The sequence below is a fragment of the Anabrus simplex genome, chromosome X, assembly GCF_040414725.1.
Source record: "Anabrus simplex isolate iqAnaSimp1 chromosome X, ASM4041472v1, whole genome shotgun sequence".
Taxonomy (NCBI): Eukaryota; Metazoa; Arthropoda; class Insecta; order Orthoptera; family Tettigoniidae; genus Anabrus; species Anabrus simplex.
Window position 1 is genome coordinate 791,856 of NC_090279.1, and position 72,089 is coordinate 863,944.

Here is a 72,089-nt window from a genome sequence, read left to right on the forward strand (position 1 = left end):
AACATGAAATTCTAGGTGTAAGGCTCATCTCTAAAGATAATAGGCAACTTGATGTCTTTGGAGTGTACAGACCAGGAATATAGCGCAGATGTTGATTCAGAATAATTTGATAAGGTAATCAGCTATGTGGGAGACGATAAGGAAAGGAGCGTGATTGTAGTGGGTGATCTCAATTTACCAAATGTCAATTGGGAAGGTAATGCGAACGACCGGAAGCGTGACCAGCAAATGGCAAATAAGTTAACATGGGAAGGGCATCTGATTCAGAAAGTAATTTAACTAACTAGAGGGAAGAATATTCTGGATGTGGTGCTGGTAAAACCAGATGAGCTCTATAGAGAAACGGAAGTAATAGATGGTATTAGTGATCACGAAGCTCTTTTTGTGGTAGTTAAACATGAATGCGAAAGAAAGGAAGGTATTAAAATTAGGACTATTAGGCAGTACCATATAGCTGATAAAACAGGCATGAGGGAGTTTTTGAAAAGTAACTATGATAGGTGGAAAACGGTAAATAAAAATGAAAACAGACTGTGGGATGGGTTTAAAGTGATTGTTGAGGAATGTGATTATAGGTTTTTACCTTAAAAGTTTTAAGGAATGGTAAAGATCCACTATATTATAACAGAGAAGGAAAGAGACTAAGAAGGCATTGCAGGTTGAAAAGAAATAGAGTTAGAAATGGCTGTGGAAGTAAGAAGAAATTGAAGGAACTTACTAGGAAATTGAATCTAGCAAAGAAGGCAGCTAGGGATAACAATATGGCAAGCATAATTGGCGGTCGTACAAATTTTAGTGAAAAATGGAAAACTATGTATAGGTACTTTAAGGCAGAAGCAGGTTCCAAAGAGGACATTCCTGGAATCATTAATGAACAAGGGGAGTGTGTATGCGAGGATCTTCAAAAGGCAGAAGTATTCAGTCAACAGTATGTAAAGATTGTCGGTTACAAGGATGTCCAGATAGAGGAGGTGACTAATACTAAAGAAGTATTAAAATTTACCTATGACAACAATGTCATTTACAGTAAGATACAAAAGTTGAAAACTAGAAAAGCAGCAGGAATTGATAAGGTTTCGGGGGATATACTAAAGACAATGGGTTGGGATATAATACCATATCTGAAGTACTTATTTGATTGTTGTTTGCATGAAGGAGCTCTACCAGATGAATGGAGATTTGCTATAGTAGCCCCCCTGTATAAAGGAAAGGGTGATAGACATAAAGCTGAAAATTACAGGCCAGTCAGTTTGACATGCATTGCATGTAAACTTTGGTAAAGCATTGTTTCTGTTTTTATTAGACATGTTTGTGAAATTAATAACTGGTTTGATAGAAGGCAGTTTGGGTTTAGGAAAGTTTATTCCACTGAAGCTCAACTTGTAGGTTTCCAGTAAGATGTAGCTGATATTCTGGATTCAGGAGGTCAAATAGACTGTATCGCGGGAGACTACAGGCAAAAATGAGTGCACCTGAACTTGACAAAAGAGTGACTAAATGGGTGGCTATGTTTCTAGAAAATAGAACTCATAGGATTAGAGTAGGTGAAGCTCTATCTGTCCCTGTTATAATTAAGAGGGGAATTCCTCAAGGCAGTATTATCGGACCGTAATGTTTTCTTATATATATAAATGATATGAGTAAAGGAGTGGAATATGAGGTAAGGCTTTTTGCGGATGATGTTTTTCTCTATAGAGTGATAAACAAGTTACAAGATTGTGAGCAATTGCAAAATGACTACGATAATGTTGTGAGGTGGACAGTAGGCAATGGTATGATGATGAACGGGGTTAAAAGTCAGGTTGTGAGTTTCACAAATAGGAAAAGTCCTTTCAGTTTTAATTACTGCGTTGATGGGCTGAAAGTTCCTTTTGAGGATCATTGTAAGTATCTGGGTGTTAATATAAGTAAAGATCTTCATTGGGGTAATCACATAAATGGGATTGTAAATAAAGGATACAGATCTCTGCACATGGTCATGACGGTGTTTAGGGGTTGTAGTAATGGTGTAAAGGAGAGGGCATATACATCTCTGGTAATACCACAACTGGAGTATGGTTCCAGTATATGGAACCCTCACCAGGATTACTTGATTCATGAACTGGAAAAAATCCAAAGAAAAGCAGCTCGATTAATTCCATGGTGATTTCCGACAAAAGAGTAGCGTAACAAAAATGTTGCAAAGTTTGGGCTGGGAAAACTTGGTAGAAACGAGACGAGTTGCTCGACTCAGCCGTCAGTGTAGAGATGGCGTGGAATGACATCGGCAGACGAACAAGTTTGGATGGTGTCTTTAAGAGTAGGAAAGATCACAATATAAAGATAAAGTTGGAAATCAAGAGGACAGATTGGGGCAAATATTCGTTTATAGGAATTGGATTTAGGGAGTGGAATAACTTATCAAGGGAGATGTTCGATTAATTTCTAATTTCTTTGGAATCATATAAGAGAAGGCCATGAAAAAACAGATGCTGAAACCGCCACCTGCGCGACAGCCCTAAATGCAGATCAGTAGTTATTGAGAGTTGTTTGATGACAGCCCGTGTTCCACACCGTGTGATCTGGTCTGCACTCATGACCATGGTGTACCAGAAATGTTTATAATTTAGATCAGGATGCTATACACGAATACCAGAGGTTGTGTATGTTGCGCTGTCAACGTCTCGGAGAGCTTCTCATTGAAAGTTTGTGTGTACACCAATCTTCCACTCTGTCCCCATTGCTCTTTGTCCTCAGCATGGACACCACCACATGGGACTTGCAAAGGGGTGTTTGTAGGACTCTCTTATATGCAGATGATATTGCACTTGCTGATAGACCCGGAATGGGACTGCGGCATCAAGGTGAAGATTGAATACCTGTTTTTCACAATACAAACTTAGAATGAACAAAAGGACGAGTGAATACCTGGAGTCATCCGAACCATCTAATGGCTCCATCCAAATTGATTCAGGTACCTAGGATCTTGCCTACAGACTGTTAGTGGGGTAGATTTTGAAGTGCGGTTTATGATACAGGCAGCGTGGATGAGATGAAGGGAATTCACAGGCACACACTGTGACTGACGTATAACACTACGTCTGAAGTTCAGAATATAATGCATGTCAGTAAGTCTTGTTGCTGTGTACGGTGTTGAAGGTCGACGTACTGAGAAAGGTATGGAGTAGCAATTACATAACATGGAAATGTGTATACGCCATTAGTAGATGGGCATTGCAGTCCTGCATCACGTAAGAAAAGAAAGACACCGTTCACCAGCAAATGAGCATAGAATATGTCACCAATGGTTTGGTCGGCGTCCTTTTGCTGTACCTGACGCAGTTGGCAATTTCATCCAATCTTTGGAATTACTTTGCAATGTCCACATGGACCTACTATAAAAAGACATTGACAATATTATACAAAAATTTAAAACTAGAAATGCTGCTGGGATTGGTAAAATTTCTGGGCATATACGAAAGTCAGTTCTTTGAGATATTGATTAGTGTATGTGTGAATCAGCTATACAAGATGAATTAATAATTAGTGTAGTAGCGCCCTGTGTATAAAGAACATGTGCTAAACATAAAGCCAGTAATTACACACTAGTCAAGTTGACTGATGTTGCATGCTAGCGCTTGGAATGCATTCTTTCTGACCATATTATACACATTTACGAAATTACAAACTGGTTCGATGGATGGTAGTTCAGGTTTCAGAAATATTATTCCACTGAAGCTCATCTTATAGATTCCAGCAAGATATAGCAGATATATTAGATTCATGTGGTCTAATGTATCACGATTGACATATCTATAAGGATTTTCATAGGGTAGATCTTGGGAAATTACTGACAAAAATTAGTGTGGTTGGGATAGATAAAATTGTGGCTAAATGGGTGACTATAAAGACGAGGCCAAATTATTAAACATTAAAAATTGAGAATTGAAAACATAAGATGTTACCAATTCTTAAGATGATGACTTTAGTACTTGGTAAGCACCCACTTAGCTTTCGTGTGTGACTTGATTAGACTGGGCATACCCTCAAACAGTATTTTACACTGACTCTTTAAATCATCATCATGACACCTGATCTGAACGAGCTTCTCAATGAAGCCAATTTCTGTCGTTATATTCGCTTTTCGTACTTTTCTTTGCTATCGCCTAAGGATGTTCTATGGGGTTCATGTCTGGACTGTTTCTAGACTTTGTGGCAAGGAGGCCCATCTTGCATAAAATAAATTCACTTTGGCCAAACCACTCTTGCATCTGAGGTACCAAACGGGCTCTTAATTCTATATAGTTCACGCCCCATAGTTCCTTCTACAATATATAATTGTCCACAGCCGTACCAAGAATACACATTCCAGACCATCACTGAAGTTGGATGTTTCACTCTCTGCTTCACCCAATCTGGATGGAATGCTTCACCTTTTCTTCTGACACATGGACTTGTCTCTTATTGTACAGGAAATACCGATTCGCCGCTAGAACAAACCTGAAATAAATGAAACAAATAAGCCTAGCATTAAATGCAATAAGCTGTACGGTTTGGAAGAAAAATTTCACACAGTTACTGTACTGTACAGTTACATTACTTAGATTGGGTTAAAATTGAATAATGAATGATAATTAAGGAATTACAGTAATTGTCATGGACTTGCCTGTTTCCAATCTTCACATAACCAATTCTGGAGAGTCGTGGCCCACTGAAACATATTTTCAGCCATAGCAGGAGTAATCTTCGCTTTTCTTAGAGGTCGTCTTGCTCTCAAACTAGCATTAAACAGCTCCCGTCTCAAAGTCCTGGCTGGTACCAATGACCCGTACCCTTATAATTTCATACGTAAATCCAAACTAGTAACCTTGGGGTTGTTTACTGACAAATTAAACAGTTTTGCTTCCTCCTTGCTGTTAGTTTCTTCTTTCGCCCACAGTTTCCAACACGTTGACATTTTGCCTTCCCCTTATCTTCACATTTTAAAATTCTACTTACAGATTGCTCTAATATTTGCAATTTAGAATCTACCTCTTGCTGTGAATAACGTTTCTCAACAAGTAGCTCTCTGACAATGCCTTTCTTGGCGAAAGGTCATTTTGTCTCCCCATAACCTCAAAATTTGACAGTTCTCTAGTACCACTCTTAAGACATATCAACTGAACTCGTGGATAGTATCGATAACGCACGTAATTTACAGAATGCACAGTATTAACAATAGGTCGCATTATTTACTTCCATACAGCAACAATATGCATGTATAGACGATAAACAACAGAATATGTTCACTAACAAAATATGACACAAAACCATGTGAATAATGAAATTACATTGTGGTTCTCACTGTAGCCACTATATGAAAAATACAATAATGTGGGCAGGGATATCCCAAGTGGTAACTTTACCACCAAACAATGTTCAAGGATTAAACTATAAAGGTCGATAAATTACATAAATATAGAAATATACCATTTACCATGAAAATTTGGCCACGTCTGGTGTATTTGTAGAAAATAGAACTCAGAGTATTAGAGTAGTTGAAGCTTTATTTGATCCTGTAACAATTATGGGATTGGGTCCCACAGGGCAGTACTGTGAGACCTCTATTTTCTGATATATATATAAACAATATGAATAATGAACTGAAAAACGGATGAAGCTCTTTGTAATAACTAAGGATTAAGGCCACGGCCGCTTCCTTCCCACTCCTAGCCCTTTCCTGTCCCATCGTCGCCGTAAGACCTATCTGTGTCGGTGCGACGTAAAACAACTAGCAAAAAAATGTAATAACTAAGTTTCAGGATTGTGCGTAACTGCAAAAAGACCTTGACAATATTGTAAGATGGACATCGGGCAATGCTATATTGGTAAATGGGGTGAAAAGTCAGGTTCTGTGCTTCACAAATAGAAAGAGTCCTCTCTAATTTAATTATTATGTTGATGGGGTGAAAGTTCTTCATGGGGATCTCTATAAGTACCTAGTTTTCTTATTAAGGGTATATTTTCATTGTGGTAATCACATAAACATATCAGAAATAAAATTTGCAGGTCTCTAAATATGATTATGAGGTTATTTAGGGGTTGTAAAGGAGAGGGCACATAAATCTGCAGCAAAACCACAATGAGAGTATGAGACCATCACCAGTATTACTTGATTAGAGAATAGGAAATACTCCACAGGAATAGCTCCATTTCTTGTGGTTGATTTCTAACAAAAGAGTTGTGTTACAGAGATGTTGCAAGGATTCAGCTGGGAAGACTTGGAGAAAGGAGATAAGCTCTTCAATTAAGCAGTATATTCTGAGATGTCATTGGAGAGATGGCTTGGAATGACATTAGTTGATGAATACATTTAAGTCATGTTGTTGAAGTATAGGAAAGGTCACAACATGAAGATAAGTTGGAATTCATGGGGACTAATTTTGGCAAATGTTCACTTATAGGAAGATGATTTAGTGATTGAAATAATTTACCGTGAGAGTTTTTTCATAAATTTCCACAATCTTTTTCTACATAAACAACCAACATCCCTAAATGCTGTTGTTTGATTGTTTCATCGATTGATTTATTCATTGATTGGGACATTGACTGATTTATGTATTCTGGTCTTAATGTGATGTACAGAGAGGGACGATGGATATTTCTATGCTTGTGATATAAACATTGTCCTCTTGTTGGAAAAGTGGTGGCAATAATGTGGGATTATTTGATATTACAGTGAAGTGTTTCGGAAGGAATATATATAGGAACATGGAAATGAACGAAGAAGTAACAAGTCAAGTCATGTTTAGAAAAATGGGAACAGTGGAATGTGAATATAGGACATAATAGCTAGTCATTGTGGTATTAGGATCAATAGAAAGAGAAACATAAGCAAGTTGTGGTATTGGGTTATGATTTGTAGAGTGTTTATTATTATTTATTTTCCTTAAATTGTACATGTACACATACACAGAAGTGCCTCCACCCATACATGTATGTGTACATATACTCTGCCGAATATTCACAAATATGTAGATAATTTTAAATTTACATATTTACAAATGTTCCTCCTGTTCTGTGCTACCATGTCTACTGCTATCCAACAGTGTTTTCCTTTTCATGTTCTTATCTATCTTATCAGTTGTTTGAAAAGCAGTGGCGAAAGGGCTTGGGTTAAAACGCAGCAGGTCATTATGCAAGTTAGGTCCCCAAAACAGTAAAAATAAAATAAATAAATGCAATGTAAATTTTAATCTAATAGAAATTGTGTACTTTATTTGAAGTAGCTGCACAAGTTGTATACGTATTGATTATGTTTGTAACACAGAAGATATTATGAGTAAAATTTTGTAAATTATATACATTTATTAAGGACGAGCTGTGTGCTTAATATAAAAAAATAGCATATATTGTATAATATTGTATTTACAAAATTGTTTCCTTCTCTATTCTTTTAAAATTTAGTGCTTGATAATAATGTATTTTTGTGTACCATTTGCCAACAAGGTAGACACCTCACTTGCATTTAAAGTGATTTTGATTTGATTGTTCCTTTCAATTATATAATTTTTAAATGGGATGTAAATTAATTATACTCTTATTGTGCCACTATGAAATTTATTATCTCAGCTGTTTCTTGTTTAGGACTATATATTTTTCTCATCTTTATTCTACTTTTCTTATTTCTTACTTATAGCCTTCTGAATATACTAAGGAGGAAATATTCATAGAAGAACATACTGATGATCAGCTCTTGGCGTACATCAAAGAAGAAACAAAGTACGTACACTACAAATTCTATACAATATGGAATATGTTGTACCTATTCACAGCTGTGTTCAGTAGTGTTTGGTTTATTTCCAAAAACTGGCCGTTTTCATCAGTTTAATCCTTTCTTTACAAGATTACATTTAAACACTAATATCTTCAAATTCCACCTGTTAAAATTATCTAAAATATTCAGGTTATTTAAGATCATAATTAATGTTCCGTCATGTAGATTTATTGAATGTATATCTACAAAAAAATCCTTGGTAAAGCTTGATATTTTTGAAGTGTATTTGTTTACAATACCTTTAAACAACCACGAAAAATGTGTTCTTTTTTCACTTTCTCTGCATCATTTGTTCATCACATTCTTATCATCTGAAATGCCTTCTGAAACTATTGCTTCCAGATATTCTGTGTAAGTTTTTTTTACGTTCATACCAACAGCGACACACAGAAAAAGCGATGTTTGTAGATTATGAATTACATCTACAAATTCAAAATTGTTAAGTTTTATGTACATTTTAAACAACAATTACTTCAAACTAACATAATCAGTTTCATTAATCAATATAATTATGGCTGAGTTCAATAATGTGGTCACTCAGAGAATGTCATTTTAAAATTATTTGGTTAGATTCCTTTTTTCTGGTAATTTCTGTTCTCTTGTGTGTTAAGTCAGATTCCTCCATTTGTGGACGCCAAAGCAGATAATGTGTTGTAGAAATGAAACGTTGAGATCATTAATGCTACATCTTTGATATCATAGTTTGCATATAAAACTTATGCATTGTTGCAGGTGTAAAAAAAAATGTGGTATTGAATTCATGTTCATTCCAGTGATGTGGTCACACTTGCTGATTCATTTTAGTGTTCATTGTCAGTCAGGTGGTTCTAGTGTGTTGATTGAAAACATGCCTACACAATGAGTATAATCTAATAAGATAGACTGGTACAAGTGGAGTTTTAAATTTGTGCAGGTTGCTTAAAAAATTCAGAATTCTTTAAATAAGTGAATTTATTATTTCGTAAAAGTAGATAAATAGGCTGTACATTATTGCTTCACGTCCGTAGATTTAACCTTCAAGTGCCCTACACGTGACCCCCCGGGTGGTGCTAAGAAAGCAATAACTGTTTCTTCTGGACCTATCTTCTAAATATCTCCCAGCAATGACTAAAGTATTTCATGGAAATAGCTGTTCTCAGAGCTACCAGACGAGAAGGATTGGACCTTTCATCTGTGTCTTCCAGCTTAACATAGATGTGACTACCTATCCAAAGTTATCCTGGATAATAGTATAGATGTTGTGTCTATACAGGAAACCCATACAGCCAATGAAGAAGAGTTTCGGAAAAGGGGCCGCATTAATGGTTACACAGCTCTTGGTGCAACATATCACAGTGCACATGGTATAGCTACTTATGTTCGTAATAATATCCAAGATGCCTCACTGCTCTTTCAAAACGAAGACGAAGACATCCATTGTGTTGCTGTGCGAGTGGCAGATGTTACTATTTTTAACATTTATAAACCCCCAAACGCAAAGTGGCCAAGTACCATTCTACCTACTGCTCAACACCCTGCACTTTATATAGGCGACTTCAACAGCCATCACGAACTATGGAAGTACTCGAATAACAGTGAATGTGGAACGAAACTCGTAGAATGGACAGAAATAAACAATCTCCATCTGATTTTTGACCCAAAAGATCTTGGTAGTTTCCAATCAGCTGCATGGAATAGGGATTCCAATCTTGACCTGTGTTTTGTTAGCTGCAATGAGGGAGGACAGTCCTTACATACCAGTCGTAAAGTGTTAATACATTTTCTCCACAGTCAACATGGCCCCATTGTAGTGGACATTGGCATGAAAATTCCTGTTGTACGGTCAATACCACATGCTCGAAGGAACTTCAGAAAAGCAAATTCGTCAACATTCACCACTGAACTGGATAAATGTGTTAGGTGGATTGCTCCCAAGCACAATTACAAGCGTTTCGTAGATGCAGTTATGATGGCGGCTAAGAAGAGTATGCCATAGAAAAGAATACATCCCTGGTTGGAATGTAGAGTCTGATGCACTCTATAACGAATATCGGCATACTGGTGATGAAGACATAGCTGATGAACTTCTTTCCACCATGGATACTACCCGGAGAGAACGGTGGATTGAGACAGTGGAGAATATCGACCTAACTCATTCCAGTTGATGATCTTGGGGGCACCGCAGAAAACTTGGAGGAAGGACACCTTTGGTGAAGCAACAGCCTGGACTTACTCCGGATGAAGTAGCATCTCACATCGTCACAACTTCCCAAACTCCATCAGATAAGAAACATACCAAATACATACGGCGCCAGCTCCAAACTCTGGAATCAAGAACACCACGCACATCAAGGTATTCACAACCGCTTACGGTGCAAGACATCAATGCTGCTCTCAAAGACGTTAAACCAAGTTCAGCTCCAGATTTTGACGACATTCATCCAGAATTTCGCATTCATTTAGGGAAGAATGCAAGAAGTTGGCTGTTAAGGTTTTTTACCGACCTTCTACAGAACAGACAACTCCCGGCAGAATTCAAACGAACGAAAGTGATTTCCATCTTGAAACCAGGTAAGCCTGCCAATGACCCAAGCAGTTATAGACCAGTTGCCCTTCTTTTTGAGATGCTATTCCACAACAGAATCAGCGCAACTATTTTTCAGCGTATTACAGTTGATCAAGCTGGATTCAGGCCAAATCGCAGCTGCTGCGATCAAGTGCTTTCACTGACATTCCACATGGAAGCAGGTTTCCAGAAACAACTCAAGACCTCAGCTGTATTCATTGATCTTACAGCAGCATTTGACGCAGTCTGGAGGGAAGGATTAATTTACAAGCTTCTCCGAATTGCACCCCGTAGGACCATCGTGCAGGTTATAAGCAATATGCTCAATGACAGAAGATTTCGAGTGTGTATGGGAAGTAGTATGAGTAGAGAAAGGAAACTCAAAAATGGATTACCTCAAGGATCGGTACTGTCTCCCCTACTGTTCAATTTGTATATCTCCGATCTCCCAGAAACATCATCGCAAACATTTTGTTATGCTGATATCATAACACTAGCCACTCAAAATCGATACCTTAGTGTGGCAGAAGAAGTGCTACAAAGAGACCTGATTTCACTTGAAACGTACTTCAAGAAATGGCAACTGTGTCCTAACTCTAACAAAACAGAAGTGTCGTGTTTTCACCTGAATAATCGCCAAGCTGGCATTAAACTTCACATACGTTTTTGTCACCAAGAACTTCGGCATAGCAGCTATCCCAAATATTTGTGGATTACACTTGATCGCACACTATCTTACAAACAACATCTTATGAATCTGTCAAAAAAGCTCAAAACACGTAATATTATCTTTCAGAAATTGTATGGCTCAAGTTGGGGTTCATCAGCAAAGACTTTATGATCTGCTTTGGGACTGGTATTCTCGTGTGGTGAGTACTGTGCACCAGTTTGGCTGGATAGCCCATATACAAGACTAATTGGTACTCAACTGAATGTTAGCTTGCGGTTAATATCTGGTACTGTCCAGTCCACAACCCTTTATTGGCTCCCAATTCTGTCAGGTATAATGCCACCTGTTTTAGAAAGATGAAATGCTCCCATCCGAGAGTTCAAGAAGATAGAAATGAAGCCTCAACTGCCTGTTTTGGATGATATTCCTGTTCTCAAGGTAACGAGGTTGGGGTCACGACATCCATCTTTGCATGATGCTGTCGCATTGGCTGATGGGAATTTTCACCCTTTAGAAGAATGGAGAAGTCGCTGGAAAGTTGCCATAGACAGTTCCTTACACAACATCTTTTCTGGTGAACATCATCTACCGCGTAAGATTTGGACCACTCTGAATTGGGTGAGAACAAATCATGGACGACGCAGGGATGCCCTTTATAAGTGGAAATATATCTCATCACTAGAGTGCGACTGTGGTGCATCTCGACAGATGATCCCCATATTGTAAGTGAATGTACACGACGTTCCTACACAGGTAGCCCGAGTGACTTTTTGGAACCAACAGAGGAAGCCATACAGAGGATCACTCAACTGGACATTCTGCTATAAAACATGTTTCTTGTCTGTGTATATTTGTAAATACTATATATTTGTATCTAACTTGTTGCCCTATGCTAATAATAATAATAATAATAATAATAATAATTGTTACCGTGTTTTAGCGGTAGTTAGAGGTGAAGGAAGGTGCGGGGTGGTGAACAGGTCTCAAGCTACTAAAGTAAAATTAATTTAAAATTTAACAAGGTTATATTTTCTTTTCAAGATTAAGTAATAACAAATAGAACAGGTACTTAGTAGCCGAACACAATTTGAAATGTACAATTACAGAGATTACAGAATTTGGGCTCCGAGAGCCAAACACACGATTCTTGAGCTAGAAGCCCAACCTTACGATGTACAAAATTCAACAAAAGGGGCAGAAGACCCCAATCATGCCCTGGAGCACTAGCTCCTCTTTACACAGAAAAAGCCTCCTCGAGGCATACAAAAGTCAAATTCCAAAAGAGCAATCTGCTCTCAAAGTTTAAGCCAATCACAGGCCACACCAAACTCCACCTTCAAGCTGTCCTCTAAGGACATATACACAGGGGTAAAATACCCAACCTACTGAGGTCTATTAAATGAGAAGAAGGTTGATTACATGACCTCTAAAATAACAATTTGAGAGGAGGCGAACTTGCACTCCTAATACACTTTGTTTAAGACCTACTTGGCACTAGGCCGTTAATACAAGGGCTAATCCCATACTAAAGAGGTGACTTAAAAAGAAACAATTTACATTACGTCAAGGAAGAATAGGTTGTGAAAACTAAGTTCACCTCAAAACAATATGAGTGGGAGCTCGAGAGGGTTAGCAGTCTCTATCCCAAAATGTAGCTGTAAAAGAGAATAGATGAAAAGAGTAGTTACATTTTAGGAAAAGGTTACATGGTGGAAACGCTTCGAACCCGCCCCAAGGGTAAAACTGCCGACCTAGCAAGAAAAGAAGTTATTAAGAGGCCATTACCTGGTGTTGAACAGCTGGTGAAGAAAGAGGCGCTTCCCGCCCCCTGCTATGTACTTTACACACGAAAGGATGGAACAGAAGTGGCCCAGAGACCCAAAAATCAGCAGTTTAAATACTCTCGCGGAAGGTTCTAGGCGTTTTAGGGAAGAGAACACCCGCCCACAATCACTTTATTGGCTAGGGTACAGCAACATATCCAAGTTGGGGGAAGATACATCGGATTGGACAGAAATTAATTAAAGAAATTCGTGATTGGCTAAATACAAAACAAGGGGAAAGAGAGGGGTATACAGCCAACTTAAACAATAACAGAAATTTTTTTTTTTTTGCAAAGAACAAACTTTCGAAATTAAATTTTCTCCAAAAAAGTTCTTTCACTTCACACTAGGGTGCACCGTTGTTGATCTTCGGTAGTGTCCTCTAGAAGAGAAAGTTCACACTTCTTACTACAAGCAAAACAAAAGTACGTCGAAAATGACACAGTTCAAAAACTCAAAAATTTCCACGTAGTGACATCTTCTGAGAAACTTGAAAATCAATATCGTAGATAAAGTTCAGACTTCCTCCAGCAGAGGAGTTTTCACTGGCGCACATTTTAAATTAGCGGCGTGGAGGTGTACCGCCCGGTACAGACCTCCCCCCCCCAAAAGTTCCTCCAAGGGGTAACACAGAAGGACATAAATTTTTGTTTGAAAATAAGGTCCAAGTTTTGATGTTGATATTGAGATTAATTGCAGAAGTGTTTATAAAATTTTCTTAATTTGTTTTGATTCAGTTTCAAAATTTTGTTGTTGCAGGTGAAGTAAAGTCTTTATGTTTGTAGAAGTTGAATTCTGAAGATAAACTTTTAATACATAAAAGTGAAGAAAAATTTTGCAATGTCCACCAAATATTGCTGTTGAATTCCCAAGTGTAGTCATTGGTTATAGTAACTGTCCATGTAGTTGATGTTGATTAAGTTGGATGGCCAGACCGGCCGTTGCAGCTTGCGTCCAAAAGGAGGCCGCTCGGACCCCACAAGTACCCTGAGATACCGCTCGCCCGCACTATGAGGGGAGCAGTGGTGTAGAAGCACGCCGCGCCCGCGGTGAACATATACAGGCTGCGGGCAAGTAGCAGGTCGTGCGCCGCACATCAGCCTTGGCCGGGAGGAGAGCTCCGGCTCGCCGTGCACATGTCGTCCTCGCTGGGGTCGAGGGGGCCCTCCCTCTAGCCCAGTCGCGGCTCGGCGCCGCGCAGCTGCGGGGGCACTGAAACATTAAAACTAGGCGGCAGAATTGTTGGACCATCATCTTTTTTTTTTGAGGGCACAGGCTTGGTGGAGAGGTTGAGGGGTCAGCGGCGTGCAGATATCCATGGCATTTAATATAATCAAGCCACAGTGTGTATAGCAGGAGACGGGAGCGTGGTAATGGCCGTGGTAAGGACAGAATGGCAGTTTAACGGTGCGGGGAAGTTTTACAAAAAACTTACATATGAAACAAAATATTATAGAAGGGGCAGAATGCCTTAAAAGTGAAACTCAAAAAAAATATAACCTTCATATTCCTTTCAAAATAATATGAGGCAAGTTAGCACAAAAATTATATAGGTTTCACCTGCGACAAGTGAACCCTAAATATCCTCTCGGTGGCTGGATTGCTTAATAACAACGTAACCGGCGTAAGGATATCGAGAATGACACACGGCCCATGGAATCTGGGGGCAAGCTTGCCCGCGGGAACAAAATTCTTGACCATTACTTGGTCACCTACCTTCAAAGGGGTGGGTCTCCGTCCACGATCATACCTTTCCCTAACCTTTTCATGAGATACTTTAAGATTGGCTTTAGCCTTTTTCCAAAGATCTTTAATATTATCCGGATCTATTGTCTCGGGTAGAATGTCACTCAGAGACCAGAGGTTCGAGAGCGGCGTGTTGGGAACGAACTTAAACATCAAAGAGGCTGGAGTAAACTTGTGAGATTCATGAACCGCCGAATTCAAAGCGAAAGCTATCCAATGCAGGGACGTGTCCCACCTGGAATGATCTTCATGATGATAGGCAATAAGCGCGGACCTGAGATTACGATTAACCCGTTCAGCCAGAGATGGTTGAGGGTAATAAGCAGAAGTAGTTACGTGAGAGATGGACAAGTCAAAACAGAATTTACGAAAAAGATTTGATGTAAACGCCTTAGCATTATCAGACACAATATATTGGCACGGACCAAAAGAAGCAAAAATAGAATTTAGGCAAGTAATGGTGGACTGAGCGGTAGCCAGCTTAGTCGGAAATAACCAAGAAAATCTGGTAAAACCATCTACACACACAAAGATGAACTTGTTGGCATTACCCTTTGACTGGGGGAAGGGTCCTACATAATCAATATACAGGTGTTCCATGGGGCGCGACGCTTGATGGGAAGACAAAAGACCCACCTTGGTGGACATGGTTGGTTTACTAATCAAACAGGATTTACAAGCCTTCACTAGTTCACGGATTTCACCGTCCATACCTTTCCAGATGAACATTTCACGAATCTTTTCACGGGTTTTAAAGATTCCAAGGTGCCCCCGTAATGGGGTCTCATGATAGTATTTGAAGATCATAGGCACAAGAACAGCGGGAACGACAACCTTCATCATCTTATCATGCCTCGATGGGCAACATAAAACACCATTCCTCAGAACATAAGGGACAACATGTTCCCCAGAAGAAAGGGTTTCCATTATCGGAGCCAGCGTCGGATCTTCACGTTGGTATTTCTCGATATCCCTAAAGAGCATGGGAGCATCTGTTAAGATGGCATTAACCTCAGATAGTATGGACTCGGAAGGTGATGAACTGTCGACCAGTTCATGGGTCTCGACGTCGTTGGAAAACATACGGCTGAGTCCATCAGCAACAACATTTTCGGTACCTCTGATATGCCTAAAATCAAACTGGAAGGCAGAAATACGGATAGCCCAACGGGCTATACGACCAGTACGACGCGGTCTACCTAAGACCCAGCTTAAGGCTTGATTATCTGTCTCCAGGTCGAATTTGACATGTCCAGATAGAGACGGAACTTCTCTAAGGCAAATAAGACTGCCAACCCTTCGAGCTCATAGACAGAATACTTGGCTTCTTGAGCCGATAAAGTCCTAGATGCATAGGCGATGGGTCGCCTCCCTAGTTCAGTCTCTTGAAGAAGGACTGCAGCTACTGCTGACGACGACGCGTCGGTTTGGACGATGAATTTCTTCGAGAAATCAGGCATAGCAAGTACTGGGGCATTACAGAGAGCTAATTTAAGATCTTCAAAAGTGGCTTGTTGAGAAGGTCCCCACTCGAATTTGATGCCTTTCCTACGAAGAAGGTTCAAGGGCGCCGCTCTATTAGCGAAGTTAGGAATGAACTGCCTGAAGAAATTCACCATACCAATGAACCTGGCGATACCTTTAATGTCCTTGGGAGGTTTAAAATCACGGATGGCCTGTGTTCTAGAATGATCGACTGCTACACCATCAGGTGACACAATATGCCCTAGGAAAGACATAGAGGGTTTAGCAAAGGCAACCTTGGACAACTTGACAGTTAACCCAGCCTTACGAAGGCGATCGAGAACTTCTCGCAGATGATCTAGATGTTCTTCAAAAGTCTCCGAAAATACGACGATATCATCCAAGTAGTGGTACAAGTACTCAAATTTGATGTCGGAGAAGACCCTATCTAGCAGCCTAGTGAGTACAGCTGCTCCCGTGGGGAGCCCGAAAGGCACGCGGTTGTATTCGTATAAATTCCAGTCTGTGGCAAACGCTGTAAGATGTTTAGACTCTTCGGCAAGGGAAATTTGATTATAGGCCTGATTCAAGTCCAAGATAGTAAAGAACTTGGCCTTACGAAACCATGAAAAACAAGAATGAAGGTCAGGAAGGGGCACGGATTGTAACACCACCTTCCGATTGAGAGCCCTGTAATCAATGACAGGCCTGAAGCCCCCTTGGGGTTTCGGGACTAGAAAAATAGGCGAAGAATACGCTGACTTAGAGGGCCTAATAATACCGTCCTTCAACATCTGATCGATGATTTCTTTCAGAGCCTTCATTTTAGGTGGAGATAGCCTATAAGGTGGAAAACGGACAGGAATCGAATCCGTGACCTCAATTTTGTATTCAATAAGGTCAGTAACACCAAGAGTATCAGAGAACACCTCTGGAAACGACTGACACAATTTGCGAATACTATCAGCCTGCTCCTCAGGTAGATGTCTAAGGTCTAACAACATCTCATCCTGGGTAGGCGAAATAGAAGAACATGATGCAGAATTACACTTTAATAGTGGGATTTTACAATTAGAGGCAAATTTGAAAGTGCAAGACCTACTCTGAAGATCGAGCACAAGACCAGTGTGAGAAATAAAGTCCGCTCCCAATATAATGGTGCAAGACAAGTGCTTGGCCACAAACAATTTAAATTTCCATGTAAATTTAAAAATACGAATTTTGACATATAAGGAACCGAGAATTTCTAATGGAGAGGAATTAGCCGAAATGTATTGGATCGCAGACAAACAATAGTTAGGAAGCTTATAAACAGATTTCAATTTTGAATACCAATCAGCCGAAATAATCGAACAGACACTGCCTGAATCTAATAGAGCTGTTATAGGCTCATTATTTAACTCAATCTTAAGAAAAGGAATGGGTGCGGGGGAATCCGCCGCAATCCTAAGACACTCTTTGGGGCATTCAAAAGATGAATTTGAAAATTGCTCATTCCCTGAATTTACAACCTGTTTACCAGGGGCTGAGTCTCGGGAAGATGGATTAGTCGACTCAGCCGAAGTAACTAGTCACTTTTTATTATAGGCATAGGTGGAATTTTCACCAGAAGTTGAGGAGGAGGGGGTGCTATTCGAATTTGGGCAATTCTTGGCGATATGTGAGAAAGCCCCACATTTAAAACAGCCTTGTGATAAACCAGCTCCATTCCTTGTCCCACTTGACTTGATCAGTGGACACTTATTGCGCAGATGGTCAGGCGACCCACAAGCATAACATTTACGAGGGGTGAGTGATCGGCGAGGTGGAGGCCGAGTATTACTAAAGGAAGGCGGGGGTTCTTTCGCGACACGCAAAGAATCGGCGTATCTAACTCCTTCCGCTGAGACGGCCAATGCTTCAAGTTCCGAGAAAGTTTGCGGGCACGCCGCGAAACACAAATATGACCTGTAGGGTGGTGAGATCCCTTCCACAATAGCTTGTACAATCTGATCCTCAGGGAAGTGAAGAGCAAACACCCTAGTATAAAACTTAATATCTTGGATGAAGTCTGCCAAGTTTTCATCCAAGCGCTGTACCCGATAATAGTACTTCTGAATAAGGGAGGACCTGGCCCTAGCCGGGATTAAGTTAGCTAGCAAGTGGGCATGGAAATTCTCAATAGATGATTGCTCGGCAATGGCTCTTACGATTTTATCTGAGAGAATACCAATAGCATACGGATAGATAATTTGCAAAATTTGACATGGAGAAAGAGAAAACACAAGGGCATGATCCTGAAATTCAACTAGAAATCTTAGAAATGAAATTACGTCACTGGTGGTATTAACGGAAAACTTAGAGATACCTCTGAGCAACATTGCCAATGGATGAGGCAAGCTGCTAAACCCGTGTGACATAGTAGGTAAAGGTTTCAATGGCAAGGAAGTTAATTCAGAACGTACATTATTCAATGAGTTACGGTGTTCAGACACGTTGTCTAATGGGGCAGAGATAGTTTGAGCAGCGACGGTTACCCTATTGACTTCTCCCTTAGGAGGCTCTTCCTCGCTACCTGCATTCATCGTGGCGGGTTGATCAGTTTTGGGAGGTACTTCCCCAGTTAACAATTGAGTGACCTTACTAGACAATTCGGAAATATTTTCAAGCAGCGTACTAGCTTCCTTCCTCTGAACGTCATTCAGTTTTAGAGACAATAGATCGTTAACTCTATTCGAAAAATGAAATAGTCTGGCTTGCACGCGCTTTGATTAGGAGACGGATCATTTTCATCAAAAAAACTAACTACCGATGCTAGCCCAGTAATATTCTCGACGATCGTGGAAAGAGAGTCATCAATTTCTTTCTCTCCCAAGGTGGGAATGGAAATGGGCAAATCAAGGGACTCTCTAATCTTATTTGTGTCTACTGCAACCGTGCCTCCAGATTGCACATTTCTGATAGTTAACTCATATATCAACTCCTCTTTGCGCAAATAGTTAAGGTGGAGAACATCGCGAGGGCCGGGCATGATGACAGAACAATGTTGAAACAAGAAAGATCAAAAATTCCAGCAACTGGGAAAATTGTTAGAGTTCGGATCACAGCAATGTTTAGCCGTCAAAAGGGGCTAAATTGAGACCCATTCAACCACGCTCTGCTACCACTTGTTACCGTGTTTAAGCGGTAGTTAGAGGTGAAAGAAGGTGCGGGGTGGTGAACAGGTCTCAAGCTACTAAAGTAAAATTAATTTAAAATTTAACAAGGTTATATTTTCTTTTCAAGATTAAGTAATAACAAATAGAACAGGTACTTAGTAGCTGAACACAATTTGAAATGTACAATTACAGAGATTACAGAATTTGGGCTCCGAGAGCCAAACACACGATTCTTGAGCTAGAAGCCCAACCTTACGATATACAAAATTCAACAAAAGAGGCAGAAGACCCCAATCATGCCCTGGAGCACTAGCTCCTCTTTACACAGAAAAAGCCTCCTCGAGGCATACAAAAGTCAAATTCCAAAAGAGCAATCTGCTCTCAAAGTTTAAGCCAATCACAGGCCACACCAAACTCCACCTTCAAGCTGTCCTCTAAGGACATATACACAGGGGTAAAATACCCAACCTACTGAGGTCTATTAAATGAGAAGAAGGTTGATTACATGACCTCTAAAATAACAATTTGAGAGGAGGCGAACTTGCACTCCTAATACACTTTGTTTAAGACCTACATGGCACTAGGCCGTTAATACAAGGGCTAATCCCATACTAAAGAGGTGACTTAAAAAGAAACAATTTACATTACGTCAAGGAAGAATAGGTTGTGGAAACTAAGTTCACCTCAAAACAATATGAGTGGGAGCTCGAGAGGGTTAGCACTCTCTATCCCAATATGTAGCTTTAAAAGAGAATAGATGAAAAGAGTAGTTACATTTTAGGAAAAGGTTACATGGTGGAAACGCTTCGAACCCGCCCCGAGGGTTAAACTGCCGACCTAGCAAGAAAAGAAGTTATTAAGAGGCCATTACCTGGTGTTGAACAGCTGGTGAAGAAAGAGGCGCTTCCCGCCCCCTGCTATGTACTTTACACACGAAAGGATGGAACAGAAGTGGCCCAGAGACCCAAAAATCAGCAGTTTAAATACTCTCGCGGAAGGTTCTAGGCGTTTTAGGGAAGAGAACACCCGCCCACAATCACTTTATTGGCTAGGGTACAGCAACATATCCAAGTTGGGGGAAGATACATCGGATTGGACAGAAATTAATTAAAGAAATTCGTGATTGGCTAAATACAAAACAAGGGGAAAGAGAGGGGTATACAGCCAACTTAAACAATAACAGAATTTTTTTTTTTTTGCAAAGAACAAACTTTCGAAATTAAATTTTCTCCAAAAAAGTTCTTTCACTTCACACTAGGGTGCACCGTTGTTGATCTTCGGTAGTGTCCTCTAGAAGAGAAAGTTCACACTTCTTACTACAAGCAAAACAAAAGTACGTCGAAAATGACACAGTTCAAAAACTCAAAAATTTCCACGTAGTGACATCTTCTGAGAAACTTGAAAATCAATATCGTAGATAAAGTTCAGACTTCCTCCAGCAGAGGAGTTTTCACTGGCGCACATTTTAAATTAGCGGCGTGGAGGTGTACCGCCCGGTACAATAATAATAATAATAATAATAATAATAATAATAATAATAATAATAATAATAATAGGTAAATAACGTAGTGATATAATATTCTTTCAAAATTGTAATTATTGTCACTGACCTTACAAAGTACCACAAGTGTATGTCCTGTTTTAAAACATTTAATGCAGTAGTGTTTTTGAACTGTAATTGTGACATTGCTAATTAATTTCTTGCTGTCACACCTTTGTTGGTTACTGTGTGAAATGATCTTTGATAATCCGTGGGAAATGATTGTATAGTCTCGGATTGGTGCTCTTAACCAAGCCCTTGTATCAGCAGGTCATGCGATGGCTAGTCATAGCCTAAGGTTTGACTTCAAACCAGATTTGTGATGGAAACTATGAATTCTGAATGGTTTATTTGATTTTGTGAGTGGTTAGAGTCTTCTCGGCTCTCATGTGATGCACTGACTTGTTCCTACTGTACTTTCACAACTAGTGGCAAGAAATATTCATGTTGGTCCTCAGAACTACCAAGTACCAGCTCACACTCTCTGTTTCTTTGTAATTCATGTGTAACAGGACACAATAGGCTACGTTTTTTTTGTTATTGGCTTTACGTCGCACCGACACAGATAGTTCTTATGGCGACGATGGGATAGGAAAGGCTTAGGAGTTGGAAGGAGGCGGCCGTGGCCTTAATTAAGGTACAGCCCCAGCATTTGCCTGGTGTGAAAATGGGAAACCACGGAAAACCATTTTCAGGGCTGCCGATAGTGGGATTCGAACCTACTATCTCCCGGATGCAAGCTCACAGCCGCGCGCCTCTACGCGCACGGCCAACTCGCCCGGTATAGGCTACGTTAGAGAACAATCTTGTATTATGACCACCAGTAAAAATGTTGCTTATGAATCCTTTTCACACACAAAATCATATTTCTATTTTTGATGGAGTCTAAATTAGCTTTCTATTTTCTAAACATATTTTGTGCAGAGACCAGCAAAGCGACATGCATTTTATGTGTCTTCTTTTTTCTTGGCATATATGTCAGAGGTCAGTCCATTGTCTACGTAGCTTAGTCCATTTTACATCATAGATTTTAGATGCTTCTGAAGGATTCAGTCGACCGGATCTTATCTGCTACTTCCCACTTTGTTTTAGATCTCACCTCAGGCGCTATTGTTTCCTCACTCTCATTTCAGCAGTCTACAAATATCATGCCGCAACTTAAATGACTTCCTTTAAAATATCTAAACTATTTGCCATGCCAGTTGGGTATTGAATTACATAAGAAAAGATTTTGAGATTCATAAAATTTCCTAAGTGCTGACTTGTGGAAATACACGTATTTCTGAGATTACCAATTAGTGATGAGATTACCTTCCATTTGTGGAGAGACACATCGTCCTGAGCTAAATAGTGATGAGGCTTACTTCCGTTTGTGTAGAGACACATGGTCCTGAACTAACCACTTAGTTATGTGGCTTCCTTCCTGCTTTAGAGCGTTGAGTGTCACATGGCCCTGAGCTGACCACTTTGTGCCACTCCTCCATGGTCTTCATATTTATAGGCGTGATCGGAGTGAAAATAACAAACTGATTAATATGATCGTCTGCTGTCTATGACGTATGTAAGCAGAAATATGAATTGCAAAATTCTATTCAGGCTAGAATACACTGACGGACTCCCCTCTTGTAGGTACTCGTAGAATTTCACCGGATATTCAAACTGTCCTTCCCATTTAACACAGATATACCCATTTTTTTAATTTTTTGAGTTATAAGTTTTTCTTCACAGTGCATTTATAGGAGTCACTTAAACACGAAATCCAGAAGCGTTCAGACATTCAAACACTATTTTGTGAAAATAAGTTTTTATAGATATCGGACATAGGCATTAGGGGAGAAAATTTGAACATTCAATAAACTAATTTGAATATTAGGATGTGTGAAATATCCATTGCATTCCATTTTTGTAACAGAATATTCATCAGTCTGCATCTGGTGGCAGGGTCCGGTGTTGTGGTTCATTGACTCAAGTTAGTTCGGTCTCGGGCCATGTCTGCATGTAGTCTTCCAACTTTCAGGCTGTTGTGCACTTTATCAGTCTATGCTGTCTGGTTCGTCCCTAGCGCCTCTTTTCACCGACTTTCTGTGTAATACTTAGACTTACCCAATGTATCGTCCTGTACACGCAACACATGACCAAACCAGCGCACACGCCTTTCCCCAATTTTCTTCTGGATTGCTGCAATGCCAAAACGTTTTCTAATAACATCATTTGAAATGTGATCTAGCCTAATTATGCCAGCCTTCCACCTAAGCAACTTTGTATCCATGATGCTTAGTTGGCTTTCTACCTCTAGAGCTGGTCAGCATTCGTTGCCGTAGAAAACGACAGGATGGATATCGATAGGACAGATATCAGTTCGGTAGAACTCAGTTTAGAGATGGCCCTTCGTCCAAAGTTCGGAAGGGCGCCTGTTGTCATTCTCCACTTCAGTCAGGCTTTGTATATCCTTAAGTTGACTTCATCAGTAAGTTGGCCATAATCATAGATTGTGGAGCCAATATACTTAAATATCCCTATATCTTCAATGTCAACATGCATGGTTCTAACTTCTCGACGATGTAATGCAATGTATTCCGTCTTTTTCTTGTTGGGGCGCGGGGCTTATTGCGCTAGTCGATTGTTCCAGTCTTTTGTTTGACACTGCAGGTCTAGCTCATTCTCTTCAGCCAAATGATATCATTTGCTTAGAGAAGTGTCCATGGTATTGGACTGCGCAGGTTTGTGGTAATTATGTCCATCACAAGAATAAGCTGCAGTGGTGATAAGCCGGGGCCTTGATGGACTCCTACAGTTATGCGGAAGTCATCAGACGCTCCTGCGGCAGCTTGAACACAACTCATTTGTTCTTTGTAGAGCAATTATACCCTCTCAGCAAGGTGCTCTGTAATGCCATGTACTTGTAGGGCTGACTGATTAGGTCATGAAGTACCCGATGGAAGGGCTTCTAAGGGTCCAGAAATTGGTGATGAAGCCTCTTATTCTTTTCACAGTGTTTCTCAAGTAATAGTCCGGCAGCATGGGTTTCTCCTATTGCGCCACAATTTTACACAAATCCAGCTTGGCTTGTTGTATGTTTGTCTAAATCGCTAATCCTTTTGTCGAAGATTTGTTCTAAGTCTCTCATTGCGAGGCTCAGAAGTATGTTCGGGCCGTGACTAGAAAAATTGGCAGGGCTTCCCTTATTTCTGAATTGATAATCCGCCGCTAGTCTGTTTGTTTTTGACCTTCTTTGATGATATGGTTGAAAAGCTTGCTTTAGCCACACTGCTGCATCCCCCCATTGAGAGAAACAAAACTCTGCTGGAAGATAATCGGGGCAGATGGCTTTCCCTGGTTTCACTTCCTTCAGCATAGTCTGGACTTTAGTGACGTCATTTTCCTACATTGGACCTTCAACAGCGGAGGTGATTACGATTGGTAGATACGGAAATTCCATGATTGAAATGTTGTCAAAATAGTTCCACCAGTGTACTCGCGCTTCCCGCCTCTCCAGTAGCAAATCGTCTGTTTCCTCATTGATGCCGTAAAAACGTTGGACTTCTGACGTTTTGCGATGGCTCGATTGGACTAGCCATTAAAAATTCCGCTCGAATTCGCGCATGTCATGTTTCACATATAGACCTGCCTACCGGTTTGATTTTGTTACGGCAAATACCTCCTTCATTTTACGAGTGGCTACCTTGTAGGCATTCCAACGAGCAAGAAACTCGTGGTACAGCTGCTTCTTCAACCGTACTGCATATTTAACATCTTCATTCCTTGGCCATATATCATGTTTAATCCTTCGTTGTCGTCGCCCTGACTTAATTGTTCCAGGAATAGAGCGAAAGGCGTCTTTCAGTTTAGTCCGGCTCACTTCAACTATGGTGATTTGTGACTCTGTAACTTTTGCAACGACGTTAGTCTCCTTCTTCAGGGGCAACCATTTGATCCCAATTTGTCTATTTCCTGTGAAGTATTGGGCTCTTGGTGACTTAATCCACAGCTTAGAAGACTGGTCGTTGTTGCATCGCAAGGATTTAATAAGGGACAACTGTTATCTCTAGAACATCTTCGAGATTTCACCCTCTCACAAAGATGTAGTCAATGCGAATTGGATGGGAGCCACTGTAGTACAGAGTAGATGAATATCACTCTTTTTGAACCGTGTGTTTGCGGTGATCAGTTTCTGCATAATCGCGAATTTGTTGGGCATCGTCGTTCTTTTCTTCATATCCATAAACGCCATGGAATATTTGTTCTTCTTTCCTCGGTCTGACACGTCCATTCAGATCAGCGGCAGCGATAAGATAGTCAGCGGTCTTCTTGTCAGTCGGTGCCCAGAACGCATCTTTGGTTTCCATGCGCACGTCAGTTTGTGGAGCGTTGCGCTGAATAATTGGAATTTCCTTCTCTCCCCAATGCGGACGAGTTACATCAAGCGATTGTCAAACTTTTGCACCTCGGAAACTGAACAGTCAAATTTAGCTGATATGACAATGTCAACACCATGAGCTGTTCTTCGGTTTCTGTTGTACACCAGTTAGTAACCACACCTCTTTTCACATGACTTTTCTCCATTCCATCTTTATTTCCGCACCTCTCAGATGCCTACAAGCCTTCTCTCAAGTGCAGTGGCGTATTCGCTTCTTCACCCAGGCATAATTCAATGATGGGATACAAAATGGGGGTACTAGCATGGTTAGCCGTCACAGCCCGTGCGACGGTAACCCTAGCATAGTTTTCATGCTGACTGGGCACTGCCAATGCGCGTCCCTTCCAGGGGCTGCACTAACCTTGGCTCCGATACCATGAGACATATTTCTGTAATGATGTAACGGCATTATTTTACGGCCGGCTTGTCTTGAAGCATTTAGGTGCTCATGACGGAAGGTAGTAACGCAGCTGCGGACACGGAGAACAGATGCCTTTTGCAGCCACTCCTCTAGGGAAGAAACGGTACCCTCTTTTCTGCATTAACTTCCAGAAATTTAGTGTACCTCTTCCGCCATCTGGTCCCTAGTGAACGTCTCCATCTCCGCCAAAGTTGCCATTAAAGACTTTGTACATGTTTGGTACGCGAGAGCTTTTATATATTGCTCAAGTTCATCGGCAGGCCAGCGGGGAACCCGTATCCGTCACCTGGGAAGCGCCACGTGTTACAGCAATATAGCTGGTTGGTGTAGAATATTTATCAATGCAAAATGAAACATTATTTTACTGAAAACTAATTGTGAACCTGATAAATTACTTGTCACAGGAATCAAGTATTCACGTAAAGAAGAAGGGTTACAGACTTTTGCACCTTTGCTTGGTGTGATATGCCACAGAACGCATGACATACCATCCAGTGTCGTATTTTCTGCCCCCTGTTGTCTAGTGGTGTCAACATCAATGTCTTGTTTGATGATCAAGGGATTTAGTCTGTCATATCTGGAATCAATGCCCCCCTTTCATTTGTCCACTTATTTTCTCCAAAGAGTGCACTAACAATGCATGATCGAGCCTCCCATTACTTTGCTTGTGAGCCAGTCATGCATTCGACTGGGCCATGTGAATTCAGTTCATACAGCATGAATTGGAAAGTACCAGTCCATATTACGATATATTTTAGCCTGCGTGATCGATTTTCCCATGTGGCAGTTGTAAGCGGATCTCACCTTTAACCAAGAAATTTGCATTTCCCGCCCTTCTTCCGTGGAATATGTAGAACTACTCTGTGGTGGGGAGACAGGCTCAGAATTGGATGCTATCCAAATATGTTATGAAACCACTAAAAATAATCACGTTGCCCGTGATCTTTTGAAATAAATAGAATAATATTCCTTCTTTTACATAGCAGCAATATCCACTACGGTGCAATTCAACGTCTTGCCATCTCGAATTTTGGCTCATGCCTTGATTTTCATGCTCCTTCTATCCGTATTGTTAAAGTAATACTTCTAAGAATATTCAAGGGCATGACAGGTTGCGTTTGGTTTCAAAACTAGGATATTAGTACATTGTAATAAAACGCTGCCACCAATGCCATATTCTGTGTTGCCTTCATACTGTCTTTAACAGCAGTGTCTTGAGGAGAAAAGACAGTATCAATGCTAGCGAGAGAGCCGTCGTATACTTGTTATATTTCAGCTTTGCCAGGATTCCATCAGGATTAGTGGCTACCGTGTTAAATACAGGAATTAAGACGTAGACTGATGTAGTACATGGTAGTAAGTATGAACGTCCTTGTATAAACCTACCGTCCTATATATAGGTTGGCTATGTTTGATTGCACATCAAAGATACATATTTCGGAAAAGCGACACTGTGACATAATAAAATGCTATAGTGATATAACAATGTACAAATACAATATGTATATTTGTGTGACAAAATAACATTCATAAAAGATTAGCCGTGTTTCAACAGATCTTGCTGAATGTCGGCAAACGTTCTCAACTTTATTAATATCTACAGCACAGAGATTCTCTCAAACAACCTCAAGAACAAGGTCCTTTACAAAAACTATTACTTCCCTGCAACAAAGCGCAGATTGCTTCAACAAGATCAAAACTCCAAAGCATATGCCGTTCCTTATGTAGGAGAACAGACTACGGATTTCGATAGAATAATATGTGCTGGATTAAGGAGCTAGTATGAGTATTTACCCTTTTAGGCTGGACCACTTCTCATCCTTTCTTCAAATGAGGTTGTCTATTAACTCGTACATTTCTAAACCGTGACAAGTTTCTTGTGCCTGATATCGTGATTAAGAAAAGACGCAATATATTCTCGTAACAAGTGAGAGCTTTTGAAATTTAACCTCAGATGATGTTTACTCTCAGGAATGTAATGTTTATGAGTAACGAGCTCTCTGCACTGGATATCAGTGATTGGAATGTCCAGTAGCAAATCCCCTGTGTGAGAGTTGTAGTGGATTTGGCTGTTGAACTATTGGTCACATGGTTTTAATTTGTCACTGTAGATGGAGACCCGAGGTGAGCTATAGAGATCATCAACCTCCGGACGGCGGATCATCTAGTTTTAGGTGTAGTGTGTGCAGTGAAGTCCTGGCTAGGAAGTTGGACCTCTTGCAACATCTGAAGAGACACAAGGAAGATCGACCCTTCAAGTGCGATCACTGCGGAAAGGTGTTATGTAGCCGAAGCAGCTTGTCGAAACACCTCAGGATCCACCTACGCCAAGTGTGCGGATTTTCTGATAATTGCTTTACAAAGAGGAAAATGCTGACTGGGGACACGCGATTGCATAAAGGTGGAATTATAAACGGTTGCTCAGTATCTCGTAAAAATTTCAGGAAAACGCCGGACGTTATGCGGTCTCACACGGGCGAGAACCGATACAACTGCAACGTCTGTGGAAAATCCTTCCGCTGGAAAAAACTAGCAGGTCACATGGGTTTTCACACAGGCAACAAGCCTAACTCTTACACTCTATGTTGCAAATCATTTGTCAAGAAAAGCAGTTTATCTTATCACAAGCTTACTCAAACAGGAGAGAAGCCAAACAGTTGCAATGTCTGTGGCGAAACATTCATACAGAAAAGTACTCTAACTGGTCAAATGCGGATCCATACAGGCGAGAAGCCGTACAGGTGCAATGTCTGTGGCATATCATTCACAATTAAAAGCAGTCTGACCGTTCATATGTGTACCCATACAGGCGAGAAGGTATACAGCTGCAATGTCTGTGGCAAATCATTCAGAATGAAAGGCAATCTGACCGATCATATGCGGACCCATACAGGCGAGAAGCCTTACAGTTGCAATGTCTGTGACAAATCATTCGCAACGAAAGGCAATCTGACCGATCATAGGCGGACCCATACAGGCGAGAAGCCTTACAGCTGCAATGTCTGTGACAAATCATTCGCAAGGAAATGCAGTCTGACCGATCATATGCGGACCCATACAGGAGAGAAGCCTTACAGTTGCAATGTCTGTGACAAATCATTCGCAACGAAAGGCAATCTGACCGATCATAGGCGGACCCATACAGGCGAGAAGCCTTACAGCTGCAATGTCTGTGACAAATCATTCGCAACGAAAGGCAGTCTAACCATTCATACGCGGACCCATACAGGCGAGAAGCCTTACATTTGTAATATCTGTGACAAATCATTCGCAACGAAACGCACTGTGACCGATCATGGACATACCCATGCAGGCGAGAAGCCATACAGTGGCAATGTCTGTGGCAAATCATTCATAAAGAGTGGTAAACTAACGGAACACATGCGGACCCATACAGGCGAGAAGCCTTTCAGTTGCAATGTCTGTGGCAAATCATTCATGCAGAGAGTAAGGCTAACCGAACATATGCCGAACCATACAGGCGAGAAGCCTTTTATCTGCAATGTCTGTGGCAAATCATTCACAAGGAAAGGCAATCTGACCGATCATAGGCGGACCCATACAGGCGAGAAGCCTTTCATCTGCAATGTCTGTGGCAAATCATTCACAAGGAAAGGCAATCTGACCGATCATAGGCGGACCCATACAGGCGAGAAGCCTTACAGCTGCAATGTCTGTGACAAATCATTCGCAACGAAAGGCAGTCTAACCATTCATACGCGGACTCATACAGGCGAGAAGCCTTACATTTGTAATATCTGTAACAAATCATTCGCAACGAAACGCACTGTGACCGATCATGGGCATACCCATACAGGCGAGAAGCCTTATAGTTGCAATGTCTGTGGCAAATCATTCATGCAGAGAGTAAGGCTAACCGAACATATGCCGAACCATACAGGCGAGAAGCCTTTCATTTGCAATGTCTGTGGCAAATCATTCACAAGGAAAGGTAGCCTGACCGATCATATGCGGACCCATACAGGCGATTAGCCATACATCTGCAATGTCTGTGGAAAATCATTCATACAGAAAGGCATTCTAACGGAACATATGCGGACCCATACAGACGAGTCATAAAGAGAGGCAAACTAATCGAACATACGCGGACCCATACAGGCGAGAAGTCTTACATTTGCAATGTCTGTGGCAAATCATTCACAAGGAAAGGCAGTCTGACCGATCATATGCGGACCCACACAAGCGAGAAGTCTTACAGGTGCAATGTCTGTGGCAAATCATCCACAAGGAAAGGCAGTCTGATCGATCATATGCTGACCCATACAGGCGGGAAGCCTAAAAGCTGCAATGTCTGTGGCAAATCATTCATAAAGAGAGGCAATTTTACCGAACATATGCGGAGTCATACAGGCGAGACTTAAAGAGAAGCAAACTAACCGATCAGATGCGGACGCATACAGGCGTGAAGCCTTACAGCTGCAATGTCTGTGCAAATCATTCACTAGGAAAGGCATTCTGACCGATCATATGCGGACCCATACAGGCGAGAAACCAAACAGTTGCAATGTCTGTGGCAAATCATTCACAAAGAAAGGCAGTCCGACCTAACTATTCATATGCGGACACACACAGAAGAGAAACCATACTGTTACATAGTTTATTCCACTGAAGCACAACCTGTAGGATTCCAGCAAGATATAGCAGATATCCTGGATTCAGGAGGTCAGTTGGACTGTATCGCGACTGACCTGTCTAAGGCATTTGATAGGGTAGATCATGGGAGACTACTGGCAAAAATGAGTGCAATTGGACTAGATAAAAGAGTGACTGAATGGGTGGTTCTGTTTTTAGAATATAGAACTCGGAGAATTATAGTAGGTGAAGCTTTATTTGGCCCTGTAAAAATTAAGAGGGGAATTCCTCAAGGCAGTATTATTGGACCTTTATGTTTTCTTATATATATCAATGATATGTGTAAAGAAGTGGAATCAGAGATAAGGCTTCTCGCAGATGATGTTATTCTGTACAGAGTAATAAATAAGTTACAAGATTGTGAGCAACTGCAAAATGATCTCGATAATGTTGTCGGGTTGTTGCATTTTCAGATTAAAGTTCGCAAATGAGCTGTTTTCATTCAGTAATGGCTACTATACCCCACCCATATCCAATCCCTCCTTCAACGATAACGCCCCTTCCTCCCCAACATCAATAACCGAACCACCGCCGTCTCAATCTATATATGTAGGATTGAGACGGCAGTGAACCGTACTGCCGAACCTTACCCCCACCACTACCACGTGAAAGGGTTTGACAGCGGCATAGGTCCTTCCGAGGGTCCGGCTCAGACTGAATACTTTTGCCCTCCACTCGCGTGGGCGCGCTGTTGTACATCAGGTCACTCACCTAAGCCCACGTGACGAATACGGCAGCTCCTATTGGTGGAAACATCTCCCGATTGCTATTGGTCGATTTGAGTTTGACAACTTGGACCACGTGGGACGACCACGTTTTTGACGTTTGTGACATTTTGCTTTACTTTGATTTGTATGCGTATATCTGTTATCTTCGTTTGCGTGTTTGAAGAAAAAGTACAAGATATTTGAGGTAAGCATCCTTACTGGTCTTGTTTTACTAATCTCCTGAGGCCAGAACATGAAAACATAACACACGAAGGCAAATGAATTTCGGATAATTTGAAACATAAATGCGGCCAGTATTCGGAAGATAGGTTCGAACGCCACTATCGGCAGCCCGGAAAATGGTTTTCTGTGGTTTCCCTTTTTCACACCAGGCAAATGCTGGCTGGGGCTGTACCTTAATTAAGGCCACGGCTGCTTCCTTCCCATTCCTAGGCCTTTCCTGTCCCATCATCGTCATAAGACCTATCTGTGTCGGTGCAATGTAAAGCAACTAGCCTTATCATAGTTGTCCCCCTGTGGGTAGGGGCAGTAGAATAACAGCCGCAGCATCCTCTGCCTGCTGTAAGAGACGACTAGAAGGGGTCCCATGTGGGCTCTGTACTTAGGAGCTTGGGTAGGCGACCACGGAGCCTTTAATTGAATTTTGGCACTGCTTCCGCTTACTTGTGCCAGGCTCCCCACTTTCATCTATCCTATCTGATCTACCTCGATCACGACCTGTTCTTTTCTGCTCCCGATTGTATTATGTATGGAGGCCTAGGGAGTCTTATTTTGGTCCTTCTTAGCTGATACCATCATTTTTCCTAGTGTCATCCCCCTTCCATTTCTTCTCTCCGATTACTAATATATATAGGGGATGGTTGCCTAGTTGTACTTTCTCTTAAAACAATGAACTAGATTTTAGGCCCTTTTAATCAACATTCATCATCATCTTAAGCAACGAGATTTGTGGTGAGGGCAAGATATTTGGTGGCCATGACATATACTAGGAACTGTCCCATCATTCGCCTTACTGCAGGCGAAAGGAAAAACCAATCTCAGGACAGCCGGTGGTAGGGGAACAGCCCGTTTCTGTGTCCCAAATGCAGAGGTGTAGAAACACGGTGGAACCATAGCCACCCCTCCTCTGCTTGGTTGGCCAGTTGGAGTGCATGCTGTCAGACCACAGATCAGCCTACTCTGCAACCACCAACATAGATTTCTGCCTTCGATATACAGTAGGTACAAATGGCACTGTCTGAAGTGAGTTTCCACTGTCTTCAACTGGCATTTCGTCTAGGTCACAGCAAAGTCCCTTGCACACCGTAATGTTGTGGAAGTAGCAGCATATTGTTCATAATACTGTACTAAATTAGCAAGCAATTCCTTGGACATAGCTCTTAATAGGTGGAGCTATGTTGCAACTTGGCATGGGAATGTTTTGTGCTGGATCAGCTGCCATATTATTGTATGTAGATCCTGATGCTACATATTTCTGCAAATTTATTAGAACTCCTCTCCTGCGGATGGACTGAAAGGAAGCATTACTTGTACCTCCTGCATGTTGTAAGAGCGAGCAATCACAGAATCAGTAGTCTCTCTCTTGTCTTTTAAACCCTCAAATATATTCATGATTCCATCCTTTTCCATGTAGCAGAATTTTTTTTATATATCCTACTGCCACATAAAATAGAACATTTTTATTGTAAATAGTGTAGATCAATGAATACAAGGGATGCATACAATTTTGTAGCTTGACATTGTTTATCATCTAAATGCAGATGACTGATTGAATGATATGTTGTGTTTTGGTGCAGTATGTAGGAACAGAGTCTGTGCTATCATGTCTTGGTTTCTTCAAACACTACTCTGCCAGAGATTTGCCATCCTCTAGTAGACGCAAAAGAAGTACAAATCTCAATATTTTTCAGTGTGTGGCCCAAGGTGCCTCTTTTGACAGACTGAAAGATGTATCATATAGTAAGTTCCTTGGGAAAATACAAATGGTGTTGCTGAAAACTTTTGCAATGTCAGTGCAACGTTAAACTGCAATAAGAGAGAAAAGTATTATGTTGTACCTTGTCAGTTCCAGTCTTTCTTTCATAAATGAATGATCTTGTATTTGTGTTGTATTGAATAGTTTTCTGGCTGATGAATATTAATTGATGATTAACACTGCTGAATATAATTTCTACACAATTTTATACCTGTAACACTGTGGATAGTAGGTAGAATATAGCTCCATAAATCAAAAGATCATGTTTCATTACAATTTACCTTTGAATCCTACAAACTCCCTCCTTAGCATATGAGTTTCCTTTCATCATTTTGGTTCCTGTATATGGTTTTCTTTCTTACATTGTATTTATATTTTATTTCCTGCATAAGTGGCATATCTTGATACTATTGACTGTTACAGTTGGCTTAAGTAGTGTTAAAGAGGACTGATGTACGAGGGGATGTTAGTGTCTATTTCTGTCATAGGTCTTAATCTGAGATAAGGATTGCCAATCCCACTCACCTTCAGGTCACTTCCTTCCTCCCTTTGTGAGTTAGATTCCTTTTTCCTCAGCAGAAACAAACAAAAGCAGCACAGGCAAGGCCAGTCACTCCGATCCTTCAAGGCTTTGTGAATTAATAAAAATAAAATATAGCTCCATAATTGAAATAATTATAATAAGCAGCACAAGCTGGTAAGCTTCTTTTCTCCAGCAAAAAATTTAATAATAATAAAGCACAGCCCAACCTCCAGGTGGATTGTTGTTCAGAATGCAGTATTTCAGAAAAAGGTAACAGAAAGAAGGAAAGAAAGAAAAGGAAATGAATGAAAAATAGAAGAGAAAGAAAAAAGGAAAAAATATATTTAATATAATATTTAAGAGTGGAGGGGGGACGAGAACCTGGGGACCCTCCGCGCGCTAAACGATTTAAATCACACGCCCGTTAATTTTAGTTCAGCCCTGTTTACACTAGAGGCGCTGGTGTGCAATTCCTGGCGATCATTGCGCAGCCGTTGCGTTCAGAAGTGAAAAATAACGTTGAGAGTCATCTCTTACTCATTCTCTTTGACCACGTGTAAAGCCCACTAGAGCAGGACTGTATTGATAGTTGATAATTAGAAATATAACGGGACATTGCACCCAGTGCTGTTTTCAAGAAGTGTCGTGTACTCTGAAGTTCTCACTGGTAATTCATCCTTTCCTAAATTCAGCCCGTTCTACTGACTGATACAAATCAAATAAGTTCTTTAAGTGTTCGTTTTAAGTGATTACACTGAATTAAAATATCAGGTTTTGTCTCTAGGTGTGAGGTATGTGATACATAAGACGCGTATTAGCCATTTGTACAGCCTATTCCGTTAATTTATTGTGCTACAGATTTTCTTCATTGAGAAATTGTGATTTCTATCATTTACAATGTGTCCACAATCTCTATTGTCGGTAAGGTTCAAGTTCTATAATTTACTTTTCCGAAAATTATAGATCTCAGTTGGGAAGAGTAAGAAGTTAATACCAATCTTTCTGTTTCAGCATTCTACATATTTTTAACATTTAATATTTTTAATTTTCTTAAATTTTATTTCTACTTAAGCATTAAAATTGTATACACATATAACTGGCATTCTTTTTGAAAACTCCTGGCCTTTGTGTCACAAGTGCCGGCAAATCTGTTCCTCGTGTGTTGTAGCAATATAACGTAACTTACCTTACCTATCAAAATTTTTTGGTGTGAAGAATTTTTTTGAAGGGCTACGCAGGTGAAGAATTGCGGATATTAGTTTCAGAAAGAAATTACAATATGTAGTGCATAACTTTAATTATTGTGTTGCTGTGTTATTTACCTATGTTTGCAATTTAATAGTGACGCTGTGAATGTTGAGTTGTTCTTTACATTGTAGGCTGCGACATATGGTAGTAGGGTTCGAAATTTTGAGAAGTTTCCGTTTAGGATATCATATGTAGAATTCTTGTTATGGTTATCAGTGTTGTTATGGAGATTTTTCTGCATAATATCAGTCATAGAAAACTTGAGGTCCAATAGGTATGATCACAATATTAACAGTCATGTAAAATTTTGAGTCTTTTTGGTATGTTCACAATATTGACGGTCATATAAAATTTCAAGCATAATGCTTAGTCTGTTGACAGATAACCTAAGTAGCAATGACTGCAATAAGGTAATATATTTCTCTGGGCTATGTTTCAGTGTAAAATCATTGGAAGTAATCAAGAACCCCAGTACCTTCTAACTACTTTAGTTGCAGTGTGAAATGGACCTGCAAGTAAAAATCAAAGAGGAACCAGCCTGGCATGAAAGAACAACAAATGCATCACTTGTGAGTCTCATGGCAAATAACTTTATAGAGATCAGAATTTAACCCTTAGTAGCTGAATAAGTTTGGCAGGGGCATAATTTACTATGTGCTTCCCCAATATTAACCCCAGCAGTCGCCATTTGCTACATGGCATCTAGGAAAAGTATGTCTCTCTTTTGTTTCTTTGTCTGGGAGTATGTGATAATGTGCTACGCAAGGCAGCCAACTCTTAGGAAGTACAAACAACAGTATTTATATACATCTATAGGTCCAACTAGTGACAGAAACTTTGTTCATGGGGCAAGGAAAGGGGTTCTGGTGGCACCTGCCCCCAGATTATGGTCGCCAAGTGGACAATTGGCCTCTAGCATTTACTAGGGAGATGGCAGTGCATGCTATGTTTGATAGTGGCAAAAAGCTGAATTAAAGTTGTGGACTTGATAGTGAAGGAACCTTGGTTAGGTCCAGCTACCAATGAAGTTGTGACAGGCAGCGTTTCAAGATCGAGGCATCAGGACATTTCATGAGCTAAGTATCCATCAAATGACTGTTTATTGTTTATTGATTACCTCTGGCATTTATTGAAATGGATTTCTGTAGGTTATTTGGTTATGTTTTTATTCTCCATGGTTTGGTAATGGTATCGTTGTGGGATTGACATCATCTCCTATCATACATTATCCAATTTTAGTGCTAGTAGCTGCTGAACTGAAGGACAATTGTGGGTGCTGGATTTAATTCGGTTACGGCCAGTAGGTCTTTGAATCTCATAGTGAACATATTTTTCCTCCAAAAGAAGTTCCAGGTAAGATTTGCATCATTTAAACTTCTTTACAATGTTACTAATGTTGGGTGATCTCATAGTAAAACTCTGCCTTGGCGGAGAAGCTGTGAAATAATTTTGGAGAAGAAGCGACTTATTGTCATCATCTTTCCTTGCTCTGTCTGTTGCTACTGTAAACACAGTAAATTGTAGTCTTCTGAATGTGTGGCTTCATCTGATAGCTTACATGGTGATGTGATAACATTCTACTTTCATGTTGGCGAGTGTAATTTGGATCCATTCTGGAGGTATTTGATGAAGCTGAATATCCCAGCACACATCTGTAGTTATACTGGCATAAAAGTGAATTCCTGCACATCATTCTTGCACCTCAGAGTCTTTGAAAACCTTGAGAGTTGGAAGAGGGATATTCAATGAATAATTGTGACTCGACAGCAAAAATCTACTCCCAACATTGTGAACTGCTAATTTATAGATGTGATATTGTCCAGGAGTTGCTTAAAGGTGAAATTCTGCAGCTTATGCACACTTTTCTCTGAATAAATGTTTGCTGGTTGAGTTCTAAATTACAGACACTACAGAAGAGAACGGTGTCTGAACATATCTGAGATGCGAGTGCACTGCTATTCAAGATCTATACTCTTGACACTTCTTGTTATGTTCTATTCTTGGGTATATAGAAAGAAACAATAGCTGTCATCAACAACCACGGAATTCAAGAACTACAATGTGACCCTACAAATAAATTTCAAAACAAAATAAAACAAGCTATCCAGCAAACAGTCTTCATTCTCACAGAACAAGAAAAAGAAAGCCTCACCATCATAAAATCCCAAACTCTCCACAGTAAGAACCATCCCCAAAATACACAAAAGCTCATGTCCCATTAGACCAATAGTAAATTATGATGTGCCAAATTACAATTTAAGCTAACAACTCAAAAAATCCTAAAAGCGAAAGTCTCACATAAAGAAGACAGATAAATTAAAACCAGCCTAGAACTAATCAACCCCTTCCCGCCCGAAAGCGCCCGACTGTTCACTTTGCCTTACGGTTCTTATTGCCCGAAAACACCCAGCTGCATTATCTGCGTACGTGTGCAATCCATGCAATAGTTTTGTATTTTTTGGTGGTGAATTGTTTATTAGGCATTGATGAACATGCAGTACAATATACTAGCCTTAGGAAATAAAAGAAGAGTGAGAATTTGTCTTGAAGTTGTCTAGGCAACGGTCTTGAACTTCCGCGAGTGCTGGACAGCTGTTTAGTTCGTAAACATGACGGGATTGAATACTGCGGATATTGAGACTGAGCTGAATAACGGCATAAGAAATAACACAGAATTGTTGAGCAGGGGTGGGGGTAAATTTTTAGTTAGTAAATAACATATCAAGAAAGATAATTTTACTGATAACTGTGGTATAAGTGGAAACGGATATCTAGAAATCGGACCTGATGATGATGCGGCTGCAATTCAGATAACACAAACATTTTGTTTCATTATTCAATGATTATACGGATGATGTTGAACCTATCAGTAATTTCAAAAGAGTATTATGAGAAATAGGTAATATTTTTACATTTGTTAGGCGGAGACAATCTATTCATTGACATTACCGATTGCGTATATATAAATGCAGCAATCAAACAGGCGCATTTCAGTAAAATAGAAACAGAATGGGAAGACACTTGCTAGAGGAAATGAAAGTTGATATACAAGGTCACCATTACACTTCCAGAATCTCATCTTTATTGGCTTAGGAGGATTTAGACAACATGAGAATATGACAAATACAGCCTACCTCAGTGCTGAGTACCTCCAGCACGGGTGGGGGTTTGAACCGACAAACTTATGACTCAATGAATAGAGAAATGGACATGATGGTATGTTAAATGTTGTAAATGATGGCATATTTTCTAATATTATTGAAAATGTGAATACATTGTGATCAATATTTTTTATAATATTTAACCTTTTCTGAAACGGTGTGCTCTGTTTGAATGTTTCCTAATTAATAGGTTGAAACCTGGGGATAAGCGGAGAAAAAATGTGGGTGGTAAAGGGTTAAATGTACCCTTTGACATCATTAACATGTACACCAACGTAACAATAGATGAATCCATTAAAATTATCGAAAATCTTCATAAAGAAAATACTTCACTGCAGGAAACCAAAGAAATAATTAGCCTTATTAGAACAATGCTACACCAAAATAGCTTTGCATTCACTGACAAGATGTATTGCCACAAAGAAGGGTTAGCCATGGGCTCACCATTATGAGGTATAATAGCAAACATTATTTTGAATAACTTTGAAAACATCTTCTGAACGTATCAGCATTCAAAAGGAATATTATACTGGAGCAGGTATGTAGGTGACAACATGTGCATATGATAATGACCTCACTAATGCACACCAGTTATTAAACACACTAAATTATTTACAAAATTCCACCAGCTTCACAATGGAGCAAGAATCTAATAAGAAAATTACACCACAATCAGCAGGAATAATGGCAACCTGTCTTACAAAGTGTAAACAAAGCCCACTCAGGTGTTGCATGCTATTGACGAGTCTAACCATGCATACACACTAAAAATAGCAGGATTGAATACAATGATACACAGAGCTGTTTCCATACCAATGAGCACAATGGATTTCAATGAAGAGGCACGAATTGTTAAACAAATCATGAAAGAAGACAACCACCCTCCAGGCACAGTAGACAAAATATTAAACAAACAAAAGAAAAGTCCCTGAAAAAAACCACCACACTTGGTTCTCAACTACATTAATAATAACACATCAAAAGTAGGTTATATCTTTAGAAAACAGGGTTTTAGTTAACCTTTAGGATGAACAACACACTGCAGAGACACATCAACAAGTGCACCTAAACAAAAAAGACCCTTTCTCAAAGTCACAATTCTATGAACTCAAGTGCCAAGAACTTAACTGCAATGCCACCTATATAGGTCAGACAAAACAAAATTTCCACACAAGATTCAAAGAACACAATAAACGATCAGATATAATCAGCATTCAGCCTTTGGGGAGCACATATACGACAGTTCACACTATTTCACAGACATCAACACAGATCTAAAAATTTGACACATTGAAAATAAAATCAAATCTTCGAATATGAGGGAAGCAATTGAGATCTACATAGCAAAAAGTGCTAACGTAACCAACTTAAATGACCATACACACTTAAAAAATTCCCCGCACATCGCTCTACTCACATGATATCTGTACCATACTTACTCATTAAATTGGCATTTATCACAATAATATCCTATACATATTCTCTATTTCAATTCCATACATTATTCATCTAAAATCATTCAGTTGCATTCATCCATCTTACATAAAAGTACATTATAACATGAAGTAGGTTAATAACCTTCTCTCCCCTCTCCAGTGTGGAAAGAGTATTCCACAGTGCTCCACTCGTTCCATCCTACTTCCCCCTCTCCTCTCTATGGTACAGTGTACTAGATTTTAACATCCAGTAGGAGGGATCCACAAGGTTCGGCACTCCCCTTTCATGCTTCCCTTCCCCTCTCCGTAAGGTTTGTGCTATACTCAAAACTTTCCATTTACCTCTCCATGACCACAGTCCTGAAATAGTATTTGGTGACAACAAAGTTGATATTGGCAGTCTAGATAAGTTCAGGAGTTTTCTCGATATATTAATACTTGTAAATTTCTTATTTGTCAGTACTGCCTCATATTATCACTGAACTCTCTATCGTTGACAAGTTTATGCAACGTAAACAATGCTCTACATATATGCATATTTTGTGTGATTTCATAGAATCTGAGGATGTTCTTGTAGAATGAAACATGTCATTCTTTGTATAATAGAGTGTTTATTTTGTACAGGTATGTTTATAATGTAATAATTTATGTTAAAATTGTATGTTTGACAAACTAGAAAGCTTTTTGTTACATTTAACTAAGTCTACAATGGAAAGTATGGCTTCATTTTAACAAACTCTCCATTTCGTGCGTCATTTTATCTTCCTTTCCTTAGTTCAGCTACTGTTCGATTTCTTCTGTATTAAATGGGATAAGTGAGTATATTCTGGAATTTTATAATTTACTTCGCTTTTATTAGTAAACTAACTTGTAATAGAATGTAAGCTTTTGATCACAGTCCCTCCTGCACCCCTGTAGTGTCAAAATGTTTCATGAATCCAAGTGAAAAATTTAAAAATTTACGAGGGCCATCCGATAAATAGGTTTCCCTATTTTACAAAAAATACAAGCAGGCTATTTACACTTGTGCTGGCCCTGCAGTGTGGGGGTAGCATGCCTGCCTCTTACCCAGAGGCCCCGGGTTCAATTCCTGGCCAGGTCAGGGATTTTTACCTGCATCTGAGGGCTGGTTGGAGGTCTACTCAGCCTATGTGATTAAAATTGAGGAGCTATCTGACAGTGAGATGGTGGCCCTGGTCTAGGAAGTCTAGTATAACGACGGAGAGGATTGTTCGTACTCACCACATGACACCTCGTAATCCGTAGGCCTTTGGGCTGAGCAGTGGTCACTTGGTAAGCCATGCCCCTACGGGGGCTGTTGCCCCATGGTGCTTGGTTTTATTTACCTTTGAGAAATATTTAATTTTCATTCTACAACTCGTACACTACTTTTCCACATAGTCACTATTTCAGTCCAAGCATTTTGTTATCTTGGCAGCAGTTTCTTGATACCTTCATCATGCCGGGTCGGGTACCATCTCTGTAGACAGTGGTGCACTTCCTCTTCCACCTCTTCATCAGTTGCAAACCGCTTACCTCCAAGGTGCAACTTGAGTTGTGGATAGAGATGGAAATCACTCGGGGCAAGTTCCGCAGAATAAGGTGGATGGGGAAAAAGGTCCCTTTTGAAGTTCTGCAGCAAATCCTGCGTCCTTTGAGCTGAATCGGCAATATTTTCTGAGACAAGACCAGAACGTTTTCGTTCGATATCAACTCTGAGCTTCGTGAGGACCGTGCAGGACCTCTCATGTGTGACCACAGTGCATTGGGGCAGTCAGTTAACCAATACAACATAATTACAGTCCCAAAAGGCAGTAGCCAAAACTATGCCTACAGAGGCTGAGGTCTAACCGAGCAAGTTGGCCATGCGGTTAAGGCCACGCAGCTGTGAGCTTGCATCTGGGAGATAAGTGCGTTCGAACCCCACTGTCGGCAGCCCTGAAGATGGTTTTCCGTGGTTTCCCATTTTCATACCAGGTAAGTATTGGGGATGTACTTTAATTAACGCCACAGCTGCTTCCTTCCCACTCCTAGGCTCTTCCTCTACAATTGTCAACATAAGACCTATTTGTGTCGGTGCGATGTAAAGTAAATTGTAAAAAAGTGTCTGAGGTCTTGGCCCTTTTTATGAGCATGTTCGCCAAGTTTCTTCCATAGCATGCTTTGTGGTTTTGTTTTTAGAGTTGAATAATGCACCCTGCTTTCATCTCCAGTAACAATGCGGGAAAACATTTAATCTCCCTCTCTTTGAAGCATTTGCAGGAAAGCTCAGGCTACCTCGTTCTGTTATTGCTTGTGAGCATCAGTAAGAAAACTTGGGACCCATCTTGCACAGACTTTTCAATACTGCAAGACATTCAACAATATCATTGCAATAAAGGACTGCCAGTTTCCGTGCCGGGAGGCAGTAGATTCATTATCTCATCAGTGCTGACGCGTTAATCTTTGTCCACCACATTCTGACCAACAGTGGCTGTAATGGGCCTGGCGCTGCGCTGTCATCATGTACATCTTGCTGCCGTTCCAGGAACCATGAATGCCAGCATGCATCTTTCACTATAAACTCACACCAAATGGCAATGAATATTGGTAGCCATTTCATTTTTTGCCGTGGAAACGCGAATAACAGGACAGAGTTCACAAGTGGAAACGATTTCAAGTGGTAGCTCCATGGCAGGTAGCGCCGTACTGGTGAACACAGAGCAAGCACGTGCGGTTGAAGATCACCTTATCCCAGCCATACGCCAGTGGAAGTTCCTACAGTACCAACATAATTCTAAAACATGTGGTTTGCAGAGAGAAAGTAAGGAAATTATTTATTGGATGAACTTCGAAGATCTTGAAAGAGCTTCTGTAACTGCAGATGTACACTCCAACACTGATGGTGTTCTCATCCCCACAGTTCTTCATAGAACACTGCATAACATCCTTGTAGTAGTAAAACATTTCATTTGTAGTTGCTTTATGTTTGACCTGCATCACATCTTTCCCTGGTCTATGACTGTGATAAGCCTGCTTCTTTCATGTTCGTTTTTTATTTTTACACTTAGATGAACAGAACTGTCTCAATGCAGTGTTTATCCCCTGTGAGCTTGGCAAAACCAGATTATAGAAAGTGATTAAAATGTTTCAAGGGATTTTGATCTGTCTGTCTAAACAAAATGTATGTTAAGAGCATAGTATTAATATTTCTCACTGTATGGCAAAAGATTTAGAACAGTTTTAATACTCGGATGTGATTCAAACAACCTCAATGATTTGATAGACGTAATTGGATACATAAAATAAATTAATATAATTTAGTGTTTATGTCTGTGGCAGATTCCTTCCAAAATTTTGTGCGAGATGGTCCCAATTCCATCTCTGGTAGGATATCTTCTGATATGACTAGAAAATGCTTCTCACTTTATATTTGGTTCTCAGTCTCATGCTTTCTCTGACATTAGGTTTGAGCAAGGATGATAACACCATTCTCAGTGCAGCCTTTGGTTTTGAAATCCTCTGCTGGTAGAAATCTCTCTTAAACAGTAGTAAAATTTTGAAAGTAACTGTAATACTTGGAAGTAGTAAATTATCATGCTCATTTGTTGGTGACAGTATTTGTAGATGTGTGTTATGTGCATAACTTATGTATCTTATTTTCTACAGGAAAATATTGAAAATGTATCAGAAATGATACCACTGAAAAAAGAAGCCAAATCAGAGTTAACAGAGCCAGGGCCAATGCAGGAAAACTCACTTGAGGTGATGTACATAATTTGAAAAGCCATTGTTAGGTACTGAAAATAGAAAATTGCTGAACAGATATCAGTGGTTGACCCTTCATTTCAATACATATGATTGATACACTTTTTTATGAGATTGACTGTTTGCTTACCTAATTTTCACCTTTCCTTCATGTTCTTTAAGATCTTGCATTATGAATCACGCAGCAGTTGTGGTAGATCCAAAGATCTCTACTGTACATCATTTGGGAGGTGGTATCGTTGCTACTAATATTTTTGACTTAGTGAATATTTTCAAACACGGAGTTGCTGTAAGGAGCACTTTTTTGTTACTGTACCTGGGTATTTTACTAGTTGTTCCAAATGAAACACCATTGTAATCTTGTTGATTATATTAATTATTGACTTCTAGATAATACAATTATTTGTAGATAAAAGTTGCAGGTGATTGCTTGCTTACTGTCAGAATTCACTTACGTACTACACACATTGTAGCCATCTTGTGGCAAGTAGAAAACATTCTTATGCTTCCTAATGTGGTCTGTGATGATACTAGTCTATGGTGACTTATAATGTTACTTAAACTTTCAATGAATAAATGAGCCCTTCAAGAGTGATCTTGCCTTTCTGTTTCATATGTGGTAAAGGACAGGCTTTGCATGTTCCCCATTACTCACCTGAACATTTGTTACATGAATTAGGATCACTGCCATCGTCCACTGCATAGCATGTGACTATGTTGTTATGGGGTATTTATTGGGATATTTAATTGACAATCTCTTTCAGGAATTCTGGGTTGGCTGCTCAATATACAGCCATCTGGATAATGAGAGAGGAAGTATAATCATGATCAGGGAGTGTAGTATTTTTCTCTCCTACAAGGAAATTGGATGTAGTTAGGTAAGAAGTGTCAAAAGGGTCGTCATTTAACTTTAGTGAGGAGATGTGAGTATGTGTTGTAAGAGTGGTCCATTCTTTGTTGGTCAAGAAATAAGAATTCATCACTCTTCTAAGGTGATATATCAGACTGTTGACAGCTGCTTCTCGTTTTCTATCAAAGTGTAATGCTGCAGGAGGGATGGAATGCTGTATCAGTCCCATGCCTGCAGTTGCAGGGAAGAGCTGGTTTTTCTCAGGATTGTTTTTCAGAAAGGCCTTGATTTCCTTAGCTGCTCTGAAGAAGTTTGTGCCATTATCACTGTAAATGTTCAGCGGGTGACCTCTGTGAAAATAAGTGAACAAAGAGAGGCGAGCAATGTAGTTGTGAGATTAGGTATCATGTCTATGTAGAGAGACTTGGTAGCTAGGCAGTCTGGTCTTGTTCCATCTCACGCCAATGTTTATGAGAATTGAGCCAGCATAGTCTATTCTAGTGTTAAGGAATGGGTACACGCACACTTTGTGTATTTCGCGTTAATTGTTCAGAAGTATCTGCATTCAACTTACGACCCTTGAGACGTGCATAAATGTTGCTTCTTTACCGCCCCCCTTGCTGATGGGATCCGAAAATTGCCTCTCAGAAATGTGATTAAGGGTTGAGTGCCATGATGAAGTAGTCGAAGTTGTTCCACAATGATAATTACATTAGTGAGATGATGATATATATACAGAATGATCTAATATTTCCTCCCCACTAGAATTAAGATATTGTGCAGTCTTCTGCCGACAAGGAGATGGCTTCTTGATCTATGATTATGGTTATAATCAATATGATTTAATATTTTCTACAGAACATTAATGCAACATTTGAGTGGAGGGTTCAACTCCGATATGAACAGTGGACTTGAATTTCACTCTTGTTTATAACAATCTGAGATAAATCAAAAAAAAAATGCAGCTACTCTCTGTACCTTTTTTAATCTTGAAACTTTTGTTATGAATAAGTCATCATCATGTCTCTAAAAGCATTTGTGGCATTTTTTTGAACTGGGAGATTAATTCGAACATCACGTTTTCATTTATTCCTACTCATAGGATCTTGATTCAACCATCCAGAACTATGCCATCAAACTGTATTGTTGACAATTGTGTTCATTTGTGGTCGTCTGGACACTAAGTCAGCGGGTTTCTCTTTGGACGGCACATGGTGCCACTCATTTGTATCTTTAGCTACTTCAAACTGGGAGCCTCTAATGTTTTCTTTGAATAGTCTTGTCAAGAGAAAGGCTCCTCAAATCTCAGACTTTGAATGGAGAGTTATGAAAAACCAATTTTTTTTTAAAGCTTTGCTGCCTTGCATTTTACACAGAGCAACATTTTATTGCTAAACAATCTGACATACACACGTAAATGCTATTTCTTGAGCCCGCAGTCAAGATGATTATAGAGAAGAGATGTTCTTGAGTGGATGACCCTTCATGGTGTATGTAGTTGAGACTAATGCCATTGTCAGTCTTGACTGAAGCGTTGATATTAACAAGTGTTTTTGCTGTTTTACTTGAATGATTTATGACAGGGTAATGTGGAACTTAATAGTGTTTTTCTTCCTGCAGGTTTTCACATTCCTCTCATGTTATCAAGTGATTTGAATTCTAACATGAATTTAATATATTCCCGGCAAAACTTCTTATTTTTCAGACGTTTTTTTCCAGGGACAGGACATGCTTAATTGCCATTTGTTTAGATCAACTAAGTTTTAAAGCTTTTCTTCACAGGGAGTTATACAGTGTATCTAACTGACGTGTCTGTCATCATGTGTTGCTGGAAGTTTCCTTCATGCTGTTTTTCCGTTGGTGTTGTTCTCTTATGTTATCCAAAATAGTGAATTTTGTTTTGTATGTTGCATAGGAGTAGAGATTGATGAGGCATAGGTTTTGTCTTGTCAACTCACCTCTGCCGCATTCGTCATTTACCACTGCTTTCTTCCTGCATTTGACATGTGCACACTGCTGCAGTCACGGGACTGCAGTCAGCCGATTACCTGCATCAAACATGGATGGCATCATCAGTTTAGATTGTACACTCTACACTCTTCATGGATGTTTTCGGCGTTTCTAGTGCCATGTGTCATTGCTTTTCCTCTACCTCCCCTCTTCATGTCGTCTATACAAGTATTTGTCTTTACCTGTTACCTTGATGCACTCTTTGGCTGTTGGACAGAGGGAAAAATCTTTGTCTTATGCTGGTGTAAATTTTCACACTGGTATGGGACTTATTCTTGACGATAAGGTATTGTAAACTGCGCTTGATTCTCGAGTGAGCCGATGACCGTAGATGTTAGGACCCTTTAAACAACAAGCATCGTCATCATCATCATCATCATCATCGTCATCATCACCATCATCATCATCAAGACTCTTGAGTGGTAATATTTGATTATGTATCCATAAAAGTGCAGCTGCATGTGTAATTCCTTTATTTGGAATGCTTTTGGAATTTATGTGAAAAAGAACTTTCTGTGTGTCAATTCTCTCAAAAATCCTTGAATTAAAAATTTGTTTACATTCCTGAACTGCATAATAGTCTTATCTTGAACTTGCTTATGCTTATATTTTCTAGTCATTTCAATTCTTACTGTATGCCCAGATATTGTAATTGAAAATGCTGATCTTTTATTCAGTCACCTGTTCTTATTTTTTTTTCTATAGAGACACTAAGTCAGCGGGTTTCTCTTTGGACGGCACATGGTGCCACTCATTTGTATCTTTAGCAACTTCAAACTGGGAGCCTTTAATGTTTTCTTTGAATAGTCTTGTCAAGAGAAAGGCTGTTGGTTAGGAAATGTCTGTTCTGTTTAATGTAAGTAATTGTAAATGTTGGTGACACTCTCACTAATCTTTGTAGTATTTCCTTTGTGTTTGGTTGTGAATTACCTTTTGAATTTTTTTGTGTTGTACTGTTTGTAAGTTGTTGTGCCTTGGCTTTCAATACATCTGAAGTAGCCAGTTCTTGTTCATGCACTAGTGTCCTTTTATTTTCCTGACTGCTTGTGCATTATTTATATCTTATCCCTGTGTACAATCCATAGTATAACCTTTCTTGGCCACCACGTGCATATGTCTCTTTGATGTTCACCTTTTATCTTTCCTAAGTAATTGTACTAACCTGTCCATCAGAGATTCATCTCAATTTTGTGTTTTGGAGAACTGGTTAGTTTTTATGAGTTTGCTGATACATTATTAAATGGTGTATGAAAATTTGAGTTCTTATGAATAGGTCCATTTGAGGAGCATGCAAAATGGGATCAGCAAGTGTTAAGTCTCTAGGAATGTTCCAGTAGGAAATTGGCATTGTTGAAATTGTGGTTCGTTTTCAGAAGCTCACTAGCCAGGGTAAAGTCGGTGATGAAATTGTCTGTAGTGACGTTTCTCCCTGTTCCCTCAATATCTTTGACAAGTCTCAATACCACATTCCTTCCATTGTTCACTTCTCTCTCTCTGTTTACTGATGTAGCATTATCAACTGCAGAGGCGCACACATAAACCGTGACCAAATCCGAGAGGAGGCATAATTTTGTTCCATATTTTCCTCTTGGTTTGGTAGATAAATACTGCTTAAAGAGGCATTTTCCCTAAAGGAAGCCAGATGTTCATCCACAGTATTATTTTCAAATGGAACAAACACTTTATGTAGTTGTGAAACGAACATGTCATGAACATCTCTTATTGCTGTTAACTTGCCATTATATCTATGGGCTGGTCTCTCTTCCTTATTATCGAAGCTCAAAACTGGGTTATCATTTGGGACCATTGAAGAGATATTGTAGCTCAAAGGATAGAGTGACCGTCTGCTTCATTCCATACTTCTAGAAGTGATTTGCCCACTGATTTGTAGACTCCAGCAAAATCAAGCCTGCAAATATAGATAACTGCATGTTATTGTTGATTGTGATTATTAGCAGTTAACAAAAGACAGAAACTGCTATTGTTTCCAAATTGTGTAAATCGTACATATCTAGAAATGCTTCAAACTCTATCAAAGAAATGGGCTTGTAGCTTTCCTTTTATCTGCAAAAACCCTCTTCATTTCAAAATTTGTTTCCCATAAAGTGGTTTCCAGCATTTTATAAATGATGAATAACTTCATTGCCAACATCTGGGATCACCTGTCCTCTGAAGAGCATATCTCGTTGGTCCAGGTGCAATTCTCATTATGTTACTCAATTTGGAAAACGCATAATTGAAATTTACGTTTCTCTGAAGTATTATTAATATAAACAACTAAAATATTGAAGAGCATATAGGCCTATAGATATAGGTCCATGATGTAAATGAAGCAATAGCATTGTTCATATTACAGTGCAACCCCAGTTTTGTGTGACCTCGATTTAGCATAAACCCGCATTTAATGGAAGAAATTTCAGGTCCTGAAAATTATTCCATAAGAGCAATGCAATTTTATATTCAATTTTACATAATTCAAAATACTGTAGGGCAAAACTCGCATTTAGCATTAAGGAAATGTTAAAATTTTCCTATATTTTGGTTATGGGACATTACGAACCACTGCAAAAGACGTTGTAAGCTTGCTAAGGATGATTCAAGGCAGAAGAGGAATTTGGAGCATGGGCACTTAGAGCTAAAGTGAGATGTCTGACTCTGATTGACATCTGTTCGCGGCCGATGTAGTAGAACAGAACCCCCGTTTTAATGACAATGTTATTATAATCTATGAAAATTCCTGTATTAATCTGTGCAATATCCTTTAGTTACAATACAATGAGAATCCTTTTACCGTTTCATCCATGATCACAGGCAAATTCAGGCATGTTAGTTTTCATCCATTACCAGTATTCATACACTCTACTCTAGGGTTTATATTGAATGCGATCAATTGTCTTCTGTGTTGATTCATTGCTACGCATGAGTGAATTGATCTTGAGTGAGTCTGAGGTCTTCTCACAACACAGACTGGTGTATTAAACATCGGGATAACATATTTCTGCAATAAGTGCAATGACAGCACTTGTTAACTCTTAGAAATAAAAGCTGAAGTACAAGATTCCTTAATTTACTATGTTCTGAAATTAAATAAGAATGTGATACTTCTCAAGATACAGTGGTGTGCATAACTAATTTCAGAGGTTAGGTTATGTACTTGCGCATCTTGTTAAATTTCAGAATGGCTGTTCCCTTGTATATTTATAGTAAAATTGTTATTATTCTACAGGGAGCTTGAAATATATGTTTACAAATTTTGCACGGTAAACCTATGTTACAAAGAAACAATAACAGTAAAAATTTCCACCTATTTGATATGTATATTTGCATTAAGCAAATCAATTAATCATACACAGCACATGTTTCATTCCATTTTGGAACATCTTCAGCTGTATTCCATTGCTTAGGTGAAAACACTAAGTATTTATCTTTTTAAGAATATCTCAAACAGGTACCTTGTTTTTCTTAAAATCTACGTAAATTTAAAATTTGCATTAAATTAAAATGAATGTGGATGGTTGAATGGGGTCGAAGGCTGCATTAGCTGTGCTCCTCCAAGGACATAGTAGATTTTAGCAACAAGACTATGGGGAAGCTCCTTTATTAATAGTAAAACAGCAATCAGCTCCAGGGATCCTGAACTAACCAAATTCAAGATATATTTTTGTAAATTTAAAACAAATAGCAATCACCTTTGAAGGAGCAAACGAAGAGAACACCTTGTAATATTCAGGACGGTGAAAAAGGAAAGTTATATTTTCAAAAAACTTTTTATTAGAAGACAAGCAGAATATTTTGGTGATAAAAGTGCTGGAAACATTTTTTACAACATCTGTTCAAGTGAATAGATTTTTTAAAATAGGCTAACCATAAGCAGATCCATTTCCCTCTCATTTCACCACCTCATTCAACCATCCACATTGATTTTAATTTATTTCAAATTTTAAATTAATGTAGATTTTAAGAAAAACAAGGTACCTGTTTGTGATGTTCTTAAACAGATAAATACTTAATGTTTTCACCTAAGCAATGTAATACAGCTGAAGATGTTTCAAAATGGAATGAAACATGTACTGTGTGTGATTAATTGATTTGCTTAATGCAAATATAAGTATCAAATAGGTGGACATTTTTACTGTTACTGTTTCTTTGTAAATAGGATTTGATACGGGAAATGAAGCTGATTTCTTGCAATTGATACCTAGGTTAGGTGATGCCGCTTGAAATAGGAAACTGGCAATGTTTGCAACAATCCTCTGGACTGATGTTATTGCAGTTCTTAAAAAGGAAAAGTAATATGCGTGTTCAGTCTCTTGGAATTAGAAAATACATGCTAATGATTCAGCTGCTGCTTGGAAAACATCCGCAATAATGTTTAAACAAACTGATTGCTGTTCTGTAGTAATTTTAATGGGTTTGTGTGAGTTCAGTACCTTTCCTGCCTTTTATGAAAAATCATGCATAACCTTATAAGAAAAACCTTAAACTGAAGAGATTTGCATTCACCTACAGAAAATTGTCAAAATGAAGCTCAAGCTGTAACTACAGTACAGTGTATAATGTAGATATCTCCTTCTTTTATTGCTGTCATTGTGTAAATAACGTATGATGGCACAATTTACGTTAACCCCCATTTAAAAATAAAAATTCAGGTCCCTGTAAAAACGTTAAATAGGGGTTCTGCTGAATGTGCAACGTACCTTACACCTGATTGTCAATATGGTTGTTTTCTCCATTCCGTCCCATTTTGAGATATGTACACTTCTTTTTGTACAGAGTCAGTCTCATCTTGTAGTTTATAACCAGATACTTGGAGCTCATAATTTTCTTCTCCCTCCAGAGAAACGTGATCGTCATCATTTTTTTGGAAAACACAAATTCAGGATCAGCCAATGCATCATCAGCTTCCTCTTCATGTTTACTCTCACTAATTTCGTATAATATATTTCATATAGATTTCTCATTAACGGCTGATGACCAGCCATATTTGATCACAGAAACAATGCAGCACTCCCTAGTCGTGGAGGTAGTCGAACTTTGTTTGTGTAGTGACCAGCAGGTAGGGCAGCATTGATATTAATGGATATGTCCATTTGATCCATTCATCATATATGTAATTTTTTGAACTGGTAGAGTAGTCAGCAACTGAAAAATATTTTAAATCATGTCAATACCTACTAAAGGAGATGAACAAATACATAAGTTTTTGGCATATACAGTTCATATTTTGTCAGTTACGAGCAATTGAATATTAAATCTGGGTCGACGCAACCCATTCAGATTAGAAGGATTAAATGGGGTAGAGACGAGCCTTAATGAACATGTCGAGATGCTGATAATAATGTCTAACTTCATTATAATGCTACAAGTGGGGCAGAGCTTATTTGTACATTCAAAGATGTGCTTCGCATACTCCAATGCAATCAGCTTAGGGCAGTGGTAGTGGTTATGAATTAAGTTCTACAGTATGGTTATATTTGGTTCAATCATGGCAATGTTTTTCTAGGGTTTTCTTTGTCTAAACTTTCAGGGACAAGGTGATATTTTGAAACTTTTGATTCCAGTTAGGCCTTAATTTCTAGTGATCTTATTTAAAAAGTTGCCCTTGAAGTATAGTCACAACATTATGTCTCTGTCGAAACTTGGTAATTTTAATTTTTGGAAGGCAGACCTTTGTCTGTCTGACCAATTCTCTTGATTTAAATAAATCTTTGCTTCAGTTTCATTATTATTAGCTACTGGTTTTAGGGAGGTTATAATTTTTGATTCCAGTAAGTCGTAAAAGACTTTGAAATCTTTTTCATATGTGTAGTGTCCATGTCAGTGAAACACCCCGTCTTTTAGAGAATGGTTATATAGTTGTACTTAAATAGTGATTTTCTTGATACTGAAACGTTATTTGGGGTATATTCCAAGGAGCTCCCACAAGGAAGGGTGGAATATTACGATCAATTTTCCAAGAATTAGTTTACCCCAAAATAATAATAATAACATCCACGACACAGGGTAGGAAAATATGCCAACAGGGAGACAATAATGCCAAAATTAATTAAAAGAAAAACAGATTAAACAACTCACAATACTAAATTCATAACAGGGAAATCAATTCATTTCCACCAACATCCATCAACAATCAGCATCACCATCAATAAACATAATATTCCCATAGCAACGAAAACACGCTAGGTAGTTAAGGAAGATGGCCAATCATAGGCCACCAAACAATAGGCATGTACATATTAAGAGACAAAAGAAAAACAGGACGTCGAAAAATCACGAAAATACCAAACAAATGAATTTAATAATATAACCCAGAAGTAGGAAAATTAAGATGGAAAACGAACGTTTGTTCCACATCCTTTCAGCAACTCGCTTGGTTAATAACCCTGCCAAAACATTGGATTAACCCCTACTTATTAGGGCTAGAAAGCCGCTACCAATCATTGAGTATTAAATTTACAATTTCCAAGAATAAGAATTAATATTAATTCACAGCGGGTGCAAGTCCCTGGTAAACAAAAGTAGTTTATATATACGTTTTTAGACTCGAATAATATTCAAACACCGCAGGTTAAAACGTAGACTTAAGTTGATGCAAAGTTACATCCTGTCGTGGTACGCACTTCACGTTTTGAAATATTCAGTTCACCAGTTGGAACATATTAAAGATGAGTTTAAAAGCACTTACAGTGTATCTTGCCATAGTCGTGAGTTCGCTTCAGCGTCATATCTTTACTTACGTATGGTAAAGGTAATCCTTAGAGTGCACTCAAAAATTCCAGGCGAGGTACATTAAATGGTAATAAAATTTAAAATTAACTTTCACAGTTCAAGAGTGCATAAGCCGTATCAAGCGAACGTCACCCTGGGTCCATGATAATCACTCTATCCATCCCGGCAAGTGGAGAAGCACGCCGTCCTTCCATCACAGCTCACTAGCAAAACCTTAATGGCGACTGGCCAGATGCCTACATGTCAGACCACAGTCGCAATGTTTACGTGCGCATACTCGCTCGGTAGAGGGGAAGAGTGGCGAGATGGTTCATACCGACGACACTAGAATGCAGGAGAATACTGGAAAAGGCACTGTCTGGCCATACACCACAGATGGGCACATTAATAACTTTAAAGCCGGTGGAAGTTAATGTTTATAAATATTGAAAACCATGGTATCTGTGACCATGAATCACTTGATGAATAACGCAGCGGCAAACCACATTAAAGAGTGGAATTTCAATGGCCATGCAGCCAGCACTAAAGTATTCACAGAGAGGTATAAATTCTTAATCCGGTAATAGTCTCCCTCCCCGAAGCTCCACATATACAACATATAATGACTTTCATAAGGTGGTGGTCTGGATACAAGCTGAGTTTTGATGGAATAGTCCGAAGAAGAAAATGACCACCGATCACATGTCCCAGTTTATGCACCACCAGCAAGATGAATCCAATAGTCAATTAAGAACCAAAACATATATGAATTGAGTAACAAACAATTGAGTGCATTTAAATGACACTAGCTGTCCAGTTACTTTCAATCATTAAGAAGTCCCATGCATTAAAGTGGTGCTACACGCAAGTCGCAGGTAAATCTGTTACTGTTCTAGATAAATGGTGACACTCATGCTCCAGATCATTTGCTAAGTTTTAATTCCAATAAACAAGTCTCGCAAGTTCATATGTATCAACTGCTCAAAGATTTCGTTACTTTGTGGTACACACACACAACTGAACAACTTCCTAAATGTTCACTGGTAGAATAATAAACCTTCTTAGATTTAAATGCACGCGATTATACACCCAAATTGAGATTATCACATGTTAGACATTCATTTTAGTATTGTTTATCGGACTTGCGTAAGTTAAGAAACGCCTTCATTTGGTTTCAATTTTATTATTATTGCCAGGGTGGCATAAACCAATTTAACAAATTAAAAACGCCCAGAAGGGCAAGGAAAAGAAATGAACAAATATAGGAAAACAAAATTGGTGAGCATGTAATAAGATCACAAGATCCAACAGGTAAATCCTTTACATAATCTTAAATTGGATTAACTTGACTTAAGACTACAGTATAGCATTGGATACAACTACTAGTAAGAGCAAAAGGAGAACAGGATTACAATAGAATACAATAATTACCTAAACAACCCTTGAGCAGGTACTAAGAAATATATAACCATAAATATATCATGCTAAAATGAAATATATCGGCAGAAATTTTATGCACAACATATAAGGAAAAGAATTAGCTTGAAAATTAAAGATAGTCATCTCCTGAAATTAGTTTTCTGTGCACGTCAGCAACCCTATCGGAATGCCACATAATAAAGACACCACCAGCAATAATGAAAACGAGAAGCTACCGTTGCGTAGACATACAACTTAAAACATACACAATACACAGAAATAAGTTAAGCTTAGGAAAGAAAATACTGACAGAATACAACAAACCACGAACGGGGTAAGTTCAATAAGTCCAGACATCAATCAAGTAAGAACACGCTACAGATCACAACACCTGATCCAGCAATGCATGATAACACAGCAAGAAACACATCAAATTATCGAACACAGCCACACCGACAGTACTCTTCATATAGATGACCTACCCAGAGATGTCAAATCATTTCCAGAATTGAAATACTAAGAGAACAGCAATCCACACGTAATTTCAAAATAACCAGACGTTGACCAAGGGAGAACATGTTGCGAAGCAATAACACATTACACAGTAATCCAAGTTAACTAAAATTACAATTAATTTTTTAAATCAGTGGAGTAGCCAATAAATAAATTTTTAAACCCATTAAATACACGACCAAAATCTAGAAATTATATTTTGCAATTAATCAATTGTAATGCTACGTATACACTCCATGCATAACCCGTCTAAAGAAGAGATAAGATCAGATATAGTTATATTCACAAATAAGGGAAACGCTGAGAAACTGGATATGAGAAAAAGATCAATATCCATGGGTTACGGTAAATAATTACTCAAGGCAAGATGAATATAGTTAGCTGCAGTTCGAGACTTCAAGATCTTTCAGATGGTGGATACGCGTATCAGCAACACCAAGTCAAGAATAGTATTAGGATATAGGAACTCATAATAACACAGTCATGAACACCATGGTGGAGCAGGACAGAAAATGGCAGAAAGAAATTCAGAAGTGTCACCCAATCTTAAATTATATTCCTCACAACTTCACCGAATTTTCAAACATATACATCAACAATGGAATACTCATTTAAATAAATGGTTTAGAAATACCCCTCAATTAAGTGGCCAATTTGGAAATGAGAGCAGAGACCTGACACGATTCCCAACCGGTTATCCACAAGGGACCTCGGACAAATCTGGAATAGTAACAAGTGACATCCGTAGACTCACACTGTAGCCACACAGCCACAGGTACCGTGCGAAATATATATGAAACAAGGTAAATAAAATTTAAATGATAGGACGACGGAAAACGCTCAATAGAACGGTGAAGAAGGAGAAAACACCACGATAAGACCCGATCATCGAATAGTGGGAGGCTTCAATACCACCTATGAAGCACTAGTTAATCCGATACTCAACTGGCGCCCCGCAGAACGGCAAGATGCCGAAAAATTAATAGCAACGGATACTAACACTCTGGAGAGAAAAGGACCAACAGACTGGCAGGTTAATTCAAAATGAACTTTATAGTACAGGATAAATACATGATGACGTCAGATTACCTGGGTATGCAGAGAATTAAAACAAAACAAGAATAGGCCAGGTCATACAGGAATCACAAATTACATGCAAGCAGACCAGGTTTTTCTAAGAAGAGTGGTAAACATATGCCAGGATTTATTTCCCAATCTACGGGCACACAGGGGTAAATTAAATGCAATACCGACCATACCGAAGTGTTATTACCATTTAATTGTACAACACAATAACAATACAACCTTAATGAATCTCTACGGACATGCGTTAGCAAAAAAGGGGGGAAGGGAGCACTAACTATCCTCAACGACATGCCGTGAAGCCATCATGCCACCTCACATTGCAAACTTAAAACAAAATCATGTACCGTTACAACATAACTAACTCAGGACCAAAACCATTACCTACTAGGTTCGAAAGGAGATGATCCATTGGTGCAATTTGTGAAAAATAACACCACCATAACAAGTAGACGAGGTAGGACGACATGGACATTACAACTCAATAGATTAACACACTTCATGAATAATACACCAATTTAGAGACAGAAACCAGGCATGTAAGGTCTGTAGAAGAATGCAGAATTAATACCACATGCGCCCCAAAAATACAACAAATAACAACGTAGTTAACCACCATTACCAGAAAGGAAAACCCAGATGCCTAATTTTGAGAAGGTAGATAGGGTAAAATTTTACTCACCAGAAAATCAAAAGGACAGGAATGACTAGAAATAGATCACTCAGTTAACGGGTAATTCACAACTGATTACAGAAATGATTAAAAGTTGGGCATGAGACCAATCGGAAATTAGGAAATCGTACCACCAGAAGTTGGAGACCGAAAGCAGTGAAGACAGTTAAGTCCATGCCGTAAAGGCAAACAGCCAACCACCACCAAGTCCGATCGACAGAGTTCCGCAATAACCAATATCCACAGGCAAATCCAAAACTCAACAAATAGGATCTAACACCGGGTACTATCCAGTTCCTAGTCAACCTCCCAAATAAAGAAACTAACCTAACAGATTACTCGGTTCGTTTAATGCACACCTAACAATACCACAACCGGAATAGACAGTTATATCACCAAATTAAAGTCTGATAACAAGACATAGGCAATAGAATACTAGAACAGTTAAAGATAAATACAGGTTAGGACACCTTAACAGTTTTCATACCAGTGAACAACAATGCACAGACCTAATATTATATACAATTTTCCAAAATTTGCTACAAGACAAAGGCTACTACATAATACATAATTAAATTAATGATGAAAATTTAGTAATCTTCAATGATCAGGATAGAATCAATTTATGATGGACAGAGCAGGCAAGCACCCAAACCAAAGGAGCAATGAGATATTAACGATTAAATAAATAGGTGCCAATAGCGCAAGTGAAAGGATCCACACGCTACGAACCACAATCACATTTTAAAATACAATGGTAACAAGTACACGGTAGTAAGCTACTACACAGTGATATTAAGATTCACATGAGACATGAATGCAGAAGATTTGGTGCAGAAAATCATAACACGTTGTAATTAATTCGCACACTACTAATAACAATTTCTGGAGAGAAGAAGGTCATACGGTCAGGAAGCAATACTCAAAACAAAAATACTATTCATGGAAAAGTTACTAAATGAAATTCACGCGCAACCGGAATAGTTACTAAATAATCGAAAGATAATTAAACAAGTTTTCTCACTGAAATGTAGCCCTCATCTTCAGGTCCGAACTACATACCATACGTATTATCAAGAAGTCCTTAAGAGAGAAGAGGGATCACACATAACGTGATTTAAACTGGAAAAATTGAACTCGCCTAATCCTCTTGGTGATGGGGTCACTCCCCAGTACCGATACTGGAGACAAAAGCTGTAAAATAGTACAGGGACTTTGATACCTAGGAGGAAGCTTAGCATAAAATTTGTTAATTTCTTTACTAATGGTATAGGACCTGACAAAAACTTGATCACCAACTTTCAACCTAGTTGACTTTCGACATTCGTTGTACTTATCTCTGCCTGTCTTACAGGATACCGACAATTTCTTCTTCTGAACATGGGTTTAGGCAGGTCGGGAAGATTATCAATACCAAGTTCGTTGGACATAGGAGAATACGGGGTGTAACAGAACATAAGGAACATGGGAGTTTTACTATGAGATTCGTGTGTGGCAGAATTGAAGGCATGGGCTAACCAGTGTTGGCAAGAATCCCACTTGGATTGGTTATTGTGATGATATGCAATCAGGGAAGATTTCAGGTTCCTGTTCATTCTCTCGGCGTAAGATGGGTTTGGATAGTTTGGAGTTGTAGTAGCATGGGAAATGCTCAACTCGAATAGGTACTTCTTAACCCTTTAAGTTTATTTGGGATATATTCTTCCCACCTAGTATAAGCTAGTGCTCCAGAGAGATATCTAGTTCCCACCATGCAAGGATTATGTAGTTTCATGTGCTGAAGCCAGGGAGTGCATAAATTGCCTAAGTCATATATTTACTCTTTGACCAGCAAGTCAGATGTTACTAGGTAGGAAATATATATCCCTCTGGTTACCTGAAGTTCTTTACAGACGATATTGTGTTGTAATAGGCGAGCTTGAAGCAATTTATTGAAAACCTGAGCCAAGGAGGAAGTCTAATTGGTAAGAATAGTTTTCTGTAACATGTACACAACTAATATTATGCTTTAATTTGTGCCTTGATGCATTGATTTACAGTTATAAATGTTAAATGTCAAGTAATGATTCAGGTTATATTTTTGTTTACAAATTTTGATGTTTCAGAAATAAATTCGGGTGCCACAGATCACAAGTATCGGACTGCATATCAGTGAATTACATATTTATTTGTTTGTGTATGCAATATTTTGTTGTTCTCTATCTTGGCCAAGTTGTTGTACCAACTTGAAATCATGTATGCAGATTTTTCACACCAGTTTATCAGCATACACACATTGGTGTTCATTTGAAGGCTGTTAGGTATACTTTAGCATCTGGGTATATGATCTAATTTGTAGTATGGTACAAATGAACGTGTTTACACGCTTATTTTGTAGATTTGCATTTATTACCAAGGAATATGGAGAATATTGCTAAGTGGCTGGAAGAGGAAATTCCAGATGAGCAGGCAATAGTGATGCTAGTGGTGCTGAATATTGCTCACTCAGTTCTGGTAAGTTTATTTAGCAGTTAGCTTGACTATTAAAATATTATTACTGTATAGTGCCAACAATTGCAGTGATGGGATTGGGATACATGCTGTTGATGGATGAAAACTTGAGTTATAAGCTTTACATTTTCTTTCTCTTAGGGAGGAGATCTAATTCACAGCCAGAAATGGAACCTTCCACCAGTGGTGAAGGTGGAGCGAAGAGGAAATACTATATGTCTCTATTATTAGAACGACCTGATTCTGATGATTCTGAATTAGGATTATCTGACATCTCGCTGGCCGATCCAGACTTCATACCTGCTTCTCCAACAGCGGAAAGACGTCCGTTATTCCCTGATGTTGTGTCAGACAGCGACTCAACCCTTTATTCAGAAGACTAATTACTCAACAGCGACATTGCTATAAGAACAGAACAGAAGCCTCAGCCAGAAAGTTATGCTACTCCTTATGCAAAATACTACATAATTTACTAGGTGGGAAATTATTATCCCAATGAACACCCCAAGAATGTCAGCTGTCGGGAAGTGGCAGTGGGATATATATTTCCCACCAAAAATAAATCACTAAATGAATATGATTTTGTAAAATAAACATGTCTGTATGATTGTCCATTGTATTTGATTCTGAACATGCAATAAAATTGACTTTTTCAGTCTCCCAGTCTTTTGCAACTTAAAGGGTTAAACAAGTGGCTAGTGAATGCACTGGCATTGTCATAAACCAGAAACTTGGGAGGACCAAAGGTTGCGAAGATAGAATTAAGGCAACTTAATAGACGTACGAGAAGTCATAAATCTAGTGGGAATAATCCCGGAAAACCGAGTACGCGTCAATACACACAAAGATATGAATGTTTCCCAAGGTAGAGCGAGGGAGCGGACCTACAAAATCGATAAATGACCTTTCCATCTGCCGAGAGGCTTCTGAAGATGAAAATAAACCAACACGGTTCTTCAGGTGTTTACTGATAGCACAAGATTTACAGGACTTAACCATTTTCCAAATGAAGAATTTTCTAATCTTCTGCCTAGTTTTAAATGTGCCTAAGTGACCACCAATGCGTCAACAGTGATAATATTTGAAGATGATTGGCACTAGGACCTTGGGAAAAACAATAATGAAATTAGCATCAATTCGACCTTTTCAACATTGAACACCCTTCACCAGAGAATAAGGTTTTACTACCATTCCGTCACTAATCTTGTCGGTGATTTCATTCAACTCAGGATCAGCGTTTTGATCGCCAAACTCATGGTATAACAAAGGTAGATCCGGAAGAATGGCGCCCACACTAACAATATTAGTTTCATCGATTTCTTCAACTTCAGGTTTTACATCAAGGCCAAAGCTCCCGTCAAACATTCTACTTAAGCTGTTAGCGGTGACATTCTCCGAACCTCTGATACGCTTAACCTGAAAACTAAAAGCGGGTATCCTAAGTGCCCATCTAGTGATTCTGCCCGTTCTTTTGGGTCGGTTTAAGTTCGAAATTTACATGTTCAATAAAGGGTCTGAATTTCTCAAGTGCAAACAGCACGCCCAAACATTCCAACTCATAGATTGAGTACTTACTCTCCAGATTATTGAGTATCCTAAACACATCGGCAACGAGTCTACGACCGTCCTCATGGTCCTGAAAGAGTGCACCAGCAACAGCTTCTTCAGAGGCATCAGTTTGTGCAATGAAACGTTTACTAAAGTCGGGTATGGCCAACAAGGAGCATTCGATAAGGCAAGTTTCAGAGTTTCAAAGGCTTCTTGCTGGGAGGGGCCCGATGAACTTGGCATCCTTACGCCTCAGATAGTTAAGGGGTGAGGTACCACAGCAAAATTCGGGATAAACCTGCGGAAGAAATTTACCGTACCCACAAAGCGTGCAACACCTTTTACGTCCTTAGGTGGTTGGAATTCCCTGATAGCCTGGGTCCTAGATTGATCAACGGAGACTCCGTCGGGCGACACGACATGGCCAAGAAAGGATATATATGGCTTGGCGAAGGTTACCTTGGATAGTTTCACGGTAAGACCAGCCTATTACGAACGCTCAACGACTTCCGTGACATGATCCACGTGTTCTCAAAGGTATTCGAGAAGATCACAAGTCATCAAGGTAATTGAAAACAAACTTAAACTTGATATCCCCTTGAATAGAATTCAGAAATCTAGTTAAAACAGCTGCTCCGCAAGATAGTCCGAACGTCAACCTGAGGTACTCATAAATATTCCAGTCCGTGATGAAGGCGGTTCAGGGAAATATAAGTTTTAGAGAGCGGAATCTGATAATAGGATTGATTTAGATCTAACATGGTAAAGAACATGGGCGGAGAACCATCCAAAACATGTAAATCTGGCAAAGGAATAGATTGCAGGATGATTGTGCGATTAAGGGATCTGTACTCGATAACGGCACGGTATCCTCCGGAGGGATTAGGTACCAGGTAAACCAGAGAGGCATAAGGAGAAATGGACGGTCTGATGACACCATTGGCAAGCATTTGGTCGATTATCCCTTAGAGTTCTAGCATGCGAGGAGGCGAAAAAAGTAAGGAGGAGTTCTAACAAGTTGGTTGTCAGACAGTTCAGTATCGTACTCCAATACATCCGTCAGTCCTAACTTGTTGGTAAATACCTCAGGATATTGATGGCACAAGTTACGAACTTTAATAGCTTGTTGATAATCCAAATGATCAAAATCCAACTGATCGATTTCATTGTTCTTCCCTGGTAGCGGCCTACCTACACAAGAAATTCTGAAGGTACCCAAAGGAGCATCAATAATATCGACGTTACAATTTGAGGAAAATTTAAAGTAGAATTGTCTAGCCTGGAGGTCTAAAACGAATCCGGTCCTTGACAAGAAGTCAGTGCCTAAAATAATACTATAAGCTAGCTTCGGAGATACCAAGCAATTAACCTTCCAAGTACCTGGCGAGTTGGCCGTGCGCGTAGAGGCGCGCGTCTGTGAGCTTGCATCTGGGAGATAGTAGGTTCGAATCCCAATATCGGCAGCCCTGAAGATGGTTTTCCGTGGTTTCCTATTTTCTCACCAGGCAAATGCTGGGGCTGTACCTTAATTAAGGCCACGGCCGCTTCCTTCCAACTCCTAGGCCTTTCCCATCCCATCGTCGCCATAAGACCTATCTGTGTCGGTGCGACGTAAAGCCCATAGCAAAAAAAGAACCTTCCAAGTAAAATTACCAATACGCAATATCACGTCAACAGATCCAAAAATTTCCATATTATCCTTATTAGCCGTGACACATGCAATTTTGACTTTCTGCAACTGAGGCAGTTTACAAGAGGACCTTATTTCATCATACCAACTGGCATCAATTAATGTGGGCCGTTGACCTTCGATGTGAGGAGGTGAAAGACGGTAAGCACCGAGCTCGATAGCTGCAGTCGCTTAAGTGCGGCCAGTATCCAGTAATCGGGAGATAGTGGGTTCGAGCCCCACTGTCGCCAGCCCTGAAGATGTTTTTCCGTGGTTTCCCATTTTCAGACCAGGCAAATGCTGGAGCTGTACCATAATTAAGGCCACTTCCACTTCCTAGACCTTTCCTATCCCATCGTCGCCATAAGACATATCTCTGTCGGTGCGACGTTAAGCAAATAGAAAAAAACAACAAGCATCATCATGTATTAAAGTGACAACGTTACCCGAGTCATTTAAAGCAACAATCGGTTCATTATTCAGCTCTGCCTTCGCGAAGGTACTTTTAGACTCAACCAAATCGGAGATTTTATTACATTCCTGCCGACAAATAACTCTCTCTGAATCCACAGAAAATTCAGGGGTAAGATTCACAAGTATTACTATCAGCCTTATGTCATTGATTGCGTTTTTTGAAAGAGGTTGGGCAATTATTCTTAATGTGCTGCCTCGACCCACACATATCAGAACAAGGACCAGTACTACGCTTTATTGACGGGCGAGCATTCCGAAGGTGGTCACAATTATACCATTTTTAAGATTTCCACTATCCCTAGATTGAGGCGAGGCCGGGTTAAAAGGAGGAGGGTGGCAGATAGGTCTGGCCGCGTCCCCGTGCTTGACATATTTTTTTTTTTGCTATGGGCTTTACGTCGCACCGACACAGATAGGTCTTATGGCGACGATGGGATAGGCAAGGCCTAGGAGTTGGAAGGAAGCGGCCGTGGCCTTAATTAAGGTACAGCCCCAGCATTTGCCTGGTGTGAAAATGGGAAACCACGGAAAGCCATCTTCAGGGCTGCCGATAGTGGGATTCGAACCTACTATCTCCCGGATGCAAGCTCACAGCCGCGAGCCTCTACGCGCACGGCCAACTCGCCCGGTGCTTGACATATTCAGCAAAGGTACAAGCAGCCTCTAATTCCACAAAATTAGTCAGACTCGTCCTGAGTAAGAGGTAGGAGGGAGTTGTAGGGAGGAAAACCTTTCAGAATATGTGCCACCATTTCTTCTTCTGGCACCGAAATTAGAAATACCATGCAATAAAACCTCGAGTTTAAGATATAGTTGAGTCCTAAAACAATATTGAGGAAACAAATTTTGCAGTGCTAAAGAAGGGATAAATTTTGATAGTACAAGCTCATGAAATTCCGTAATCTTTATATTCTTCGAAATAGCTTCAGAAATTTCACGTTTCAAGATTCCCTCACAATGGCGGAACAAGGCATTTAGAAATATTCAGTTCACCAGTTGGAACAAGTTAAAGATGAGTTGAAAAAAAACACTTACAGTGTAGTATCTTGCCGTAGTCGTCAGTACGCTTCAGCATAATATCCTTACTTACGTATGGTAAAGGTAACCCTTAGAGTGCACTGAAAAATTCCAGGCGAGGTGCATTAAATCATAACAAAATTTGAAAGGAAATTGCAAAGTTGACGAGGGCGTAAGCCCTATCAAACCAACTTCACCCTGGGTCTATCCACCCCGCCAAGCGAGAAGCACGCCGTCCTTCCATCACAGAACCTTATTGGCGACAACCCAGAAGCCAGAAGTCAGACCACAGTCGCAATGTTCACGTGCGCATACTCGCTCGATGGAGGGGGAGAGTGGCGAGATGGATCATACCGACGACACTAGAATGCAGAAGAATACTGGAAAAGGCACTGTCTGGCCATACACCACAGATGGGCTCATTAATAACTTTAAAGCCGGTGGAAGTTAATGTTTATAAATATTGAAAACCATAGTATCTGTGACTATGAATCACTTGATGAATAACGCAGCGGCAAACCACATTAAAGACACGAATTTCAATGGCCATGCCACCAGCACTGAAGTATTCACAGAGAGGATATACATTATTACTCCGATAATAAGAGGATAAATAAAATAGCTAGCCATTGTTGAAATAGGGATCAGCAGAAAGGAAAAAGGATGCAAGGAATAGTATTGGGTAATATTTTGGAGATAGTATTTATTATTAATACTATTATTTATTTATTTTCCTAAAATTGTACATGTACAAATACACGGAAGTGCCTCCATCCCCGTATGTATGTGTGCATATTCTCTGCTGAATATTCACAAATACACTGACTGACAGAGCAAATGCAACACCAAGAAGGAGTGGTCAGAACTTTATGCCAATTGTAGGGTAGACTGACGTCACTGAGGTATGCTCATGATATGAAATGCGCCGCTGTGCTGCGCACGTAGCGAACAATAAATGGGACACGGCGTTGGCGAATGGGCCACTTCGTACCGTGATTTCTCAGCCGACAGTCATTGTAGAACTTGTTGTCGTGTGCCACAGGACACATGTATAGCTAAGAATGCCAGGCCGCCGTCAACGGAGGCATTTCCAGCAGACAGACGACTTTACGAGGGGTATGGTGATCGGACTGAGAAGGGCAGGTTGGTCGCTTCGTCAAATCGCAGCCGATACCCATAAGGATGTGTCCAGGTGCAGCGCCTGTGGCGAAGATGGTTGGCGCAGGGACATGTGGCACGTGCGAGGGGTCCAGGCGCAGCCCGAGTGACGTCAGCACGCGAGGATCGGCGCATCCGCCGCCAAGCGGTGGCAGCCCCGCACGCTACGTCAACCGCCATTCTTCAGCATGTGCAAGACACCCTGGCTGTTCCAATATCGACCATAACAATTTCCCGTCGATTGGTTGAAGGAGGCCTGCACTCCTGGCGTCCGCTCAGAAGACTACCATTGACTCCACAGCATAGACGTGCACGCCTGGCATGGTGCCGGGCTAGAGCGACTTGGATGAGGGAATGGCGGAACGTCGTGTTCTCCGATGAGTCACGCTTCTGTTCTGTCAGTGATAGTCACCGCAGACGAGTGTGGCGTCGGCGTGGAGAAAGGTCAAATCCGACAGTAACTGTGGAGCGCCCTACCGCTAGACAACGCGGCATCATGGTTTGGGGCGCTATTGCGTATGATTCCACGTCACCTCTAGTGCGTATTTAAGGCACGTTAAATGCCCCGCTACGTGCAGCATGTGCTGCGGCCGGTGGCACTCCCGTTCCTTCAGGGACTGCCCAATGCTCTGTTTCAGCAGGATAATGCCCGCCCACACACTGCTCGCATCTCCCACCAGGCTCTACGAGGTGTACAGATGCTTCCGTGGCCAGCGTACTCTCCGGATCTCTCACCAATCGAACACGCGTGGGATCTCATTGGACGCCGTTTGCAAACTCTGCCCCAGCCTCGTACGGACGACCAACTGTGGTAAATGGTTGACAGAGAATGGAGAACCATCCCTCAGGACACCATCCGCACTCTTATTGACTCTGTACCTCGACGTGTTTCTGCGTGCATCGCCGCTCGCGGTGGTCCTACATCCTACTGAATCGATGCCGTGCGCATTGTGTAACCTGCATATCGGTTTGAAATAAACATCAATTGTTCGTCCGTGCCGTCTCTGTTTTTTCCCCAACTTTCATCCCTTTCGAACCACTCCTTCTTGGTGTTGCATTTGCTCTGTCAGTCAGTGTATACTATACAACGTACTCTATTCTGAGATCATTATTTACTATACAATACACTTGGTGTATTTATTATACAACGTACTGTATTATCAGATCACTATTTAATACACAATACACTTAGTGCATTTACTATACAACGTACTGTATTCTGATATCACTGTGATATATACAATACATTTAGTGCATTTACTATACAACGTACTGCATTCTGCGATCACTATTTACTATACAATACACTTAGTGCATTTACTATACAACGTACTGTATTCTGAGATCACTATTTAGTATACAATACACTTGGTGCATTTACTATACAACGTACTGTATTCTATGTTCATTATTTACTATACAATATGCTTGGTTTATATACTATACAACGTACTCTATTCTGAGATCATAATTTACTATACAATACACTTGGTGTATTTATTATACAACGTACTGTATTATCAGATCACTATTTACTACACAATACACTTAGTGCATTTACTATACAACGTACTGTATTCGGTATTCATTATTTACTATACAATATACTTGTTTTATATACTATACAACGTACTGTTTTCTGAGATCACTATTTACTATACACTGTGCATTTACTATACAACGTACTGTAATCTCTGTTCATTATTTACTATCCAATATTTTTGGTTTATATACTATACAACGTACTGTATTCTGAGATTATTAGTTACTGTAGAGAACTCAATTTTCTGGGTTCAAACCCGGTTCAGTCCGGTCAGCCTCGTCTCGGTACATTTACTGCCACGTAAACGAACACCTTCGGGACAAAATTCTGGCGGTTCAGCGTCTTCGAAGACCGTGAATGTTCAGTGAAGGGTCTTGACCTACGAATTAATTTATTCTCCTTTAGTTTAGTTCTGCTGTCGTCTGTGTGATCCCTCACGAGCCCTCACTGCACAGCACGTAGCCTATCAACAGGCTTAATAGCAAAACAAGAGGTAATCGTAAGGGAACTGATTTTAATGGTTCCCCGCTAAATGGTGTTTTAGAAAATAACAGAACTGTCAACTAACATCAAGGGAGTCCTCATCCACATGTCATCTTAAATATGTCTGTCTATATCGGTCCCTCAATCCTGAGGATCGTGTTCTCTGAAGATATTTCTTTGTATCCGTTTCCATCCTCCACGGTCTTCTGCTATATGTGTAGATTGTATGAACGATGTCTTTGTTGCATGTCCAGCGTATAGGTGCTCGCCCACGCTCCCTCTTTCCAGGCACGTTTCCCAAGATTATGTGCTTTTCAAGGCTTCCTTCTCCACGACGCATAATATGACCAAAGATTTGGAGAATCCTCTGTTGACATTTTGAAGATAACCTGGTATTGATTTTCAGCTCCTTGAGGATGTAGTTGTAGATTGGAAATGCTGTCCAAGGAATGCGAAGCATTCTTCTCCAGCACCACTTCTCGAAAGACTTGACCTTATTCAAATGTGAAGCTCGTAAGGTCCACGTTTCAGCACAATAGGGGAAGACAGAGAGTACCAGTGTCTGTACGAGTCTCATCTTCAGCTTTACAGAAATGTAGCGATCGTTCCAAATATGAGATAACTGGCAATCCTTCTCCTGATCTCTATTTTACAGCTGTTATTGCTAGTTATAATGACACCCAGGTAAAACATTTCAGAAACCATTTCCATTTCGCTGAAGGCACTGAGTTTATTCAGCTTGCCAGGCCTATAAACTACCAAATTTTTTGTCTTTAGCGTGTTGACATGCAAACTCAAACTGATGCTCTCAGTTCTGACACGGTCTGAAAGCTCTGTCATTTCTGCCTCATCCATGGCAATCAATACAGTGTCATCTGCATATCGGAGATCCGATACCTTTCTGCCACCAATAGGAAAATATACAGCCGTGGCGAACGCCCCTTTGTGCCTTGAAGATTTCAGATATCTTGCCATTTATCCTGACAACTGCTGTGCTAAATATAATTGGGAATAATTATTTCCCACACCTTACATGTCACTGACATCTAATTACCCACATTATATTAACCAACCCATACTTTGCACATTACAAGTCTCAATGCATTTGGTTTTGTTCCCTTTTGCAAACTGTAATCAGATCAGTACTTCAGATACCCAACTATATCCCGACCCTTTACCTTCTTTGTGTATTCCCTGGTTCCTTAACAATTTCAGCTTTAGTTCTTAGTATCTCTCATGTAAGGATCTTTATTATTATACGCTAATTTCCGTCCTTCGCTAGTATTAGTCACCACCTGTACCAGGACACTACCCTTGATCATTCATGATCCCTGGAATATACTTCCAGGAACTTGTTTCTCGCCTAATGTGTCAGTAAATACTTCAACACTTTTACTAACATTCTCATGACTTGCAAGTAACCAACCCATTATGCTTTCCTTAGATGACTCTTTTCGTAATTTAATTTTCCTAGAAATATCCAGCAGTCTGTCCTTTCTTCACTCTAATTGATAAATAGATTTTCTGACCTGCACCTCTTTCCTAAACTACTTTATTATCTGTTATATTATAGTGGGCCATAGCAAGTCTTTCTTTTCACCATGAAAGGCACATACCTGTTTTTAAACATCTCGAGAATCGCTTTAAATATATCTCATAGGCTGTTTACATGTTCATTTACCTTTTTCCACTGATCACAATTGCTTCATAAATACTTCATCGTGCCTCTCTTCTCTACCGTTCGATACTGCTTAGTAGTCTGGTCGGAGGACGACTCCAAATACAGAAGGCGCAGAAGTTCCCCTCGCCGAAGACCGGGATAGGCAATATGCATGTCATCCAACTGGTCGACTGAACTACTCTAGTGTTATGTACTGACCGGCTGTCCTCTCCTCCTCTCTCCCTCCACACCACTTATCAGCTCGGACGTACAGTCCACTATACGTAACCTCGGCACTTGGTAGGGCAGAGTGGTTAGCTCTATGCCCGGCCGCCTTTACCCCAAGGAATTAACCGGGTATAGACTGGGCGACCCCAAGGGCAATGTGCACTTCCGGAGAAGGAAATCTATTTTCTGAAATTTGTCGACTTCCTGACGACGAATCGAACCGACGTTCTTCCGTGTGATCCGACCACACCCTGCCCCTATTGTTGAGCTGCTCACCAGTTAACATATAACCTATTTAATTTGTTTCTCGACTATTGAGAGGACTGTTAATATAATAGTACTTAATACTCTCCAACCGAATTGTGTATTGTATTGCTTTTAATGACTAAGATGATGGAACATGTGCTACCTCCAAACTAAGGAAGATATGTCCGTCCCTCTACGAAAGAGGAATCTAGTTCGTTTTTCCTGCTGAAATTGGCGTACATCAAGATTCAGCCATGATCCCAACTCCAGTCTTCAGAGCAGCTGGTGTCAGAACTGCCATGAACAGGTTTCATCGAGATAATGGCATAGGAAATGACTAGGAGCGAAAGGAAGCGACAGTGGTCTTAATGTTTTAATATTTATCAGTCTTACAAATAAACGGTGTATAACTTTTATACAAGGTTTATACACCGTTGATATGCAATTTGTTACTAATAAGCCGTGTATAAGCTTCCTGTGTATACGTCTGTTATAGTTATTCGCTGAATTACTTGTACAGACCAGGACCGAGTGACGAAAAAGAAACGAGTGATCAGTTTATCTGCAGTAATATAATCGTGGTGAAACATCCGACTCATCCATTGAGCAAACATTGAAAGAACGGAAAATAACGTTGATGATCTCCAAGATATTGTGAAGACATAGTAGAAGACAGATCATTTTGTGAATATGGAGGCTGGAAAATAAAACACTCTAGGAGGTGGATTGAAACAAGATGACGGAAGTTTTAAAATTGAATGTACATTTACGAAGGCGCATGCTCGAATTCTCCTTAACACAGCCAGAAATGATTTAATGAAAGATCCTAGAGGCGGCTTCATATCATGCGAAATTCAAGTTCTCACAGCACTGCGGACATGAGCGAGGAAAGAGGTTTGTAATTATTATCAGTGACAATTATTACTATGGAACGTTTCTTCTTATTTTGAAGATCCATTGTACAGGCTTCTGCCTTTTTGCTATGAACTAGAAAGCCCCACGCAAAAGCACGCACTCTCAAATTACACAAAACTTCACAACCACAATCCACTTGTCCTCAAGAGTTCATTTATCACTGATTTTTATTTCATCAGTATTGTACTGATAATAAAATGAACACTGGGGTGCATACGACTGTCTGGAGATTTAAATGCACACGGAATGTGAGATCCCTACTGGCACATCACGCGTGAAACCTAAACAAACGAGACGTTCTTCCTGTCACAAATTAAGAACTAAGCGAGATAAAAACTTGAGGTTTGTTTTAAAAGTAACTTCCGTATCCGGAGACCATTTGCCTTGCTTTCCCCCTCCCCTCAATGTAGAGTTAATAGTAAAGACATTGGCCAACGACTGACGTTTTCGTGCTTGCGCATACTAATTTCTGAACATGACTGTAAGGAATGACACGTACTGATATTTTATCATTCAAATTTAAAATCCGAAATGTTTCTTTACCACCTGTGAAATAATTGAAAACTTAATGAAGATGAAATGGGAGTTATGACATAATAGGTTCCATGCTATGAAGATTTTTTATCTGAAGTAACTTTCCATTATATTAATATTTTCACACTCGATTCCTTTTTTGACATTATTTTTGTTAACGGCATTAGATGTGGCTTGAAATACTATACATAACTGGATATTTACCTATGTCAACCGATAATATTCAGATTTATATACAGATCGGCCTAACCAGAAAAAGTGGCCATGAACGTGTATTCAAGTGTTAAACAAGTGTATAAGGATGTTTATTAGTAAGACTATGTGTCTAGACCTGAACATAACAACTTGTGTGTGTATTACATTGGTAAGGAAATTATCTAGAATGCTACATAAGAATGACAGGAATAAATCTTCTTTTCCTTAGTACCTTATATTGCATAGCGCAATACTATAGTCTGCTCAAACAGGTGATGTGAAACACTTTGTCTGGTATACGCTGTGCTAACAGCTTTATTGCAGCCTTAAATACGTATGTCACCAAAGCATACATCCCTTGAATTTGAACTTCTGGACTCTTCCTGGCTGTTGACAACAATAAGCAAAAACAGGCTGCATGTTTACTTCAGCGACCGCACGGATACAGTGCTCCACAACAAGTTACGAGGAGCTCGCATTAACACTCACAGTTTATGGGTTTCCAAAGTAGGTTTATTTCACAAGTAATACATAAAATATTAACAGAAAATTTACCAATTTCTATGTGGTTAGCAGCAAACGTAAATAGTTCTAGTGTCACAATTTAATAACTTAAAAAACTAAAACTTTCTGAAGTTGAAGCTTCTTCGAGTGACGCTGACATGATTACTGCAGAAAACGAGAAATGATCTGCAGGTTATGAATTACGGACAAATCCTTCTAGCATTTGAGTTGAAATAGCTAACGTGTTGACCATCTGAAATAATGTTAAAATTTTCAATTAGCACTAAGCGGTTAGTTAGTGATGAGCAGAATTAATAAAGTTAGTCAGGTGTCATGTTTGAAGATCCATGTATTAAATCTATACTAATATTATAAAGAATATTGTTTGTAACGGATAGAGTCAAAAACTACTTACCGATTTTAAAAATTACTTCACCTTACCAGTAAGTAACCACGGACTGTATTTTATTTTCAAAACAATTCGATGGTAATGTAGCGTATTCATGGAGAGGAGAGTCATTAACTAACGTTTCAACAGTGAGGTTTAAAGTTTCAAATGAATTTGCAGTTCAAATATTTCACAAATATGTGTATTTGCCTATAGAACGCTTTAGTTTTATATTGGAATCTTATGCTTGTGAAGACCTGAAATATGACAGATGGACGAAGTTTGGCACTTCGGTAAGTCATCTCACAAGTTGCTGTTGTTTGAGTCATCAGTCCATAGAGTGGCTTGATGCAGCCCTCCATTCCACCCTATCATTTGCTAACCTTTTCACTTCTACGTAACTACTGCATCATACTTCTGCACTGATCTGACTGCCATATTCATACCTTGGTCGACCCCTACCGTTCTTACCCCTACACTTGTTTCCAAAACCAACTGAACAAGTCCTCCGTGTCTTAAGATGTGTCCTACTATTGTATCACTTCTTCTCGTCAAATTCAGCCAAATCGATCTCCGCTCACCAATTCGATTCAGTATCTCTTCATTCGTGATTGGATCTATCCATCGCACCTTCAGCATTTTTCTGTAACACCACATTTCAAAAGCTTCTATTCTCTTTCTTTCTGAGCTGGTTATAGTCCATGTTTCACTTCCATACAATGCCACGCTCCAGATGAAAGTCTTCAGAAACG

The 72,089-nt window shown here is 39.7% G+C and overlaps 1 long non-coding RNA gene across 1 annotated transcript; it reads left to right on the forward strand.

Moving 5' to 3' along the window:
* The first annotated feature begins 7,690 nt into the window (after window positions 1–7,690).
* Window positions 7,691–59,198, forward strand: LOC137503070 (uncharacterized). Its single transcript, XR_011019034.1, has 3 exons — window positions 7,691–7,740; window positions 35,125–35,254; window positions 58,917–59,198. It is a non-coding gene; the product is annotated as an uncharacterized lncRNA (long non-coding RNA).
* Window positions 59,199–72,089: the final 12,891 nt, after the last annotated feature.